The sequence below is a fragment of the Anguilla rostrata genome, chromosome 3 (genome assembly GCF_018555375.3).
Source record: "Anguilla rostrata isolate EN2019 chromosome 3, ASM1855537v3, whole genome shotgun sequence".
Lineage (NCBI taxonomy): Eukaryota > Metazoa > Chordata > Actinopteri > Anguilliformes > Anguillidae > Anguilla > Anguilla rostrata.
In genome coordinates, this window is record NC_057935.1 from 25,530,382 (window position 1) to 25,594,812 (window position 64,431).

Below are 64,431 nucleotides of genomic sequence, written 5' to 3' on the forward strand. Positions count from 1 at the left end.
AGTGCTGAGAGCAGCTGGCCCCTAGCCTGGGGGAGCAGGTCCAAACCGGAATGGACACCCGTTGTGTCTGGCAACATGGGGTGTTGAGAGGGGGCAAGGGCCACAGCTGCATGAGTGAGCTGGTCCCCTTAGCCCGTCACTTCACCCGGCCCCATGGCTCCCCCTGACTGGCTTGCGCTGTGTAATCTCTGCTGGGGGTCAAATGGAAGCCTGCTACTCCTGAACTGCTGGAAAGAGAAACCAATAGCTCCTCCAGATCCTCCTCAGACTATTCCACACAATCCCACTGTATCAGGAGAGAAAGTTAGTTAGTTAGTTAGTTAGTAAGTAAGCAAGAAAGTAATAATAATAAAAATAATAATAATAATAATAATAATTATTATTATTATTATTATTATTATTCGTATTATTATATTTCCTTTGTTGTAAGAGCTTAAATTACCTTTGTAATGGCTCTAATGCACTGTATGTAGTGTGTGGTAATCCAATTCCTCTTCGGTTACAGATTCAGTCAGAGATTTTCCCCTGAAATTATTTCCATTGGAAGGTCAGCATCATGTCTGAAATACAAAATGCGCAACACACTTTACTTAATATGATTCGAATGCACTGCTGCCAAGTTCATTTGTTGAAAGACAGCAGGGTTGAAATCTGACATTTGATTGATTTACAGGCCCAGGCCTAAACGTGACCAGACTTCTCTGAGACTTTGGCTACAGCAGCTTCACCTAGAAACACCCATCATGCAACTTTCTGGATAAGCCACATTTTGACAACACCCACCTGAAAATCTCAAGAGTAGAACACATTCATTGTTGAATTTTTGAATCCATGAAATACAATTAAGAATACTATATGCTAGTAATACTAGCTTTGGTAAATAAGCCACATTCCAGGGATGTTTTCATTGACTAATATTCAATATAATACAATACATTTTATCAAATGGAAATACAGAACATTTCATAAAAACATTTCACAAAAGTCTTGACACTGTAAGAGAACAGTGTACAAAAAGTGAGAACAGTGTACATATATAATGTATATTTATGTGAATGGGTATGGTTATGGGTATCTTGCAAAATACCTGAGGTACTATGTGAGATGTTGGGGCTCCTCCGTGGCTCAGTTGGTACATGGGCTCCTCATGAGTGCAGGATGGTCCCTATGGATCAAGGCTACACATGTCTGTTCATTGAGTTTTCACCTTGCAATCAAAGACCATTTGAGAGCCAAGAAGCCAGTTGAGGAGAGTTAATGGTGTAATACTCTTCCTTAACTGAATGATGAAGTGCTCAGAAACAATGCTCAAGTGAGGCAGGATCCCTTGGGTTACTGGTGTATTAAGTCTAAATGATGAGCCAGACTCACACAAGCTACCAGTTATGATCATTGATTACCTGTTGGTTACCTGTAGAACTGTATGTGATATTCTTCAATTACTTCTTCACAAGGGCCAAAACAGTGTATACGAGCAAAACATTTCCTGAGAGCCTAAATGTTGCATATGGGCCATGTTCTTCTTATCCAAGAACATAAAATTTAGATGCGTGTAAAGAAAGTAGACGCCTTCTTAATGCTTAGCTCTTATTCTGTAAGTAGTGGTTGTATGCTGAGTGTGCAGGACACAAAATATATTATTTTATGTTTGTTCCAATAGCAGGAAACCTATAAAACAGGGAAAGCATTTAGAAATTAATGGTGCAGCTATAATGTCATTTCAAGTTGACTTCACTCTTTCTGCTCCAGTAAATTTCAGGATGCCAGTTGAATAGCCCTGCTGCAGGGTGTGAAATAGTCACTGGCTCATCAGTGAGTTGAGCACAGTTAAGCACAGAGTTAGAGATGACTTGGCTGAGAACATTATTAATACATAGCTTCGTGAAGCCACTGTGTAATGTACAAAAACTGTATGGTGGGATCAGATAGCAGACACTTATAAAGACTGGTGCCTTGCAGCAATCTAAAATCCTCCTTTTCACCTGGACTTTTTCTTTTCGCACCATGGGAATTTGCATTTATAATAAGTACATTTTTATATTGCGATGGTAAAATGACTCCGCAAATATCAATCAGAGCATTAACAGCTTTCAAGTAATTGTAATAGCAAAATTGAGGAGTGAGTGACAGAGAGAGGGAGAGAGATCTTTGCCTGAATATTTTCCCCAAGGAAAAGGAAATGCTAAATTGGGCTATGCATATATGCAAATTCATGTCATCTCCTCCATATTTCTGATGAAAATACAAGAGAATCAGAATTACAACCTGAAATCCACATACAGTAGTTTGAAATGACAACAGTTGGTAAGTTTTGACATCTGTGGGCATTTTTAAGTCTTTAATCTACAAATGTCACAGGTAGACTTCTCCCCCCTCATAGCCAGTTTCCCAATGTTTCACACTGCTCCTTTGAGATGAATGATATAGGAAGCATACAAAAGGATGTCAGCATGTTGATATTTTCGGTCCTAACCCACACACATTGTGCTATTGTTAATAAATAGTTAAGCTGCATTGAATGCTTTGCACCATCAGAATGCTAGAGAATCCATTGATTTGGCTTCAGAGCAGACTGGTTGAAGGGACGCTAGATGATCTGCTAGAATGTGGACACTAAACCTAAGACATAAAGCCATATGTCCGCAACCCTTGTCTCAGAGATCTGCGGAATCGGCTGGGTTTTGTTTTCTTCTTCAAATCAGGAAGACATATTGTAACCTTGGTGAGATGTATTATCTGTGTAAACATCAGCCTTAATTGATAAACTAAGAGATAAATAACAATGGCCACGAGTAGGCCCTATGGCTCTCTAGAACCAGAATTTTTTTTTCTGACAGAAGCCCAAGTGAGAAATTGCTCAAAATGTATTTTAAACAATATCTTTTAATAATTGTTATTCATCAATTCCGCTTCATTGTGCATATGCCACATGCATATAAAATGTTTCATGTTGCTTCAATGAAAGTTTTTAGATGTGGTATAAAATACTTTACTAAACTAATCTTATGCAAGCTAAAACATTTTTGCTGCTAAAAGGATTGCAGAGGCTTCTATTTGTGCACAACAAAATTATCAATGTTAAATCAATCCTAACAGAGTTTAAATGAGTCCAGTAGGAACCACATGCGCTTTATTAGAGGTAAAAGTGCTCTATTTGTTCAGTGTTTGTAGTTGTTTCAGCAAGTGTTTCAACACTATTTAATCTGTTCTTCCATGGTCCCCTTCTTCCTTTACATAAATCCACTATTAGGCTGTAATGTTTTATATTAAATATTGAACATATTAAAGATTTAACTTCTGTGTTTAATGTTTGTATACATGTTTTACACACAGGATACAAATTCATTCAAATTCAACATTCCATTGGATATGGTATAGCAAGCCTAAAAAAACATTTTAATTGTTCATTAACAACAATTTACTGAATGTAAAATATAACAAGACAGTTACACTTGCTTTGTAACATAATTTTATTAGATGTTAATGTGTGGATATGCTTTTTCAATACAACTCATGTTGGAAAATCAAACAAATTAATATGCAGTATATCTGTGACTGGTTCAGCAGTTCATCATTCATAATACTGCTTTGCTGAATCAAAGGAAACAAATAACATACAAAGGAAATAAAGTAGATAGAAATCCTCTTTTCACTCATTTTATGAAAAATCATATTTTCATCCTTTCTGTTAAATCACAAGCAGCAAGAGGAGCTCGTCATAGAATGTCACTCATTTTGGAGGATCGGAGGAGAAGAAGCTGGGTTTCTTCCTCAGTTCAAAACTAATCCACTGGCCTTTAGAAGTTTTCAAATTTACAGTCAAAATCAGTCATTCTGCATAAGATGTACTTCCACTGTCGATCTCTGCAACAGATAAAAAATTTGAATGAATGAATGTATTCAAAATAATAATAATAATTATAAGAAGAAGTCATATATTTCTATACATATATTTATTTTATAAATTGGGATGGCAGGTATGTTATGTTATAGCCTATGTTAAAATGTTATAATTGGTCACTCTTATTTTAATTCCTAAATTAAATTTATAACAGTATTGCTTTCTGGAAGAACGTTATATTTCTTAAAATTTGTTTTTAAATTAATAAAAAATGGAAACACATAGCCTGCATGTAATGGACATTTAATGTTAATGTTTTTTTTTTGAAACACAGCTATTCAAAATTCCATTTGTGAATAATGGAAATAACAAAGTTTTCAGGTTTTTTTTTTTTTTTTGTGAATAAGGTTCAGTGTTTACTTCTTTAGCTTTTGGTGGTGTTGAAATTCCAGTGTTCTGTGGGCCCATAAAGGAAGTGGCTTCTAATTTCGAAACAGGCCTCCATGAGTCACCAACATGATGTAGACACTGACTTTGTAGGCTGTTACATTTGTGAGGGACTAACTTGATCCCTACAAAGGCAGCTGCCTACCTGGTGTGTTTGTCATTGATGGTTTTCTTCATTGCTAGCATGTTTTCACACTACAAACTCTGCCAAACATATTCTGCCAAATTCTGCCAAACGTGTTTGTGCAATATATTTTCCCATCAGCAACACTGTGCTTGTCTGCTAACAATAGTATAATAGTGCATCACTAATGATGTCATCACCCCTTGCTTCTCCTTTGTGTATGCCTCCGTCATCTTACTTCCTGGAATAAGCGTGGATCAGTGCAGATTCCTCTTTCACCAGCCGCAAACTGGCCCACAATTCAATTGCAGCCAACCTTAGGCTAAATAACTTTTTTTTTTTTTGGTGTGCTTTTGGGTTCAGAAAAAGCTTCCACGTCTATCAAAGGCATTTATTTTAAAGAGGAAATGTAGCCACCAAACAAACCATATGTGAAACTGAAAGCAACATAGCTGAAATTGCATTCTGAGCTCTCTACCATAAAGTAAAAGATAAAGCAGGAGAGGTAGGTAAGCGATTTCATAACATAGGTTCATGTATTCAGCAACCCAACCATGAGGTGTATGGAGATATCAGCTGACCTGAGAACTCCGCTGAAGGTGGTTTGAGCCCCTCTGATGAAGTAGCCGTAACTCGGAACGACCATCTCCCCCTCTTCTTTGTGATATTGCGGAACGTCAGAGGTCTGCCTGTAGGAGAACTTAGAATCACTTGTGGATTCTGATGCATATACTCACAAACTGGTAGGTGAAGTGTAGTCACTTAGTATCAGGGTTGGGCTCAGTTCCATTTCCAATTCAAACAGTTCCAGAAACAATTCGTAATTCAATTCATGAATTGAAAAAGTAACTAGAATATAGTATATGGACATTTTATTTCTCATTTCCAGAATTTACTGAATTTGAAATGGAATTGAGCACAACTCTGCAAAACAGGGTGTTTGGCAACCAATGTTTTTGATGAAACTGGTGGTAACAAGTTGTATTTTGGCATACGTGGATCATAAAACTGTAGTATGCACTTTTCTCCACTGTATCTTTTTGTTAATTATGCATTGCCCTTGGTAACCAACCCTGTTCCTGGAGATCTACTGCCCTGCCTGTTTTCACACCAACCCTGACATGGCACACCTCCATTAACAGGTAAAGATCTGCATTGAGCTGCAAATTAGTAAACTCAGGTGTGCCAAATTAGGGTTGAAATGACAGTCTACAGGATGGAAGATCTTCAGTAAAAGGGGTGGTTGCCAAAACGATCGCTCATGAAGCGTCAGCTTTTGAACTGAGTTATTGCCGTCATGGAAGCTACCGCTAAACACACCCCAAAAATTACCCCTCTTTCAAAATCACTGAAGTCTCCTCCAGTAGGTATGCTAGCCAAAATCATAGTCAACTAGTCCTGTTCAGAATTTGTATCCATGCATGCTGGGATGTCTTCTACTTCATTAATGGATAAGTTCATTTTGCTTCAGAAATATTTTCTGCCCATGATATTCTTATTGCCCCTGATCTATCCAGGTGTTTATATTTTTTACTTCCTGTATATGAGCAGTGATAATATAATATGGATAGGACATTGGTGTTGTTGCCTTATGCATAGAAACCAAACAGGAGCTGTACCAATCATGGAGTACATTAGAAATAAGAATTATAACAATGGCGATAGAAACTGACAGTATCCAGGAAGTACAGTCAGAAAGTATCAACCAGTCAGAATTGTTGTTCTTCTATATGTTGTCAGATAGTCACAATATCAACTGTGATTGGTGTGAGAGGGGACAGCTGTAATGTCCTATCTCAAAATTATTATCCTAAATATGTTACAAACGGATGATCAGTAGCTTACCAGCAGGAATATGGGCACCGGCGGCTGTATCGGCAACAGTAAAATTGCCATTCACGGTCCAGAAGCCCAGGGAAGTACCAGCTCTGCACCCCTGCCACTAGCCCATTGTTGGAGCATTTGGAAGTCCTGCAAAAGAGCACAGTGGTAATCATCAGAAGATGTTTGTGATGTAATAATGCCTCCGAAATATTGTGCCACCCACAATTCCATAGACCCCATTCCTTATAATAAGCTCTACATGTTCTCAAGGATAAGATAATAGGGATAAGACAGCAGTCATGTCACCTTAATAGAATAAAACACAGCGGAGCTCCGCCAATTACAGATCACAGAGTATGCTGGTAACAACCATCAAACAAAATGTACCATGAAATAGCCAGAAAGTATCCTCCAATCACTGTCTGTGTCCTATTGGCTGTTACTCATGTACACTGTGCTTGGTAGAGCTCCTCTTTTTTGAACAAGGTGACTTCATGTCTGTCTTATTCATATTTTTAAAATCTCTGCTTTCTCTGACTTTGAGTCGTATATGTAAATGAGTCATACTTGAGGAACACTTGCGGTAGAAGTAGATTATAGAAATAGTTGACCCTCGCTCTGTTTCTAAATCATTTCCATCTGCCACTCTCAGAACTGAGCACAGACTCTAGGGATATGTGCTTGAATGGCTGATCTGTTGATTGTAATACTTGATGGCAGGTAATTAAAATTGCCTGGCATTGATTCAAACTGTCAACACTACTACTGCCATTGATGAGGTACAAAACTGGGTAAGCTACGGAAGAGAAAGTGAGATTGTGTCTAACGAAACACTGCTGAGCTGGATATGTTGAAGAGGTGCTCTGTGCAAATGGAGTTTTACATGAACATGTTTACACTGTTTTGCAGTTTCTGCAGTTTTACATAAACATAAACATTTGCTGATGCCCACCCCTGAACAATCAGTCTTAGATTCCACTACTTTGTTTTAGCAAAAGAAGCCTGACATTTAGTAAAAATTGCAGTGGTACCGTTGACCATTCTAAAATGTGATATTTCCCTCAGCATATATTATCTTTATGCTGAGTCATTTTAAGTGACAATAATCCTCATTTCTATCATCTGTCTCTACTCTGGGGACACGTTCCCGCTCCTAACCTGAACATAGATACTGCTTAATTAAACTCATTTTCCTCAGAGTGCTTTAGATTCGCGGAGAAGCTCGTGTTTTCCATTTTTTCAGGATGTCAAGGTCAAGTATCAAAGTTTGAGAGGGATTAATGTTTCTCTTTTTTTCTCATGTTGAGAGAACAACCCCAGAAAAAAATTGTCTCAGCTTTCAACAGCTGGTAATTCCTCCTTGGGGTTGCACTCCTTTACCACAGTGACCTTTCTCGAAGCTGAAAATTAAGAGGGATCTTTGGTCACTGCACCCAGTGGGGTGTGTCCTGGCAGTGACTGCTAGGCTCATCTCTGTGGATTAAAATGAACAGGAGATAAATACATTGATAAAGGCTCGGGATTCTGCCCTGGCAAACACCCACCACAGAGCTGATTATAGCTGATGTTTTCCTGGATAAGAAGGGTCTATCCTGAGCTGAATTAGCCCATGGAAAATCCCACAGTGAACCACAGTGAGCATGCCCACCCTTTATGGGAATGGACCATGCTGCAATATATAAAATAAAATATATTACAAAAGTATTGAAACACTTCACAATAATATATTTACGAGAATTTTTTTTTTTAAGAACACACATATTTAGCATTATATTTTCAGAAAATCAAAATATTTCCAATATACTGCAATACATTCAATTTCTGTAAGGGCAAGAACATCTGGTTTATAAATACTCACATACTATGAGTCTGCTCTTATTTCTTCATTGTACTTGTATAGCATGGTTGCCAAGTACAAGTGAAATGCATTAGGAGCTTTGATTAGGGGCACTGTTAGATGCTTGCATGCATGCTCTCACAATGGTTTCCTCAGGCTATACTGTACTACCAAACCAAATCAGAGAGGGGAACATTGTTTAATGAAATGCACATAAAAGGATGTGTCCTGACAGGGTATTGCAACCAGAGAAATGCTCTGGTCTGGATTTCACAGAGCAACAATACAGGACCGGAAACATTAATGGAACTGTTGCAGGAAGCACGGGAAAAAGGGTTGACATTCATTTCTCTGGATTGGCTATAACAAAAACTGAACAAAGCAAACTGACCCCTTCTGACAAAAGCCAGGAAAGATGGAGTACAATGCTCCCAGGACACAGAGGGAGGTGAGAGGGAAGTGTATCAGGAGATTATGAGGTCTCCCAGGGTCATTATTGGACAACAGGGAACCATAGCCATGTCAAACAGAAGAGGGGGGGGGGGGCTGTCGGAACCAATCATGGACCGGGGTCAGGGTTTGTTGGGAAACAATTGCCACAGACATAGGCAACAATAAATCATGCAAGAATAGCATCAGAGAAGCAATTTACACCCCGTGAATACTGAAAAATTAAAATGTGTTTAAAAAATATCATTAAACGAATTATGTGGTCTAGGGATGGTTGTGGCCCCACATATTCGCATAAAGCATTTATACCAGCAGCCAGCTCTGCATGTAACAGACAGGTTGTTGGTCAAATTTATTCTGAAAATAAGGAATTTCTCAAAGTTTTCTTGTGAAAGACCAACTACACTTCAAGTAAAGGTCTGTACCCATAAAAAGTTGTTCTTCTGTGGCCGTAACCCTTGAAATTCATTCTCACCTCAAGGCTGCATCATTATGACTACACATTACAAAAAGTAACTTGCAGCAAAGAACTGAGATGATGAAAGAGCGATTTATGAATGTACATGCAGTATGGTGTTACTGACCATGTGACTCGATGGTGACCACCATCGTGATGGAAACACACAGTGGCAAGAAAAGATGGAGGAAAATCAGCCCTTCATTCATTCTGACTTCAATGCTATTTATTTTTATCATGCGATGTGGAAAAATACATGGCAACTCAATGCAGAATAGCCTATTTGGTTAGCAATCCCCAATAAGATAACTCTGAAATGCCATTTTAAACCATAATCAATCACCTCTGTAATGGCAATAGCACAGCCTCAAGCCCAAATGGATTAGAACTAACGATAAGCTGGATAAAGGTAAGTCAGTTCAATGGGAAATAATGCAGTTTACATCAGACTCTGCTGTTGCTGGCCCATGCCAGGTGTACAGTAGGGGACTAATTAGTACTTAATAAGCACCTTGTCTGGATTTGTGTGCCCCCTGTGTTTGTTCTTTGATGACTGAATCACGGTGCTGCAGGAAAATAATTAACACCAGGTTTCATAAAAGCAGCTTCTCTTCGGGGGGATGTGAAGAGGGGGCCTTGATGACTGCTGCGGCAATAGTCAGTGAAGAGAGGCACTGACCAGATCAGCTGGTGCCAGCCGTCAGCCGGACACTACAGTGGTCCCTTTGCGGCACCAAGCTATCACCAACATCACCTTGACAGCTGATCCTCATCTCATCAGCCTAGCCTTCACTGCCTGCTAGTGTACTACTCTCATACCAATTTGCAAAACAATGGCAGACTGACAGCTGTGTCAATGGCAGACCACTATTGGGTGGCTGACTGGAATTGCATATTAGCCAGCTGGGCTCACATTATAGTGTCATAGTATATAGCTACCAGACCTGAAATTGGTGGGAATTCACCCTTCACATTTTGTGGCAGATGTGACAGTGCATAGTCTCTAATTTGTCTCCTCACCGTAATCAAGTGCGTTTTTCATTACGCGGGGCAGAAGATTCACCGTGAACACTTTGCAGATTCGATGTTATGCATGCTAATAAGAGAAGCCCGGCAAGGACGATTTTTGTTTAATGAGGAACGAACTGCATGCGAATTTAATGTGATTTGTCTACCAGCACAATCTTTACTAGTCTCATCAATCACCACATTTACAAACACATTTGTGTTCATTCTGCGTATCCATGCATGTGCATGCTCACATGGATGCATCTTATTTGCTCTAGTGCTGATTTTCAACAGCAGAAGAGTGAACCGTGGGAAGCATGTCGCAAGCTAATGCGTTTTCCAATTTGTCCCCAGTTCGGAAAACATACTCATCATCGTAACTTATGCCTACAGCTATGGAGAGCACAGACAGGCATGTGCTCTCCTAACAAACACATGGCGTCAGCTGATGACTCTTTCTGGTCCATAAACTGAGCTTCCATACACTACAGACTCTTCATGTGCAGCTTGAGCCAGCAGACTGTTGGCACTCAACTCATCAGCGAGGATCACTGCTTGATGTGATACGCCCTGAATCCCCCTCCTGGGGTGACACCACGACCAATTACCATGCTGCAGGGCTCCTGGCCACAGTCAGAGCGCTTATGACATGCTCTGGAATAGTGACAGAAATTACTGATGTTGAGAGCTTAGAATTATTGGAATCTGTCTGACATTTTTATCAAAAATTAGTTATTGAGATGGAAATTCTTTTGCGGACTGTTTCTCCATAAAACCGATTATACAATTAAAACACGTTAAACTAGCGCAGATGAAAGACAAAACAATGCTATGGTATGGAATTGGAACATCTGGAAACTTGCTATCTCAAAAGTAAACTCACACATCTGGAGGCAGAACACTTTAATTAGGACATGATTTCTTATCGAAATGGAAACATCAACAATATTTTTAGATGAAAGGAATGTCTGTTTTGTGTACATGCACTTGCTAAGTGCAGTAAATACGTTATGTGATGTAATGTTTGCTTTGATGTTATCTGCTTGAAGAAGTCTGGCAGTTAGTCCACGGAATTTATTTATTTATCATTTTGATGCTTTGAGAAACTAAAATGCATGTTGCTAAGCTGCACAGATGTGCCATAACAAAGATGGAAATGGGAGACTTTACTGAGCATGTGTTAAAACTTTATGGTAGTTTCAGTCTGAGGGGAGACAGAGACTGCCATAGAGATACTTATACATAGGGAAAACTTTATTGGCCTTAAAATTTGAGCTGCTTTGGCAAAGTCTTGTTTGAATAGAACACATTTCCTGAGCCTTGAGTAAACCAGTTTCTAAAAACAATAGCATTTCATTTTCCAACAAACCTAAGGTGTTCCCTCAAGATGTTATAACAGCCACATAACAGGAAAGTCCTAACCCAATCTTTCCTGTGCAATACTCTGGAAATAAGGGAAAATGTTATTGTAATAAGCCATGTAAATACTCTTTGAAGATTTTTTAGAGATCAAATGCCAGATGCACAAGTCCGCATATCTCTTTCCCATAAGTAAGAGAAAGATATACTACTTACGGGACATTAAACTGTCGCGAGTACCACAACAAAATGACCCATGATTTTCAAAGCGGGGTGGATGGAAAACACGCAATTGCACTACCAAGGAAATAGCTACAGTGTGTCATCTGGGTTATGTATGTTTAAACTTTGTTATTTATATATAATTCTGACATTTTTTTATGGAAATGGAGCTCAATAGAGTGTCACAAAGACACAAAGATAATTACAAATTACCACTGCCAATAAGCTTGGAATGTCTTAAAATGACTTGAAACCATACAGTAATGTGATGCAGTCCATTTAAAAGCCAAGCAATGTGTAAACTTGTCAAGAACCATGGCAGCTGTCATAGCTGCAGGAGGAAGACACCAACAGCATGTACAGCATGCAAGAAAGATACTTGTATAGGGTATCTTTCTTAGGGTTAGCATAGGCAGAAATTATTTGTCCTTACAGACAAGTCTGTCATCAAGAAATTCTAGAATTGAATAAGATGAACTTGTGACATCTACATTGATTTCTGCCATGCTTTAAGTATATTTAGACCTAACCTTCCATTTTTCCATACAACCATGCTATTTAATAAAAATTAACTAATTGTTCCAGTTCCAGTTCTATGAATAGAGGTAGTAAGTTGTTCCAATAACTATTGATGAGTTTTATTAAACAAATCTTGTCTGTGGAACAGTGGTTCCTTTTTAGTCATTATTATTCATGTTGCATTATTTATTATCCCTTGAAAAATGCTAACTTCCAAATTAATGTTATTAATGGATAATAGTGGCATATTTTATTTTTGGACCCATCTCTCTATGTTTAATGATAGGAATTCACTTCAAATATCACCAAGATTGGACTAGATTTCCATGCTTCATTAACTTCCCAGTAGTAGCCTTATGAGAAACACATTATTAATTTTATCCAAATTGTTATTGAAGTTTGACAGTCAAGGAAAAGGTGATTGTTTAGTTTACAATTGACCTGATTAAGACACAATAAATTAAACGGTACTCAATAAAAACTAATTGTTATAAATTGTTAACCATATAATTTTCTCCCAAGCAGAAACTGGTGTCAAAGTACAACTAAGTGGCTAATGTGTCTGAGTACTCAACATATTACATTTGTCTGCCACTTTCATACATTTCATTCACAGTTCATATTCTACAGTCTGGCAAAACTCATGTTGACATTTTTTGGGATTCAATTATAAATATGGAGTTGGGAACATAGTCAATAAATACCACAAACCATTTGATATGTACAGTATATGATATATGCATAAATATAAATTTTAAAGTTGAAAAATACCATAAATCAGTGCCTGCAGTGGGCTAAATCATTCAGACAGCCATCTCCGAGGCTGTGTTCTTCACACCTCATTGTAATTGCAGTGCACTAATCACCCATGCATGGCCACTGCCATGTCCAAGTTCTTAGTGTAATTTCTCCCACTTTCCCTGACCCATTCTGCTAACCCTCACCAGAATGTACCGTATCTACCCAGCAATTTGGTTAGTGATAAGTCATCTGAGACAATGTATATTTTATGCGGATAGACTACATTTTTATCCATTTTGTAATCATACGTACAGAATTAAAGTTGGATTAACATTGTGCACACTGCAACAGGTCTTGCACATACAGTTATCATTAGCATGCTCCTCTGCCCCACCCCCAAAACTCCTTGCCACGTATTGATAGACATTCATCTTTCAATATCACATTAAGATACTGACAATGTTTTTCTGCTGTCTGTTTTATGAGAAATCCAGATTTTTTTAGGTCATAGCAAAGTCAAAGGCAAATTTCCTCTTCGCGTGAGTAAGTTTATATTCTAGTTTATTTATCACAGGCTTGGGAGCAAGAGAGAGATAGACAGTGAGAGAGAGAGAGAGAGAGAAAGAGAGAGAGAGAGAGAGTGGACACTAAACCTAATACATAAAGCCATGTGTGTACAACCCTTGTCTCATAGATCTACAGATTGAGAGAAAAAGAGTGATAGACACACGGAGTCCTACCATTCCATGCCGGCTCGGTTGATGTCGTCCCACCAGCACTCGGTGACCTCACCGAAGCCTTGGGGGGTGGGTTGGCAATCGAAAGACCAGAGGCGGTCGGATCCCTCCTCCGCGCTGTAGTGGCTCCGAATTGCCACCAGCAGCTGGCCATGGGGGCACTGGAAGTTGAAGCCCTGCCGGTATATGTTGACCCAGGGCCCCTCCGGCATGTTCCCGTACTGGGCCGACACTGTGGCCAGCAAGGGCAGAGCCCAAAGCAGGAGCGCGGGATGCATCCTGGACAAACAGCGGCAGGGAAGAAATACTGAGCTCTCCGCTGCTCTCTGGCTCTGTTATAGGCTTCTCTGTGGACATGGGGTTGCCAGATGTTTTATATGCAATGCAGGGCCGGAGCCCGTATCTAATTTGGAGCCATGGAAGCTGATCTGTTTTAAAGGGATAGTTCACTTTATACCACATCTGGTAAGCATTGCGATTGTTTCAGTTTTATTATACATTTTTAATTGGCCCATAATTTTTTTTTTGCCTTCAGAAGTTTCCCCCTCCCACCCCCATCCTAAACAGTCTTTTACAAGAGAGCGTGAGAATTTTGTAAGGACAACTTAAAATATGGCTAAATGTACTGAGTGCACCAGTCATGTGAGAAAGACAGAAGGTAAACTATCAGCTTACGCAATTTAAGATTTTAGAGGGAGGAGTCTCTGTGTGAAATGGTCCTCACTGAGAGCATGCTAGATCAGACCAAACCGTCTTGGACACTTCCTGTTTTATATCTTCTATTTGCTGTATAAAATTTTATAAATGATAAATTTTATTTTGCAACCAATAAAAAAAATGTTTTTCTATGCATTCTCTCAGGAACGGACGATGGTTCAGACACATACAGAAATGCATAAACAAATGTTCTTCGTGCCACAGTGAGGTGACATTGCAACAAAACATCGAGAACCCTCTGCTGCTTACATCATAGGAACGGCTCCACCCCAGAACACCGTGACCTCCAGAAAGGCAGGCCGTGCTGAGGAATGTCTGTATCTGTAAAAACAAAAAAAAAAAAAAAAAAAACGAGCTGTTTAAAAAAAAGATATTGACACATCTTATCAAGTTGACTGGAAAGCGGAGTAAACTTGCATGCCTGCTGCACTCAGTTTGCATTGCACTTGATTTTACAATGTATATATTTGAACCCTCTGACAGTATAAACAGCATTAAATCAGTTTAAATCAGGTTAAATCAGTTTACAGCTAGAGAAAGTGGCACCACCGTCTCTCACCATGACGACACAAGTTGTGCAAGAATTTTCAGACAGACATTCAGACTACCAAACTAAAAAGGTTGCCTAACACACCTGGACTATCCTGTTTCTGACTGCATGCCCTGGAAGACCTGAAACTGTACTTAGGTCTGTGTTCGCGCCCCTCGTGAAAAAAAAAAAAGCTTTAAACGGCATTATATTGTAAATATACCATATTTGAAACTCATGTGTATTTGTAGTATATATAAAATGTTGCAGCATCTGAAATCAGCAATAATTTGTATATTTGACCATATGATGTAAAGTGTTACAATATATTTATGATCAGTTATTTCAATATATTTTCAGTAGACTATATACCATTTCTGTAAGGGAGGGCTTTGTCCTTCACTATGAATGTTCACAAAAAATGTCCTTCCTGAATGATTTTATTAAGGTTACAGAGCTTAGCTTACAGGGAAGTATTTAGGATGACATCGCATCCACTTATACTCTTATTCCTCTGATCTTCAAATCTTCAGAATTTCCTATACAATAAGTTGGGAACTTGTAAGTGAACCTAGTGTAAGCATAATTTAAGATCTGACATCAGGGTCATTTTCAGTTGTATTTATTTGGTCCAATTCATTAATTGGGATTCAAATTCAAGGTACCTTCAATGGTGTAACCTGCTTGGACACAGGTGAATATCTGAGCACATCAATCTAGTTTCTCATTGACCTTCAGAAGGGTTTTTAAGGAACACACCCAAGGGCTGCTATTGGTTTGACTAAAACAGATTTACTACAATGTCAATATTGATCTTATACTTGGACTGAAGCAATTACATTATTATTGTATGATAGCATTAATTCAATGTGTAAAATAATAGTATATCATTTTTCCTACCCAGCTAGCAAGCCAGCATGGCCCACTAGCTAGCTGTCCACTATCAGCAAATTTGTTAGTCCACCAACTCTTAACATTGTTAAGTGGTGGACCACAATCGACCGCAATTCGCTGGCAGACGGTTGAGCTGTGGCAGTGGAGATGTAGAACTGCTGTTAAGAAAATGCTAAATAGTTGATGAACAGTCCTGTTGCTAATGGACTGCTCTTGTGCCACTTTGAGAAACTCTGGCAGATTGACAACGGTCCAGTTGGTGCTTGACTGCTGGAAAAGGACAAGTTCAGAGGAAATTTCTCTCCCAGTGGGCTTCAGTGACAAATGTTTTTTTTTCTTATGGGCAGCATGCTATGTGTCTCGTTTGAGCCTGAAAAAGAAATGGTCAACGAACAAAAAAGGTATTCATTTTCAGGACAGGGGGCACAAAGAAGCAGTTGCAAATCTATTATTCAAAGACTACCTTCGACTGAGCTAGAATTAGTCCAAGAGTAAGAAAAAAAACTGACCATTTTAATCTGTTCCAACGACTTTGATTCTGCAGGAAAAGTGCCACTTGCAAAAGGTCTAAAAATAAACAATCCAAAAATAGTTTGTGAGTCGCATTGTGAGGAGTCCTGTTGGAAAGAGGGGGTGGAGTATTATAAATAATATATTTCTTATCTTTATCCACTTTACATTTGGAAAAAACTTATATGGTCTCTAGAATTATTTATTGTAAGGAATACTCTATTGTGATTTGAACTTACTCTGTTTATAAAAAGTCAAAATCTGGATCAAGCAGATATGTACAACCAGCGAACCCAGTTTTGAGAATAATTTCACAGTTCTGTGGCTTTTGATATGGGGTGGGGTGCAATACAGCAGCTAAACTCTTCTGTCTGTCTGTCAGAGAGTCCAAACTTCCATACAGTTTTTTTTCACTTCTAAATAATTATTCTGAGGTAAAAGTGGGCTACATAAAAATAAATTGATTCCTGGAATGAGAGAAAGTTCAATTAACTGCAGACAAGTCATATGTGGCAAATGTAACACCAAGATTCAGGTCAGATATTTTATCCCTTCTGTAAGATATACTAATGGAAACCATAACATTTTTCAGGTCAGCTCAGTCTAAATGACTAATTCAATTGTGGTGCTTCTCTTGTTGTGAAAGAGGAAGATTTGTACACGTGAATCCTTGCGCACAAAACACTGAGTATTAAACTCCTTTGGGAAAGGTGTGGCTACAATCAGGCCTGCGGTTACACTCTTCCTGGCTGTACCAAAATCGCCATTTTGAAATTTAACGAAAGCTTGGGCCATCTCTGTAAAGCCCTGTCAACACCACAAAGACAAACAAGCAGCTGTTTTCTGTCTGTGGCTTTGTTCCCCTGAGTCTGTCGTGAGTGTGCTGCTTGCTGTACTGCATTTGCCTTCAGCTCCTGATAAACAACTCCCCAGTCCAGCTCGGTCTGCTGCACCCACAGATAATGCTGTCTGCAGCATTGTTTATTTTTCTTCTTTTCTGTACTGCTGTATGCCCGTCACACATTAAGATAATGGGCCGCACCCCTTAGAAGCTTGTTTCTCTTTAGCAGGCAGTTCAGTAACATCTTTGATCTATTTGTGCTCATTTTCAGTAATGAATTTTGTTTGAGTAATGCTCTTTGCAGTCTAGTGAGGAAGACTCTTTCTGCTCTTCAGAATGACGGTAGTAGCTCAGCCAATAATCTGGTCTGTTATCTCTTTACAAAAAAGAACAAAAATATATTGAGCGCTAACATAGATGGTTATGGGCCATTCCACAGGCCTCTCTTCAATTAAATAAGTGATAGCTGCAATTTTAGTGCAGCTATCCAGGATTTGTTCTTTGTGCTTTCATAAGTATCCTTTGCTATTGAATGTGGAAACAAGTATTCTCAAGCTAGGCTAATTATTCATCACAATGTAATGATAAGTTAATGATAACGTGGATAATACTTCTTGAATTAGGCCTATATGCCTACACAGCGCTGTTCCAAGAATGACATAGAACCTGCCATAACAGCATATCACAGCTCACAAGATAACACTGTCATAATGTCTGCAGTGAATATTTACAAACCACACTTTAAAATAACAAAAAAAGGATTGCAGCATACAGTACATGTTATGACAGTGCTATGACATCTGTTATGAGCGGTAAAGTACTGTCATGACAGGCTATGACAGAACATTATGCTCTGTGTTATTGACAGTGTAATATAGGCTTCAGGGCGTATGGTATTGCCATAAACTGTAACCTTTTTATGTGGGGGGTGGGGGGGGGGCAACTATAGAGGGTATGCACATGATGTCACAGTAGTGGAAGTCACTGCGGTTACACCCAGTGAGTGGCAGAAAGACTACTGAGTGATAGCGTTAGCGTTCAGCTTGCATGCCGTGAAAACGAAAACAAAAATAAAATGGGGAAGAGCTGTTGTGCAATTGAGTGTACAAATAGATTCAACAAGAAATCGGAGCTATCTTTTTTACAGACTGCCGAAAGCTAAAGAAAAGAGAAGCAAATGGATCGCTGCAATGTGCAGAAACAACTGGAATCCATTACATTACATTCATTTAGCAGACGCTTTTATCCAAAGCGACGTACAAAAAGTGCATTTTCATGATCGTAGACAACTGCTGAACACGGGTTCAGTAAGGTACAATTACTTATTTTGTAAAGCTATTTCTAGCCGAGAACAAAGAACACTATCCTGGTCTAACATCTGCAAGGCCAAACTAGGCAGAAGAATAAGCTAGAGTATTAGGACAAATACAATTTACCAAAAAGTGCAGGGATGGGGCAACATGTAACAAGTGACAGGAAAAAGGGTTTTTTTTTTTTTTTTTTTTAATATATATATACACAGCGTGGTGGTGGTTATTCTAGGTATAGTCTGAAGAGATGAGTCTTCAGGCCACGGCGGAAGATGGATAGTGAGGGGGAGGTTCGGAGAGGGACGGGGAGTTCGTTCCACCACTGAGGAGTGAATCCAGGCACTGAAACGTGGATTTGCGGTTGTCATTTTGTGTCAGGTATGTTGGATTTTTGGGTAAAATCATACCTTAAGAGATGTACTGTATTGACTACTCATCAATTAAATATTTAGCATATTTCATTTATATTCTGTGTAACTGTAAAGTTTTTGTCAGCATTTATTTAAAAAACATCCATGATGATGAGCCTTGTGTTCTACAAACAAAGGGGGGATGGTTAGATAGTATTAGGTAGCCAAGCATATAAATTATTAAGGTATGATTTTACCCAAAAATCTAACATACCTGACACAAAATAACAACCGCAAATCCACGTTTCGGTGCCTGGATTCGAGTTGTTTCTGCGAATTGCAGCGATGCATCGCTTCTCTTTTCTTTAGCTTTCGGCAGTCTGTAAAAAGATAGCTCCGATTCTTGTTGAATGTCCATGGACCACTGTCTCTTTGGTAAATTGTAAGGATCACGGTCGAGTTCAACTGCCTTTAATTTAAGCAGATAATCGTTCGGTTTACTCCCGGTTTGCAGTTTCCCCTACTAAAGGCATCCATGTGGCAGCATGTTTTGCCACTCAGTCCTGACTGAGGGGGCGTATTCCGGTGGGAAAGTGATGTCAATGCATACCCTCTATTGGGGATGTGCCACAAGTTGGGATTGTGTTCTGAGGACTGGAAGTGGGGAATATTTCAGCAGGAACATACTGTGCAGTTACTGTTAGTCTTGTCAGAAGTGTAGGATTGTAGCTGTGACTGCAGGAAGGACATACTCAGTCTCTCTCTAGTGAAGCTAAGCTGAGTGGTTCCTTGCATCGGGGATCTGAGTGATGGCATGCCAAGCTAACCATATCCTTTTAGTTATGTTGTGAGCCTGAGAAGGCTGTTTGGTTCGGATCCTGGCTTTGGACCACATCATTTTCTCTCGCATAAATAGCATCATCAGTAGAGGGCTGTGTCCTCTCATCCAATGCACCACTAGACCAATAGTATGAGTGGCACTCTGCTTTACACTTTTGACAAATGATTTTTTATAGCACATAGTTATAGCACTTCTCTAGGGCTAGGATTCATTCTCCTACAAAGAATTTGAACCATCCACTCAAATGTAAATCAAACTTTATTCTGACTGTTGTTAACATTAGAAAGAAGTGACTTCAATTTCACTTTGGTGCATATTTGGCGTTGCTGTCTAATACAGACAGCAATGCCAAATATGCACCAAATTTATGCACCAAGGGTGACTGCCATCAGCCAAGCTGTTTGCACTAATCTTTTAAGCATTCAGTTTTCTGTCTTACTCTTGTGCAATAGGAAGGAAGGACAGATTTCCATCTGAACAGTGAACATAAGAGATTTTCCAGCCCGTCAGATGAATGGAATAAATGCTCTTCTCCTCAGCAACACTCATAAACATCTCCTCAGCCCTTTCTATTCTGTTCAGTGTCTTGTTTACTTTAGTCTTTTAGACCTTTCATCTGCCTTCTTCAATGGATATAATTTCTGGAACATTATATTGTTAAACTGAATCATTGAACTGAATGTTGAATTATTCTGAAATCATTATTTACCATGCAAATAATCAATCAGTCTCACAATTTAATCCGAATATGGAGTTCTTTCATCTTATTTTAATATTAGTATGCTGAAGCTCTGAGGTTGTCATTTGGCTGACTGTCAACACTTGTGTCAATGGCTGATGTCATCATTCGCACATGCACTAAATCTGTATCTGTCAGTCACAGGTTCTCCTTTAGTTTCATGCCAATCACAGAGTTCAGTACAAGCATGCCACCTGACCCGCAATTCCCATCAATACGGCTGAGTAACCAATATCCGGGAACGACCATGGGTGGAAGGGAGAAGGGGGTATACTGTCCCTGAGAGAAAAACAAAGAGCCTGGTAGAGGATTTGTTGCGTACTCCAGAGTACTTTACACACCAAAGGCTTCTTGCTGTGCATCTAGCTGGCCCCTCAGAGCACTGCTTAATAAGGCTTCACTGATGAAATTATGAGGCAAGCCAAAAGGCCACCGTGCTTAGAAAACAAGTCATGTTGCTCAAGGCTACAACCTCATTAGAGCAATGCATCATGGTCCTTTCAGGATATCTGTGAGGCCATGTGTGGGGCTGGGGGCAGAAAAGATGAGGTGAGGAGGACTGACGGCAGGGCTCATTGGAGAGAGGGAAGGGGAAAAAAGGCCTGAAAAGTCATCGTGCCTCAAGATTTCAAGATGACTGAAAGGGTTCCTCGTTTCTTTTTAAAACATTTTTTCCGCTTTTTGTTTCTTCATCAACCACAGTTGCAAACATTGAGCTTCCACATTACCTCCACATTATGGGCATTTATCTGTATTTCATTTCAGATTCATATTCAAATATTTAAAATGAAATCACCCTTAAATATAGACTTGGAAAACATTGCTCGAACTGAATCAAGGTATATCAGATCATTTGCCATGTTGGTTTGAACTGGCGAGCTGAGATTGATTCTCATGCAATTATCTTGATTTGACACACATGGATAACATGCTTGTGCAATTTGATTCTATGGCCAGGGAAATCAGACTGAGCTCATTCCATCTTATTCACATTCATGGAATGGTTCACATTTGGACAATATTGATTTACTCCAGCCATAGCCATTTACTTCAGTGTCATTTCAATCAGAAGACAGGTGTACAGTCCTGCACACAATCGTGTGTTACTTGGCTGTGTACAAAAGAGAAAGGCAAGCGGAACTTCACCCAATTAAGGTTATTATGACGGAGAATTATTGTTTTTCTTCCCACTGAGTAGTTGTTTTTTTTTTTTTTTTTTTACACAAATTGCACAAATAGTTTATTTCTCAAAAACAATTTACAAATAAACTGTATTGAATGTTAAATTGATCTGTCCACCAATAATATTGTCAGATCGTTATGCCAAACTTTTTTTTAAAAAACTGCCGAAACCATCAACGATGCAGCCATACCCACTCCCAATGCACAAGTGATGAATAATGATGTCAGAAGCATATTTTAGATTCAGGACACAGCAAGTATGATGATATAACAACTTATGATTTTATGATCCTTCCAACATCGGCAGGTCAATAAAATATAATAATACTAAATTATAGTTTAATAAAATATGAATACTTACAGTGACTTTGCAGTGAAGAGATTTGTGTATGGTAACAGTTATTTTAAGAGATATCTGGTGACCCTCTGTGACAGATAACCCACCTGCTGCAAGTGCAATGATTCAGATTTCTGCCAATGCTAATTTTCTATGCAGAAAAACACAGCTATCTCTATTCTTTCTTGGTCTAGGTGTCAAAATATTTTCCCTGCAAGAAAGGTCTGCCTCTAACACAAGGTTCTGAGTTATCTCTGACATCAGCCCTGATATGTTAGCAGTGGGTCCAGCAGCGTTTCCCAAAAAACAATGAAAAAATTGGCATTGGTAGCTTCATAGGCATCGTACCTCAAGATACTGTGACAGGGATAATCCTGAGGGCTGAATTATGTGTTGTTTGAAAACTCATTTCATTACATGTATCACTGAATACAGATCCCACTGAATCCAGCTCAGCAATGAACTCAGTCAATAGAGCGTTGTATAATTAATGCATTAACGTTGCATAATTAAATTCGTTTCATAGTTCAATGAGCTTTGGAACAATATGCTATTCAATGAATAGCTGTATACTGCGGTATGTTCCATTTGTACAAAAAATTGATGTTTTGTAAAACATATTGGTAAATATTTACAGCCATGTATTTCAAAGAAAATATTGCTAAATCTGAAATGTAAAAACTGGAATTAATATATAGACCTATCTGTTTGAAAATACAACAGGTGACAGGTGAGGGGTAGCTCCTTGTGTCAAACAAAAAAAAGTCAAATTAAATGTGGGCTATAGTTCTACAATCCAGTCAGTTTAGACACAAGTTAAGAAGTCTCTGTTCTCCTATGCAAAAAGAAATCAATTAAATAAACTACGGTTTCAGGGCATGACCACTTTTTTATGGGTTTCTGACTTCCTGAAACATATCACAATACACAGCTATGTGGGCTGGGAAAAGTTGGGAAGTTAATGGTCTGTTTTACTGCATCTCATTTCATTACAAGGAGACAGTCACATTGACAATGCAGGAGTTGGATTTGAGGTTAAAATGTAAAAACCATTTTGGCCAGAATTGCATACCGACAAATGAGCTCCATCTCTTACCTTTTTCTTTTTAATTAATCATAAATGTGTCCGTGCTGTGAAATGGCTTCCATTAGAGTTTTGGCACCTGCTCAGCACTGCATTGAAACTTTGTGTTCTCTGTGATATTTTATGGATTCTTTCTGCCATCTACCAATTTAGCAGTCAGTGCCCCTCCATTCCTTATACATTTTTAAACACACTGTTAGCATTTAATTTTACATTTCATTGTTTGTTTTTTTAAACAACCTGGCTCTTGAATATTTTACGCAACTTCTTAATGTCCTCCTTAACATCTTTGTCTTGTTATTCCATCTTCATTTTCTTTGTCCTCTACTTTTCAAATAGTAATATTATGCAAACTATATTTTTTACTGTTTGTGTTCTGCCCATGTTTCCCTGTATGGAAAACCTTGCATTTATTTATAATTATTATTATTATTATTATTATTATTATTATTTATTTTATTTTTATTTTTTTTGCATTGTTCACTAACATGGCATGTCAAGCTGTGAATGGTACTGAATGGTATTTAAAAATATCTCTACAAGTGGCGGACCACAAGGTTAAGATGGGAACGCCATGTTTAGCAGTCACTTCAGCTGTCACCAGGTCAGGTCCTTATACTTTGAGTCTGAAATATACTTTCAGGCTGGGAATTACAGAAGCAAGAAGCTCATTTTAACAGTTTTGAGACGAACAATGAACAGAACAGAACAGTACAGAACAAGCACCACTTGGGGGCACTGGCTTGAAAACACTGGGATGAGAACTGAGTCCCATTTGACCAACAACCTGATCTCATGATTTGAATAGCAGGTATGCCATTCTGCTTGGTGGGGCGGCATGCCCCACACCTATACAGCACCGAGTGTTTGGCACTGTTCCAGGTTTCTTACAGAAATAACTACAATGACCACAGACTTTCAGCCCTAAAGAACGTAATTAACTTCTGTACCTTCTGACCTCATTTAGACAGAATTCACAACTTCACACGTCCACACGAAAAAGCCCTAAATTTAGCCATTTTTCCTTCTTTTCCTGCCGAATACATCATGACAAATGCACCACCAGCAATACCACATTGGACATTTAGCTGCATCTGCCAAAAACAAAATCTGATCTAAGTAGCCAACTGCACAACACTCTAATACACAGTCAAAAGGACATTGTAAAAACTTTGGTAGTTGCCATCTTGCCAAAAAAACATGTTGTAGCCAGCTACATAGCCATGTTTGTTTCATTCATACAGCTGGCTGGCTTACACAGCTTAGCTACACAGCTTCATTAAACCAGCTGCATGGCTAGCTACCTTTTTAACTTGAGCTCAGTTCAGTTAAAATTAAAAATGAAACTAACATTACAACAGTGTAGCTAGCTAGCCAGCAGTGGCATATGGCATCAATGATGGACGAGATGGCTAACTAGCTGCCAGCTTAGCTAGTAGGTACCTAGCCATTCTTCTGGTATTTCATTACAACTATGCACAAGCTAGCAACCTTGCTGTTAACTTATAATTAAAACTAAAAAATACAGAACATTAGCTAGCAAACCAGTGACATTAACTATAGTTAAAAGTAACTTACAGTAAACCCAGTTAGCTGCCAGCAGTTAAAAACAGGGGGGTTCCCCTCAGAATCACTGTTGACATGTAGGGGTGGGGGGGATGGAGGGTCCTCAAAATCGATTAGCAAGAATTCCATAAATTAATCGGACTGGACATTACATTGTGTGGTTGGGACCACAAACCAGAACACATAACTTGAAAAACGGACATCTGGCAACCCTATTTGATAATGATTTTAGTATGAAGGATTACTTCTCTACAAACATTCAAAAGTAAAACGATCACTTCAGGGGGTAATATTGGGGGGGGGGGTACTTATGACAACCATTTTCTTTGTCGTCACCGATCATGAAATTCACCTATTGAAGCTATTGTTGTAAATTACCCAAACCACAGCAAACAGTTATAGTATACATTTCACTTGTGCAGTGTGCATGTATGTTCATGCATGTCTCTCCAGATTTAATTATATTATTGTATATAACATTTATATGCATTCATATCATCAGTTACTCATAACAAACACAGTACAAAAACAAATGATCTCAAAAAAAACACGTACAAAAATGGCAAGTTACTCAGGCACATAGCACTGTCTATAAGCCATTGATTAAAACTTTCAAAATCTAGGTCTGCCATTAAAGGTATTGATATGAACACGAGGCCAAGTTACAACAAACAATACTGGCTATCTTAACTCACACAAATTGAACAAGCTCTATACCAAAGCAATGCTACTCATCTGTTTCTAAAATTATTTAATGTAATTTGGCCCTGTGTTTTTTCGTCTTACAATTTGAACATAATTAATTGCTAATAATGCTTTGTATGCGTGAGCAACTTGGCATTGTATTTTTGTTGAGACTACAATTTACAGCATCGGCGACAGGGGGCCAGATTGTAATTTATGGGAAAAGATCTTCAACTTGATCTGTCATGACTCAAAAATGAACATAGCACTGTGAAATGGACTCTTGCCCACATATCCTCCCAGGGGGAAACAATGTTATTTTAATTGAAATAATACAGATGGCCTAAATCAATGAGCAAAGCCTTGAAAATAACCCTGTGTGAATGTCCTAATGTTGGGGTCTCCTGTTGATTCTTAAAAAAGGCAGCTCTGTATTTTTAAATTAGAAATCTAATTGTTTCTAATTTAAGAATGACAACAAATACCATGAGAACCACACAAAAGTACCAAAGTACCCATTTTGTACAAATTTTTTGTACAAAAAAATAATTTAAAAGAAGGGTGTACTTCCAATACTGCTTTTCTGTGTGAAAGTATTCTAGCATGGAGTCAAAGGCAAGTTCAGACTGACATAAAATGCTTCTCAGTTTTGCTTACCATCTGGTCTATCATCGTTTGCATGAAACTGAGTTTGTGGATAAACGCACTGAAGTGAATGTACAGTGTGTGCATGGTTACATACATTATTACCCTATCACCCAGACTGAATTCACCAATCCAGGAAAAATGATAGTATGGTGGACAAGGTTAATTCCCACACTCTCATTCTGCTGATTTTGGGAACTGATTAGCCAGGGATTAGGGATATGGCTCAGAGAAGGATTGCAGAAGGGGCCTGACAACTGGAGTGGTGTGTTCACTGTAGTCTTGTGGCAGCTTGGGACAGCGTCAGGAATGACCATAACCAGGGGGACGGTCCATCGACTCACGCTTTGTCGCAGCCTGGAGAGACAGAAATGTTGAAATCAGCAGACGATGGGCAGGGTTGATGGGTCTCCGCTGCTCACCAGAGTGACTGACTTTGCCCTTGAGCAATCACAGGACGAGACGCTCATTAGACGAAGAGTGATTAAAATTGATAGACAGCTGCTCGATATGGAGCAAGCAGTTATGTATGCCTATTTTTGCAATTTGCATGATCATTTGTATAGGGTGAGTCTGGACACCCTCACAGGTGAAGAAACCACTCAGTTGTTGTTGCCCAAAAGCCATCAGGATATGGTTTTTCAGGCAGCTTATAGTAATCCCATGGGGGACATTTAGGACAGGATAAATCAGTGAATCGAATAATAGCGCAATTGTATTGGCCGGGTATTTGGGGTGATGTCCGCTGGTGTATTAGTCATAGTGGATTATGCAACGCGATATCCTGGGCCACAGCATTTACCTGTATTCTGATCATACACCCCTCCAGTGGCTCCACTGTACAACAGACACCAACTCAAGGATCACCCGGTGGTATCTGGCCTTGCAGCTGTTTCACTTCCGGGCGGTCCACTAACAAACACCTGTGGAGATTTTCTCTCCCGGGAAGGGGGAGGGTCTGCACAGCTGAATGGGCTGGTCCGTATTCTGGTGGTGGATGGGTGTGGAAGGTGTTGATCTGGCCAGAAGAATCGAACTGATTAACTACTGTCAGAGCAACAATTGCACACAGGAGAGCTCTGTCAGATTGTTAATACAGTGAGCGCCATAATGTTTGAGACATATCAATATTATGTTAATGAAAGTAGACATGTTTAGAACTTTGTCACATATCATTTGCATGTGATGATTGCTTGAAGTTTGTGACCCATAGCCATCACCAGGTGCTGAGTATTTTCTCGGGCGATGCTCTGCCAGTTCTGTACTACAGCCACCTTCAGCTCCTACTTGTTTCTGGGGCTAGTTGCCTTAGGATTTCTGTTCAGCATATGAAATGTATGTTCAATTGGATTCAGATTGGGGGAATGACTTGGCCAGTCAAGAATATTCCAGTTTTTGGTCTTGATAAACTCCTTTACGCACTTACACAGTTTGCATGAAGATTCTGACATTCACCAATGTTTTCTTATTTGGGGTTTGTTCTTAGGTAAAAACAGAATCTATGCACACTCAAGAACACACTTACGCACATTTGAGTGCTGTAAATTTGTGGTTATTGCATTTTCTTCAATTTTACAGTTGTATAATATAATATGATTTAAATTACAATAATATTTTTTATCATTTATAATATTTTTTAATTATTATTTTTATTATTTTACAAAGCATTAAGGTGCCAGGTTCCACCTCAGAGGGTGGCTGCCTCAGCGGGTAATAAATGATAAAAATCAAACCATTGTAGTGACCTTTTATTTTGGGGGGTTTCAATTATGAAATGTTTGGTCTATACTGCAAAAGCAAATGTTTAAATTTTGAATACAAACTAAGCACTTAAGTAACACTTTTTAAACACATGGACATGTTGAAGAAGAGAACACTTCAGAGGCGTCACTAGGGGGGTGCGGACCGCACCGGGTGACACCATCAGAGGGGGGTGACACCAAAATGACTGGCAATACATTTTTTGTGCAGTGTTTTGTGCAGCGACAGGTTTACTCAGATGCAGTTTACTGCCAGTTGATTTAATTAGCGGTATTAATGTAACGAGAAGTGCTTTGTCGTTTGAATGCATAACACGCAATTCCTTTTGCCTCAGATTTGACATCAAACCATTTTTTTTACTTCATCAGTTGTGCTCCCTTCTCTGGATACAGCGTTCTTTTTTTTGTGTTATTTTATATCCACTATTGACGCCACTAAATATGACAGGTCGTTTGCTGTTCACTTCCTGCAGCAATGCCTCCACTTCAGAACTACTGAAGTTTTTCTTATGTTTGGAGTCCGGTGCTCCACCGTCTTTAGATTCTCGTTTGGGCATTATTGACTTCGCTCTCAACTTTTCTTTTCGATTTCTGTGTGTGCACACGGCCCTGCAGTCTCATGCCCTTTTATGGGGATTGGCAGGGCGTTTACCTATGCTAATTAGGAACAACTGGCACACAATTTCCATTTACGAGGACAATGGGATTCATCATTTTAAGAACACGTGCGAAGAATTCTGCGGTTTAAGAACACGTCGTGAATCTGATGTAGACTTTTCTTAGGCCTTTCTCAAGAACAAATTTAAGAAAAAACTTAGGAAGATATTGTTGAATGAGGCCCATTGTCTTGTTGTAGGATGAAACTCTGTCCAATGAGTTTGGAGGCATTTACTTGAACTTGAGCAGACCAGATGCTTCCGTACACTTTAGAATTCATCTAGTTATATCATCAACGAAGACAACGGAGCCAGTACCTGTGGCAGCCATACATACCCAAACCATATGTGTTCAACCAATCGCATACAGACATTACTAATGGAGTGCCTTTTCTGAATCGACAAATCTCTCCAGTGTTGCTATTGCCAAGAATAGCTCTTGTACTGCATACATGTACAGCATGTATGTATACTATAATTAACAGGTTGAATTTGCATCTTGTAGCCTAGTTTTTAGGCTACATTATTGCAGCTAATTTGTACCTCTGCATGGGATTTGGTGCATTACTACCTTATAGTCTCATCACATCTTGTGCAAAGTAACTATGCAGTTCCAATTTATTTTTGAGACAAAAACCCAATATTTCAGTCTGTTCTTATTTTCTAGAGTTAGCAGTCTTGAGTAATGAGTTCAAGCTTGCCCTTGCTCAAGAAAATTAGCATTTCCTACATTGAATTTGTTCTGCATTGATATGTAGGCAGAAGGAAATTACTATTTGCCGAATGTGTTTTGCAGTGATTGTGATTGTGTCTGTCCTCAAGGAATAATTCTGAACATTTTGTTTAGAGATGTATGTTGCACCCTCCTCTCTCCCCCTCATTGTATGTTGCAGTCATATTTGTATATATTTGCTTATATTTTTGAAGTGTTGCAATGCCTTTGCAATATATTTTATTTCAATATATTTTCAGTAAATCTCATTTCTGCTGGGGGAGTAAGGCCTGCGACGGAGGATGAGCTTTCACAGCACGAAATGGAAAATAATGTGTGTGGTGAGCAGGGGGGTGGGGGTGGGGAAGGCGGGGAGGGCGCCAGGGTGGCTATCGATCATGCTGCATGGCTCAGATGCATTTGCTGGCTGCTGGCCCTGCACTGTCTGAGCGCAAAGCTGAAAGCACCCCCTCCCGCCAGCCCCACCCAGATGGTTCCCTGTGATTGTGCGTAGAGTGCTCCCCCCACACACTCCCTCCATTCACATGTGCATGACTACCCCACCCAAATACATACAAATACTCACATTAGGGAGATGTACGGGCACGGTATCACCCTTTCTACCACTATTGGTAGTCTAAATTCTGATTGTAAATCGTCAAAGCAGCCATTTGAAATTAAGTAGTCATAGAATTGGTAATAGACTATTTTTCTAGAACCTTACTAAGAAAAAAGGGATATTGAAAATAAGTCTATAATTACAGATACCTGAAGCAGGTAGAGTCTTTTTCAACAAAGCTTTAATAGCAGCTGTTTCCAGTGGACTTAGGAAAACACCAGATTGAAGAGAGAAACTAACAATTTTTAATACCTCCTCCACTGAAATTTTTAAGGCAGCTAAAATTGACCATAAAAATTATGTAGAGAGAGGGTCAAGGCAGCAGGTAGAAGACTTGAGCTTCAGTACAGCCTCCTGTCTAATTGTCTAGATTGTCTAAAGCTGATAACTTTGGCCTTTAGTGGTGCAATCTCATCTATACGGTTAGCTTTAGATTCTACAATTAAAATGTTCCACAGGATTATTAACTGAACATGTGGTGGGCACATTTGACCTAGGCATTGTGTTAATAAAAAGCAGTGCTTTGATCTATGTAACATTATTTTGACTGTTTTTAACTTTGTAATTCTGAGCTTACAGACACATAAAAAAAGACACAGAAATGATCTGATGTGGCAGCATCAATTGCTGGGACTGAATTGACACTGAGGCACAACTGCTAGAGAGGTTCTGGGTGGAAAAGCCAGTCAGACACAGAGGGAAAAATGTGACCTGTCGGCATTGCACTGTATGCATTGTAAACAGAGCTTTTCATATGAGAATAGTTTGGCTAGTTCACAGTATCACCTGCAAGCAAAACATCTTTTCACCGCTACGATTAATAACAAACTTCCAATGACCGATTTGACTCAGTTAAATTGGTGGCCCATAATGGTAATCAAATGACTGGAGGTTTCTAGTCAATAGCACCAAGGTTGTTGAAAAGAAAAGCACTTACCAACTCATTTGCAGTCTGGATTGCCTGAAATGGACTTTCAATTGGCAAATTAACATGAATAAGGACAGGGAAAGTCCTACAGCTAGCATTGGATTCAAGGAATATTCATATTAGTATTCATATTTAATTAACAGGTTTAATTTTTCCCGAATTAATCTACTGATTAAATCAGATAACAAAAATAAATTAACCAACTAATTTTTTAAAAATCAGTTGACAGCCATAATTTGTGATTTTCCCCACACGTTGGTAGTAGTATGTTTTATTTGAATATTTTTTCAGTATATTCCATTCCTGTAAGAGAAGGGTAAAATAAGCACAGTGTATTTGGAAGTGGTGAGGGAATCCAATGGCATGCATTCCTGTCCTATTTTAAAAATGAATTATTACTGGAATAAATATGACAGGAGGCCTGGCTCCTGGTAAAGGGTTAATCTTCTCCAAGTGGTTGGGAACTTCAAGCAATTACCATACAGCTACCCACACACAAGTGCATAAATTATTTGTGGCTCTCCTCCAACTCAGAACACTTGTCCCATAATGCAGAAAAGACTCAGTGGAAAAGCATAGCTGGTATTGACATCCATGAGCAACCTCTTCTAGGTCAGTGACTATGTTCACAGACAGGCCAGTGTAAGGCATGCTCATTGGCTTGTCGGATTAATCAGGGCTACTAAATTCACAGTATCACAATTCAAGCAGCTCACCTACGCGAAGGCATGAAGGAGAGGTCCCTCTGCACATCTATTCATGAAGCCTTTAAGCGCACATGCAGATCTAGAATCAGTTTAAACTTTTAGCTCATAAAGGATACATTTTGCATTCAGATAAGGGAACCATGATTTTAGATCAGCATGTCTGCTCTAACACTCTACAAATAAGAGGCCCTGGTCTAGCATCACTTTAGCATTTTAGCTCATAACGAATAAATTTAAGAGAAACCTGGTCCGAGGTCAGCACTCCTGCTCTGAGATTGTTTTGAATACGGGCCCTTGTCAATTCAAAATTTTCACTTAGTAACAGGATTATTTTATGTAGGGTTTTTACTTACATCACTTCTCCACCTGAATGAGCCTGGATGTGTCTCCTGGTGATGGCATAGTAATGTTTCACACAAACAAAAAAAGGACGGAGCTAGAATACTCTATTAGTGACTTACTAATTTGAAACAATCACATGCTGCTATGGAGAATCAGGCGTTTTGGTTTCTTGGCTCAACTTTTGAAAACGTTTCACAGCCAGTGAAGCAATCCCAGAGGGGAATTAAAATGATTTATGCTTTGTCACACTGAGTGATATCTAAAGGACAACATCACCCCTGCTGCTGATATCAATGTGACATTTCATCAAGCCTTATATCAGTCTGCACACATGCTCAGGAAACCCAGGGATATGCAGACGAGAGCTTTGTGCGGAAATGGCAGGCGTGATTGCATCAGAAACTCAAATAAATGATGATAAGGTATAGGAATGAGAAATGGGAATGACCAGGCATGAATCCCCACAAAAACAAAGCAAACAAGTGAAAAATGTCCCCAGTAAAACTCTAAACCTGAGCACACGCAAAATCTCCATTCAGAGCTCTGTTAAGTTTGCCACCCCGTTGGCCAAAACGCAGGCTATAGACAATGGAAACTGACTGTGTGATAGGAAGTGAACTGGCGTCATCAGGGCGTGAATATCATTCTCTGATGTTAGGGCGGAGAGGAACAGGGCTGTAATTGGCTCTCTGCATTATAGAGTGCCTCCACAGGGCCTGGGGAACCCTGGGCCATCGAAGATGTCTGAGACTGTTAGATTCAACCCCGCTCTGCTGGTGCAGGAGAGATACTAACTGTCTCCTACACTAGCATGTCAAGTGCATGTACTGCACATCCGTAAAGGCCAGTTCTTTCTTCAAGATGCAGTGGCTGCGGGCGCTGCAATGGCACACCTGCGTTCTCTCCTATGATCACGGCAGCATGGTCGCCCACGTGCAGACTTAATTTTGTGACCTCTTTGTTGTAAGCATAAGTGGCTTAATCAGAAAAGAGAAAAAAAGCAACAACACCAACAGGAACAATATGAGTGTGTTCAATTTACGCATGTTCCAGAATGAACTGAAAGGTCTGACATGGCGGACGCGAGTCTGTGTATCGTCGCGGGCAGGGTTCAGTTGGTTTTTTGTAAGTATTCTGGGATTAACAGGGATCAGTCTGCCACAAGCTGCTCCGCACAACAAGATATGTTTAGGTAACAGAGCTAAACAACACACAATATGAAGACACCCACAACGAGCACACATGTATAACTTACTGTTCATCTCTGAAGACACCAGGGAAGTGTCAGTGATAAAAACAGTAATATACCATTGGTAGTAGCCTTCGGGTCTTACTTTGATATACATTAAGTACACTATAAGACCAAAAGTATCTTGACACCCCTTGGTCTGGGGCTGCATTTTGTGGTTTGGGGTAGGCCCCTTATTTCCAGTGAAGGCAAATCTTAATGCTACAGTAAACAATGACATTCTAGATGCTTCTGTGCTTCCCCAACAGTTTGGGGAAGGTCCTTTCCTGTTTCAGCATGACAATTCTCCCAGGCACACAGCCAAGCCCATATAGAGGGTATGCACATGACATCACAGTAAGTGGAAGTCACTGCGGTTACACCCACTGAGTGGCAGAAAGACTACTGAGTTGCAGCGTTAGTGTTCAGCTTGAATGCCGCGAAAACACAAAAAACACATCTAAAATGGGAAAGAGCTGTTGTGCCATTGACTGTACAAATAGATTCAACAAGAAATCGGAGCTATTTTTTTTTTACAGACTGCCGAAAGATAAAGAAAAGAGAAACAAATGGATCACTGCAATTCGCAGAAACAACTGGAATCCAGGCACCGAAACATGGATTTGCGGTTGTCATTTTGTGTCAGGTATGTTGGATTTTTGGGTAAAATCATACCTTAAGTTATGTACTGTATTGACTACTCATCTATTAAATATTTAGCATCTTTCATTTATATTGTGTGTAACTGTAAAGTTTTTGTCAGCATTTATTAAAAAACATCCATGATGATGAGCCTTGTGTTCTTCAAACAAAGAGGGGATGGTAGTGTTAGCTAGCCAAGCATATAAATTAAGGTATGATTTTACCCAAAAATCCAACATACCTGACACAAAATAACAACCGCAAATCCACGTTTCGGTGCCTGGATTCCAGTAGTTTCTGCGAATTGCAGCGATGCATCGCTTCTCTTTTCTTTAGCTTTCGGCAGTCTGTAAAAAGATAGCTTTGATTTCTTGTTGAATGTCCATGGACCACTGGTTCTTTGGTAAGTTGTAAGGATCACTGTTGAGTCCAACTGCCTTTAATTTAAGCAGGTAATCGTTTGTTTTACTCCCGGTTTTGCAGTTTCCTCTACTAAAGGCAGCCATGTTTTGCCACTCAGTCTGCCTGAGGGGGCATATTCCGGTGGGAAAATGACGTCAATGCATACCCTCTATAGAAATGGTTTTGTTGAGAATGGTATGGAAGAACTTGACTGGCCTTCACAAAGCCAAGACCTCAGCCCCATCCAACACCTTTGGGATCATTTGGAAAACCAAGTGAAAGCCAGGCGTTATCGCCCAATCAGTGCCCAACCTCACTAATGCTCTTCTGGCTCAGTGGAAGAAAATTCCTACAGCAATGCTACAACATCTAGTATAAAGCCTCCCCAGAAGAGTGGAGGTTGTTATAGCAGCAAAGGTTGGACCAACTCCATATTAATGCCCATAATTTTGGATGAGATGTTGGATGTCAGGTGTCATCATACTTTTGGCCATGCAGTGTATGTGTTGAATGCAATGTTACTGACAAAAAAGTGATGACAGCACATTTGATACACATCTCTACATATGTCTTCTTTAGACATATAGGTTAATATCAGTATCCACAGTAATTTGACCTGTGACCAACATCAACCATAAACACAGTCATATTAAATGGCCTTCTAAAACAATTCACAATGTTTATTGTAGATTGTGCTAAGTTCTGAAAAAAGAGCTGCACTGTTTATCTCTCTCGGTATTAGAAAATGAGCATGGTATGGTTGTACCATTGTTCCCTAGTGGTAGAACAACCTTCCCAATTCAGTCAGAAAGGCAGAATCACTGCATTACATTACAGGCATTTAGCAGACACTCTTATCCAGAGCGACTTACACAACTTTTACATAGCATTTTTTTTTTACATTGTATTCATTTACACAGCTGGATATATACTGAAGCAATTTCGGTTAAGTACCTTACTCAAGGGTACAACGGCAGTGTCCTACCCAGGAATCGAACCTGCGACCTTTCGGTTACAAGCCCAGTTCCTTACCCAATGTGCTACACTCCATTCCTACACTGCATAGTCTGAAAACACTTTTTCAGACTACACCTCAATTAATGTGTTTTCTTTTCTTTCAAAACTGAAGATCAGACCCTTCACATCCCAGGTTGTGCAGGTTTTGTGCTACACAGCTCTGATAGCACTGCTTTAGGTTATGTTTAACAATCCACACTGGGCCTACCAGCAGAGTATGGTCTGCAATCAGTTTCTCAGGAGATTTCACAACACTGGAAAGTGTCTGTTGTTGTTGCACTCGCTGAATTCTTTTGGGTTCAGGCTCAGTTTTACCTAATTTACACTATTTCCTGTTTCGGAAAAGCATCTTTCAGACAGTCTCTATAAAAAGCACTTTACAAATAAAATTGAATTGATTTGATTGTAGCTTTACTTATCTCTAGCTAGTGGTGGTTTTCTAGCCATGTGAAATGCACCTTTTATAGGCCACTTTAGATAAAAGCATCTACTAAATGCCTAAATTGTAAAAATTGCTTACATAAAAACCTCAGTAAATACTTCACACACAGAATGTAGTTCTCACAGAATATTTGAATACTCATTTTGATGTGTCTTACCAACACATTTTTGTTGAATAAAGCTGGGTCTGTATTCTCTAAGGAAATGTGACATATATAAATTGAAGAATCTATAGGGGTTTTGATGCTAGTCAGGTAGGACTGAATGACCTCAAGCCCTCCCAAATGATCACAGCAGGCATTAATTAATGTGACATCATTAATCCCACAGCAGAAAATCTTGAAGAATGAAAATTACCTCCCGAAAAGCACTCACTATCTCCTTCAGAAGTAGAGGGTCGTGTGCTGTGGGAACCAGTTGAGACCTGCTTAGGATTAATGACCCAGTACGACCTCGGTAGTAGCAGTAGCAGGTTGTTATCAAATTTTCACTTCCATCTCCACAGACAACTCCTAAGAAAGACACTTTTAATAGGAAGCAGACTGACCTTGGGATGCACTGCAAGTCACCCCTTCAACTTGCGCTGTTGACAAGTAATAGTTATGCAATACTCAATCTATAAAATATTTGTTCACTTTTTTTGTAGCATTAATACTGTCTGTCAAACCAGTGATAGAGAACCAATTTCACGCACAGACAAGTTTTACATGGGTTGGACGGCATGGTTTTCAGCCTGTGTTGTCTTAACATGCCATGACTGAGCTTATGCGACTGTGAAAATTACTTGACAGAACTTGTGAGAACGGTTGCTGAAGGAGAAAAAAAGCGAACAAGTCAACAATAATTTGGCTGCTATGACTCATTTTAATATTTGTTCATAAATTTTAAAAACCGCTCTCATTGCCACATCCACAAAGGAACACAGTTGGTAGTGGACAATCTCCTTGTTGAACACATATCTGACAGGGTTTGGCTGAACAGGTTTGATCTGCAGGCGCTCATATGGACAGTTTTCCTAGGGGAGAAGTGCCTTCCATCATACCTTCTCTCAGTAGTGTCCATGCTCTACAGCAGGGGTGGGGAACCTTTTTCCTGTCTGGGCCCAGATTAATATTTGCATATAAGACGCTGGGCCATAGACTGCTATTAACTCTCATGTTAATTGCAGACACATTTTTTACATGTTATGCTGATTAAATGCTCATATGCCAACTAGATCAAAAACTGAACATACATTCATTTCAATGTAATAACTCAACCAGCTGTGGAATGTCTGGTGGCACTGATGGTGTTGCCACACGGAATTGGCTCTCCAAGTTGATGTCTGTCAGTCTGGAATGATGCCTGTCCTTTGCAAGTGAGAGCTTGGAGAAGAAATGTTCACAGCGGTATGTTTCCTCAAACATCGGAAGTTCGTCAACACTTATGTTTTGCTTGTAGAAATCTAGCAGATCCATGGTTTGTGTCTGGTCTTTAGCTGACAATTGTTCTACAGTTCAATAAAAGACGTCTCAACATATTGTGCCTATTGTGCCATATCAGACACAAAGCGGCGAGACAAGCTAAGGTTCTGAAACAATTTCAGTTTTTCTGGAGCAAGTAGTTGCACAGTAGCAACCATACACTCCTTTACAAATTCATGGCATACCAGAAAAGCAATTTGACAAACATTCAACGCACGTTGTAAATACTTTAGTGGTACACCTACAAATATGATAATGTCATTAAAAGTATACTAAAATTCACTTAAAAATTAATAAAACCAGAAAAAAAAATAAACTTATCCTGAAAAAAATAAACTTATCCTGAAAGCCGCTGCCCACTAATTTCAAACTTATAACAGATAGTGATCCATCCATTATCTATACCCGCTTATCCTGGGTAGGGTCACGGAACTGGACCCTGGTCCCAGGGTGCTGGAGCCTATCCCAGCATGCACTGGGCAAGAGGCAGATAAGCACCCTGGGCAGGTCACCAATCTATCGTAGGCACAGATTCAAACCCAAGACCTTCTTGCTGTGAGGCTACCCCACTGCATCACTGTGCTGCTCACAGATAGTGATCTCACATTTCAACCAGCTGGGCAATATATTTATCATTATTTAAAAAATATGGGCCTGTTAAAAAATATTCTATCTCTGTAAAGGGTGGTATTTCTCACCTGTCAAGAAATAGGGTGAGCTGGAACCAATTACCATATCAATGCCAAGGGAAACTACTGTATTTATCCACACAAGCATTGTAAGAAGGAGGTTATGGAGAGGGATGATCTAGATATCTGAATGGTCTGGAAATGTTTATGAAAAGGACTCATTATCACCCTTGGCTGATGATTCTCTGGGGCCAAAGGTCAAAAAAGGTCAAAGCTGCCAACCATGGGCAAAGGAGTGACACTCTGGGCAGTGATAATGAAAGAGCAGCGGTTCCCAACCCCAGTCCTGGAACCCTCCTGTTTTGTGAAAGTTTTCATTCTGGTTGATGTATTTATCAGTTAAGGTTACTGAAAACAAAATTCTGCCCTTAAAAATATTTTAACAATAAGTTTGGCTGGGCTTCATTTACAACAAATGGTTTACTTTCACTGACAAGGAGTGCACACTTCAGCAGGAGGCCCATGGTAGAAGGCTGGATGCATGTAAACTTGCAGTAGCCATGAGCTATTCAGTAACACTTCACACAACACAACAGACCTCAGGTTTTATGCATTAGGTGTGAGACTCACTGAATGAGAATCAATCTCACCATCACAAACCCAGCTCCAAAAATGCCAAGACAGTGCTGGCTTTCCAAAGGCTTACACACAGTTTAGTTTAAATGGTCTATTTTTAAATGGAAATGTGTTGTGCAACTCCAGCGTGCCCCCCCCCCCCCCTTCAGCTGGTCAACAATGCACCGTCTATGTCACACATTTGGACTTTGGAAACTTGAGAACTATGTAATTCCAGCCTGGCTTCAATCGCACCTTGGCACGACTCTCGCTAAGAGTAGCTAATGTACCTCCAACCCAAAGCACCAGAGCTGATTTAACACAGCCACTAACGAGGTGAAATGCTCAGGGCCAAAATATTCCCAGGGTTCATCGCTGAGCACACTTCCTCATTACAACATCCAACAGCAACGCAAGACTGCGCCAGACAGACTGGTTGCCACGTTCGTTGCTAAACAACGCAGGTGTGCCCTGACGCTGTAACGGCAGTCTGTAGTGCACAGTACGATATGAAACAGATTATAGACACACAGTCTACCTCTGCAACACACGAAAACAGTGCTATTTGAAAAGCAGGATATTTGCCCTTGGGCTGACTTCAAACGTGTGGGAATGTATTGGCAGTGGGTGACTCTGAGCCTGGATGTGTTCTTCCTCTTAGTGTTGAGCTGTAACTAGAGATGGTCATTCCAGAGACTGGGAACACCAAAGCCACTGGGGAAAGACCCCCTTGTAGGCAGCGAGGGAAAAGAACATTACCACAGAACCAAAATAATAGTTCATTATCCATGTTGCACCGCACAGGACAAAGGTGTCTGTCCTCTAGTCATAATCCGTAAAAGCTATTTTACTCTGGTGGTTCCTAATCTATGGGTCAAAACTCAGGCAGGTCATGAGCTGACACACAATAAAAATAAAAATATTACTTACAGTTGAACTTTCTAGTCAAATGAAACAGTAATTCTTAAATGTAACTGTTTTGATATAGTTTGAAAATTTGACATCTGAATATAAACTGGGTTAGGATTTAATAAAGGACAGGTCACAGATAATGATTTGACTCATTAAACAGATAACGTTTGTGCCGTCAGTTGTACACTGCTGACCTGAGAAATCTGAGAACAACAACAAACTCTCTCTCTCTCTCTCTCTCTTTCTCCATCTATCTCTCTCTCTCTCTCTAAAAAGATTGATCCCTATTTCCAGCACGCTAATGTTGTAAACAAAGGCATGCTACCACAAAAGAACGTTTGCCACATGGGCGCAGCCTTATTGTTTGGAGTCCAAATTAAAATTTTCATATGCTCCACAAAGGATGCATGAGAAATAGCAACAAAAAAAGTAAAAAAAAAAATAAAAAAAACAGCTCCATAAAACCTGATTTGATTTGATTGTTTGATCAAAATTTGATTGTTTGTCTTGGGGGAAGATAAATCAATAAACTGCACCAATTACTTCAACTTTTACTACACAGTATGCAGTATGATACAGTAATCATGAACATTTCAATGAGGTGCAACATATTGCATCACACATCCACGTTGATCATCATCTAAGAAATGTTGTTACGGACATTTTAAAAAAAGGAAAAAAAAAACAGAAAAGCTGGGCCTTTTCATGCATGTTATCTATTGCACAACTATTATTGACTACAGCTCTGAATACCAACACCCTTTTAAATGGATTTACATTTTACACTAAATTAAATCCATGACAGACAAAAAATTATGACATTTTACTGCAGCAAACAGATAGGTTGGGAAAAGAAAGGTCAGTCAAAGAAACAAAATACTTCTGCACAACTGACAGTAGTTGCTTTATCTTTCACTTTCTTTCCTCTCTCACTCACCCTGGGTGTTTAGTGATGGTGTGTTTTGAAATCAAATGAAATGCGAGTGTGTATACTTGGTGTGTCATCTTTCCACACTATTGCATAGGTATGCAATTGTTGACACGCTGGAGGCGTAACAGCCACGGCGCATGCCAAATTCCCTGCACAACATTCCGCCAACCCATTGTTCTAAGTAAACATTTACCACCAGTCTGGCATGTTTCACCTACTCAGTGCAGTGTCAACATTGGTCCATATGCTTTCATGAGTGCTTGATAGTGCTCACATACAAGTCTGCGAGCGTAAGGAAAACAATATAAGCTTAGATTTTTTTGCCAATTACTTACCAATGTTTTTGGTGTCATGCAAACACCAATTTTCTGTCTTTTTGAGAGCATCCTAACTTAGGATCACAAACTCTGTTTCTACTGATACAACTGACTGGCTGTCTGCACACTTTGTTTTCAAGTCCTAAGCTGGCCGTTGATTCAAAGGAAACCACAAAAACTGCAGATACTGTAGCCATGGACTGGACTGGAGGTTGAGATTTTTGCTCTAGAAAGTGCACATCCAATATCATGAGCACCTGCTCACACGCTTTCCTGAAATTCAAATACATTTGCATGGGTTCCCTATGCAGTGTATACACAAGCTTGGTTGAAAGATAGCTTCAAGACATCTCTCCTCAAGTTCCATCATTTGTAAAGTTCATCATAAAAAACACGTTTTCAACGTACAAAAATGCCAAGTTACTCACACATACAAGACATACCCCGTCTATAACGCATTCATTCAGACTGCCAAAATCCAGGCCTGCGATTAAAAGTATTGATATAAAAATTACGCCAAGTTACAGTACTACAAACAATATACCTGCCATCCCAATTATGGTTGTGGGGCAGTCTAAATTAATTAATTAAAGACAGGACACTGATTGGAAGGTGGTCTGATTATTCCCAGTGACTGCAAACAGTCTACCATTTAATGACTAAGTCTGTTTAAGTCTGTTAGGCGAATTTATATACTTATAGATCACAGGGGCAGGCATTTTGCTTTGTTAACCCTTAAGTTGGTTGCAATCTTTCAAAGAACTTTAAGCAAGCCTATTCAGAGCATGCTTGGAGAACTAAATAAACCCATTATCCATGTAAAACATTTTGGCATGCAGCCGTCATAGTTTGAGGACCAATTTCCTTGAATTACTGAATTAACAGACACGCCCTAGCTTGCCAAGAACAATCACGTTATATTAGAGTGGTCCCTATAATGTACGTTAGTGGCTTTGCGGCTAGATCGCAGACCTGATTTGCGCAGGACAACTTGTACAGTTTTGCTGCACAATCTGCTCGCGCGTACTTCCTGAACCCGTGAGTCGTGGACGCAGCCATGCTGTTCTGTCGGTTCACTGTCAGGCTGCGTTCGAATTATTTTAAATCATTCTCGTTTCCTTGCCATGACTCCTTTTGAACACTTATAAAATAAAAACGAAAGAGAAGCAGCAGAGGTGACGAGGATTTTGTAAAGTTTTCATAAGAATTCGGACATCCTCATAAAACATGCACGCTTAATGTCACTCTCCTGTACAGAATCACTGACCTTGAATCACAAGAAAGAAAAAACAACAACGCCTTTCCTGTCCTGAAAATGCGTTCGTTGAAAGCACCTGATATTATATCTAATGGCCAAAACTTAGCTTGATGGCAATCTGAAAATGGTTATAAGGGATAAATTAACACAGCCTTTAAACAATGAAACATCCAATACGGTCTTGTCTCTCTCTCCGGTTGGCCTGGCTGCATACAAATCTATATTGCTCTGGCATCCAATTAAATATCATTACTACGACAAAACGTGTAACAATTGCTTTGATTTGATTTTCAAATCTGCACTGAATTTTAATAAGTATTATAATTATCAATGTGGTTTCGGAAGTAGGATATACAATCAACGAAATGCTACATTTAGAATTCATATTAATTGAATCGTTTATCTGCTGGTATGATCTTACTTTTAATCATGCAGTTTGTTGGTACCGAGATAACCGTAAATTCATAGCTATATGACCAGTAGCCTACGTTAGGTTTGTCTGGCTAGCCACGACTTCGAACCACACATCCCTGACGGGCGGAGCTATCTGCCGTTTTTCTACTACATACGATTGCACTACGTAAAAAGAATACGTGTTTGTGATTTGTCAACCTCAGCCCTCCCTCTTTGTAGGTAACTTATTAAAAGAGTTTGCGGGCGGAGTCCGGTGCTGAGAGGGATATATTGTGTTGGGTACATTATAGCGAGCCGGGTACAAGTCTGTCTTTTTCGGTTTTGGAGCTAAACGGGTTTACTCAGCGTTGTACCTACGGCCGTTTAAACAAGGAAACATAGTATAAAAGGAAACCGAAACGCCAAAATGCCCGCTGCTACTAAAGACGGTGACGGTGGTTGGAAGAAGTTTGTATGGAATTCGGAAAAAAAAGAATTTCTGGGGCGTACTGGGGGCAGTTGGGGTAAGTATGTGATCCAAAAATAAACCGAATGATTATTTTATAAAGTATAAATATGTTAAAGGAGTCAGGCGGCCATACAGAAACCACGCGTTTCTCTTAAGACTGGCGAACACGAGAGAATCTTTCATTTCCTGCCCTCGTTTCATGAAAGAGGAAACGCAGCACCTGTTTGATCAGGCTTCTTAACAGTTGAATTTCGTTCTCTTTCTGTGCAAAAAACGCAGCTACTATGTTTTTTTTTCCCGATTTAACCCTTGTTGCGTAACAACTTGGCGTTAAGATGTATATACCTCTACATCTTTATAGCTGGTCTCATAGTCAGCTGAACTATGATGCATGGAAATCTTCGTAAAATGTACGGTTGCTTGGAATTGGCACCAAATGCACGCAGTGTAGCTAGCCACTTAAATTTTCACCGATGCATCTAGTCTAGTTTAATGTAGTCGTGACTGAAACTGTTTGGATTGATGTTCTTTGTGAATTAGGTCATTTTGAAGGACACTGGATGTGATTCATTTAAGGGAGAGGGGTGCTGGTGGTCTAGCCACTTATGACTTTGTCACCCGATGTTCAGCAATGTGCCAGCTTTTGTGTAATGTTTAACGTGCACACAGTAGATCAGATAAAAAGAACAAATGAGAATGATACTTCGCTTTAAGATTTTCAGAAAGAAATTGTCGCAGATGACAATGTGGATAGGTCGAATGTTGATCGTGGAGGATGTCCCCCCACTATAACGTAAAGGGTTAAAAATGCATCATAGTCCAAGGTGAGTCAAGGTGATGGGCCTGTTCATTCGGATCCATGAGAGAGGACATTGCACACATTTCGTGTGTGGTGGTGTTAAAGGGGATACGATTAAATGTCTGACAATTGGGAATTGATTAAATTGTGCCCCCCCGTCGGCTAACCCTCCGAATCTTCTTTATCGTCAATGTCACCTTCATAGAATCGTTTTCCGTTGTGCAGGGTGAGGTTACCTGTATTTTCTCACAGTCAGCCAACATTTCTGGTATATTTGACTAACTTGGCTGAATAGCGTCGAAGAGCCGCATTATTTAGGTTATAGCCTACTAGGTCACTGTATGGCCTACTACGGGCAAAACAGTTTGGTATAAACTGTATTTTTTTTAAATTGTGTGTCGTTATGTTGGATGCATATTCATCCATGTTATTTGAAAGAGTGATTGCATGACTGTACTAATTAAAGAATTGTAATGGTGAAATGTCGGCGAGCCACTTGCTGATGGCAATCGTACGTTGATTGAAACTATAAGTATAAGCTTGGCAAATACAACTCAGAACAATGAGCTAATTTTCATTCATATTGGTGTTTAAAATGTATGGCCTGTGCCACGGTAGCTATCTAACGTACTATTTACGCCTTGTATAATACCTACTAAAAGTACACCTATGAATCGCTCTTGGTCACGTTTTATATTGGCGTCGTGAAAGTGAAACTGGCCGAATTCTATAGCCTGTGAAGTTTTCCGATTTGTGAGCGAGATCCTCTTCCTGTTTCAAAAGATCAGTTTACTTGTTGCTTTAACAGCTGTGGTATATGAAGCTACACGCCTGATCCAGTCAGCTTGACCCCCCGAGTTAACTTGTTCCTTGGTTGACAAACCTATTCTAAAAATGTGCCTTGTGCGTCCTCTCTTTTTGCACAAGAATGTCTTCCGTAATGGAAATGTACGATCAAGACCTGCGCGCGTTTTCATTTAGATATAGCACTGCATGACGTTATCCTTCTGTAAGTCGGAAGCACGAGACCCCGCAGTGGCTACAGCCACGCTAGCAGTTACATAGCATAAAAAGACAATTCACCATTTCGCCTCGCTGTGTGCACCATTGTTACACCTGTACCCGGCCCAGGGCGTAATGGCGTCTCGTTTAGACGGCACGGAACCTACCGTGTTGGTTGGTATAAAAATCACCGATTCGCCAAAGATTTCGCCCATCTTCTGTTATGTAATGGGGAGGAGCTCTATTCGAGAGGAAAGAGAAGAAAAAGCATTGACTGACAGCGGGCTATTGTTTCTGATTGGCCAATTACAAGCCGAGAGACATTTGAACTGCCGTATTGGTTTCTGCCTGGCACTATGCACAGGAGACGGCGGGAATAGTGATTTAATTGACTTTTGACTTGTCTTTCCACACCCCAGGAACTGCGTAGGGAAAATCCATGTTAACACTTTTGTGCATGTACATTGAAACTGCAACCGTGAATACTGGTGACATTGGCCTGCAATATGTTTTATTTGTGAAGTCCCTTGCCCTCCCCAGTTAAGTAAACTAAAGATTTTGAAAATAAATGTGCAGAAATTTGTGTGGATTTTGTACCTTACTCAATTATGTCAATTTTTATCCTGTAATTGCTCATGACTTTGTTAGAAGGTAGGTCAGTGATACTGAAGAGTTAGCCTGTGGATATAACAGATGTTTTGCAGTTTAAATAATTATGTTGTTTGTACAATATCTTTAAGGATTAGCATTATTTGGTTGCACAATGGACTGCTTTTAAAGCAATTGTCCAATTAATGCTATAAACAATTAACTATCAGAAGCCTTTGCTGTAGATGGACAACAGTACTCTGTCAGTTTCATTGCCATGGTTGCTGGATTAGTATGTGAGGAATACTCATTAAGAGAGAGTGGAAGGTGACTGGCCATTTTCCACAGGCCTTGCTTAGCAGTATGCAATGTTCTGCTGTAGCCCAGTGGACTAGTTTGCTCACCTGCTAATCGCATTCAACTGGCTATAGTATGTCTCCATGGAGTACTGCCTGTGATCTGTTTGGAAATAAGTGAGTAATATTGCTTGCTGTATTTGTGTGTTGGCTTGCTAAATCCTCATGCTTCTGTTTTTGTTGTTCCTGTTTTAGCAAGGGACATCACAAAAATGTGATGAGCAATGCTGACCATACAGAAATCAAATGTTCCATTTCAGAAGAAAATGGTTTCTCATATGGCGTGTTAACAGTGAGAAGAACATTCCAGCAAATAATAATTCAAGCCCAAGCTAGGAGTGCATGTTGAAGTATATTTTGGCTATGGTAGTTTGTACAGGATAAATTCATCCGTGTCAACTTGAAACAGCCAAGCGGCGGGATTAACCTCCTACTACAGTTGTTTTTTTAATTAACATTTGCCTTTGCTTCATATGTGGAATGCCTAATTATAGCTTGTCCTTTTACCACAACTTCCTGTGATTGGATAGGGCAGCAGTGTACCATGTTCAAAGAACTGTGCTTGTAACTTGTAAGATAGCAGGTTTAATTCCCAAGTGGGGCTCTGACCTTGTATCCTTGAGCCAGATGCTCAACCCAAATTGCTTCAGCGAAATATCCCGCTGTACAAATGGATTCTATTTAAAGAAAAATGGATGATGTTGACTAACCAGTGTAATTCACTCTGGATAAGAGTACCTCCTAGATACCTAAATGTCAATGAGTGCACAGATTAGCATGTGCATTAGGGGTGCACAATATGGGAAATCTGAAGCCAATATCAACAACTGTTATTTGGCCATATTGACAGCTGATGCCTCCCAGTTTTACATTCTGGCACAAATGCTAACTGCAGCCATTTTTCTGCGTTCATGAAAGTAGATTAGCACCGGTATAAAGGTTAATTGATAAAAAAAGAAAAACATAGGCTATCTGGGGGGTGGCCGATTTATTATTAGTGATGGGGATTGATCGTTTACTCGACGGATAGCTACGTGCCTACTCAATGTTTTATTTTCTCATTAAGTCTATGCATGTATAACTGTGTTGGAATTTGGCACCAATTATTAATTTATCATACAGTTTGTAAAAAAAAAAAAAAAAAAATGAACAAATTCAAATGGAGGATATTACTTCATGTAATATTTTGAAATGCATGTTTTGATTACAATTATGCTTTTTGTCAGTAAGCCATTGTATATTCTATATTGGTCCATGCTGACTCAATGGCATCACACAGATAGTTTTGGCTACACAGAATGATGCTGCAACCCTCCCTTTTCCACCCTACCCTAAAGGTGCTCTAATGGATTGAGATCTGGTGACTGTATAGGCTAATGGGACAGACTGAAGTCACTGTCCTGTTCATGGAACCACCTAGAGACGATGTGCACGTTGTGCCGTGGCACATTATCCCGCTGAAAGTATCCATTTGAAAAGGGGTAGACTGTAGCCATGAAGGGAAACTGGCGTGGTCTTCTGCTGCGGCCCAGTCGTTTCTAGGTTTTACATGTTGTGCGTTCAGGCATGCCCTTCTGCACACCGCTGTTGTAATTGGCTGGTTTGTGGGCTTTGTTAGCTTGAACAAGTCTGCCCATTCTCCTCTGACCTCTGTCATTCACAAGTTGTTTTCCCCTCAGAGCTGCCACTTGCTGAAGGTTTTCCGCTTATCGCACCTTTCTTTGTAAACTCTAGAGACTGTGGTGTCTGGCACCAAAAGCCCCACGGTCAAAGTCACTTAGATTATGCTTAGATCACCCATTCACCCGATGTTTGGTTGAACAACAACTAAACCTCATTCATGTCTGCATGCTTTATATATTGCAACCACATGCTTTGCTGTTTGGAGGAGCTGGCTATTTGCATTAATGAGCAGGTGTACCTAATAAAATGACCACTGAGTCTTCATAAGTACTGTCAGGGTCAGAAATATGCAAGCACAATGACCTCATAATTCCAAGTTGCTGTATACTCAATAGTCGGCAAGTGTGCTGGTTCAGATACAGCTAGAGAAACTCCCAAAACTGCCAAAAAAAAAATGGCAGAAGGTAAAGATTGGAAATTTGTTTGTTTAATGCTGAGAGCGGAGTGAGAAACTGCTTCGTAGACTATGGCTCCGGGGATGACAATGTAATAATTTTTTTTAATTCAGGTCCAGTTATGTCACCCCGTTTGTCTTTTTGTAATTCATGTGGGAAAGTGCACTTCCTTCAAATCAAGCCAAGCAATGTTTATCACGTGGTTTATGAATCTATCACAAGGACTGTCCTGTATGGAATGATTGCAAAAGCCCAGAAGTATTACAGTTGTCATTGGTAGGCCTATATAAAACCAATGGACGAATATTGTGCTTTTTAAGTATTTAGAACTCAGGTTTGATGAAGACAAAATGGCTAAAATTTTGAAACCTTAAAAAAAAAAAATATATATATATATATATATATAGGTTGACTGAGCTAAGGGGCGACATAGCTCAGGAGGTAAGACCAATTGTCTGGCAGTCGGAGGGTTGCCGGTTCAAACCCCGCCCTTGGCATGTCAAAGTGTCCTTGAGCAAGACACCTAACCCCTAACTGCTCTGGCGAATGAGAGGCATCAATTGTAAAACGCTTTGGATAAAAGCGCTATATAAATGCAGTCCATTTAGCATGCATGCTTTTCTTTGGATATGTTACATTGTGTGTGTGTGCGCACACTGTGGGTTTTTGAAAAGTGAATGCCTTACAATTTATTCGGAGATTCAAGCCTGTCATAACTTGAAAGGGTGGGCAGTACAGGGCAGTTCTGTTAAATTGTTACAATTAAAACTGGAACTTCTTTTTTTATTTTTTTTATTAACCTGGCAAGATTGACCTGACTGATGTTGTCAGGAGCCAAGTACATTAATAGAGCTTAATTACTAGATCCGTATCAGGTGGACTGTGTAATTTTGTTAATGGTTGAATGTCCTAATAGGCAGATTCCAGTGACTTAAAGCTGGTGAATTTCAGACCAAGTTGAGATGATTCTGTAATTGCAGATGCAGAGGCTTGTTTTTGTCTGGTGTGCTTGTATGTGTGTGCTGCTGTCTTGGCCAGGTCCCCTTAAAGATGTCTGTCTCAATGAGTTGGTTCCTCTTGGGTAAAATGAAGGATAAAGATAAACTATGCAGCCTGTTGCATTGTACCCAGAAAACTCCTTGTGTTGCGCGTTCCAAAAATTTGTTTTGGGCCAGATAAAGGTGCAGGCAGCTGTACTCTATAGGCCTAAATGGAATAGTTTACATTGGTGCTGTTAGTACCAGGCTGATTCTTTGTGCTTAGTCAGTGATACTGGCCTAGGCTGTTCACCCCTGTCTTCAAACCCATCTTCCTGTTTTGTCTTTACTCTCTTAACTGCCTGTAATTAGGTGGAGGCAGGGTGGTGTTGTGGGGTTGGGGGGTGGGAGGCAGGGCTAGAGGCTAAGCAAACAAAGCCATTATTCATGCCCACCAGTCCGATACCTCTGCTGACTGCCCCACCCAAAACCCACTTTTTGGTACATGGTACACATGGTAGTTTCTGACTGTGACGGGAAATGTCACGTTGTTGTACTTCCCCCTAGACATGACCTCGTTTTACGTTGTGGCAGGACCATTTTTGTGCTATTTGCAGTGGATGGCATAGTTTTGCTGTTTGCCATACTGTAATATCAAACCCTGTTGCTCTGCCTTTTCCTTGCAGCAAAAATCCTCTTGTTCTATGTGATCTTCTATGGCTGCTTGGCTGGGATATTCATTGGCACCATCCAGGCCCTGCTGCTTACCATCAATGACTTTAAACCCGTTTACCAGGACAGAGTGGCCCCTCCAGGTAAGGATACTGAGATGCCTATGGCACAGTTGCTGGGAGGTGTCTGTATGTGTGTCTGTCTGTCCTTGCCTGTGTGTGTGTGTGTGTGTGTGTGTCAGACTGGTGGGAGTTTCAGGCTATACCTTTTATGATTGGTAGAAACTGGAAATTACATCAAGTTATTTTGACGGATCCTGGCATAGAACGTAGGTGGTTGCATGTCTTATTTTCAGCAGTAGGTGCCGGAAATCTATTTCTGTAAAGTAGGTTGAGAGCTCCACACATTTACTTAATAAGTGTGATTAATCCTCATGTGCTGGTGGGAACCCCTAACCCAGGTGTGTCCAGTCTTATCAGAAAAGGGCTGGGGTGGGTGCAGGTTTTTGTTTTAGCCCAGCACTATGATTCCTGTTTTAACTAACTAATCATAGTCTTCAGTCGAGACCTTCATAAGTAGAATCAGGTGTTGTAGTGCTGGGCTAGAACAAAAACTTGCAACCACCCTTTTTTATAAGATTGGACACCCCTGCCCTAACCAAATGGGAAAAGTGGTCCAAGGCCAGGTTTGTAAGGGGCGGTCCACATTTCCCCCCAAAAAAGTACACCTGTGGATATCCAATGGGAAAAATTTTATTTGACTGGTAATGCTAAAATTAGGCCTTTGTCTGAATTAGGCTATTTGTCAAGATGCTGGTGTCAAAAATGTATAGAACTCTGATTTGTAGGGACCTCCTATGCCATGTTGAAATATGAATTGAATTGAGGCCTGATGTAGCCTATGGTGTTTTTGCAAGTAAGTTTATTTTATTTTTTTTAATTTCAAAGAGATTCATACTAGGCTATATATTTTCCCAACACCTAAAGATGTACAAAGACATAATGTCAGTGTTGAAATGTTATGAAAATGGTGAAATTGGCTTGGCGGTGTTGATTATCGAGTGTCTTGTCCTGTGGTGTACTGAATATAACGCATTACCAATTAAGTGGTCTATATTGGTGCAAAATACCCAACACTGTTTTTGTTTCTGTTGACAAGCTGACTGGGTGCTGATTGAACCCTGTATAGTCACAGAGATTAATGATGATTGAGATTGATCTAAAATGGTCATCACTCTAATTTGAAATTTACACTTTTTTGTTTGTGTTTTTATTTGAAATATCTTAGCAACATTGTATGCAAGCCTTTTAAACACCTTCATTTTAATTATGAATAGTTATGGCAAGGATTAGGCCTACTACGACTAGTAGTGAGGGTAGTCTGTCTGCCTTATTGGGGTCATTGACTGTCAGTTGATGAATTGGCAGTTCCATGTGCTATGCTCAACTTCTGCATGGAAACAATTTAACTTTAAGCAGCCATATTGAATTATCACATTGATAAATTACTTTAAGCCAATGGTATTTTGTATTGAAAACTTAATGATTATCTGTAATTTCATTACTGTGCTGTTTACATTTTGATTTTTTTATACTTGTCACAGTCCATTGTGGTGGCATTGCATTGCAATTGCCAATTTTGAATATGGGTTGAATTTGTGTGTAGGAGATTGAAATGCATTACTGAGTTTTGTTTAATTGCAGCTGTTGTGCACACATTAGATCACACATTCCATTTTGATATGGAATTATGAATGGCATAGTTATCATTTTTAGAGAAGTGTGTATTTGAGCCAAGTATTTTATTTAAATGCTAGCCTATATACAGATGTTGAAGTGTCAAGCCTTTATTTTTTCATGTTTAAAAAATGCCATGACGACCCCTTTTCAGGGTGGAATTTCTGCATGCCGAATTCAAAATACCATGTGCAAAATGCAAAAAAATTAGGTTTGATATGTTGCTCAATATTGCTGTGTCAGATGACATTTTTGCTTGTCTCTAGGCAATCATTTTTCAAAATATCCTACCACTGGATTATCTTGATGTAATCTTAGTAATAGCTTTTTTCCAAATTGAACTATTTGGAGAACATGTGTGACCAGCAGTCTAGATTTAGCCAAATAGACAGTTTAAGGGCAAATAATATATGTGTTAATACCATCCAAAAATAGCCCAATACTATGACCATACCCTTGTGCATTGTTCAGGTCAATGTTGGTGTCAGAGACTTTTGATTTGTACTTGGTATACATTTTTTCTTCACTTTGAAAGCTGACCAGTACTTAAGAAGGAATGTGAGTATTAATGGCCAACATGACTGAAGGTACTTTAATAAATAAAAGAATAATAATCACATTTTGAAAGGGGGAATTCTCGCCTTAACCGTGGTCCATTGTAATGAGCTGTTGGCCTTTGTGACGGTTTGCCCGCCTGTTGCCTAACTCCCTTTGTATGGCACCCACTGCTGCCTAGCTGATATTATTAGCAGCAGTTGTAAAGGCTTGGCTCACATAATGACAGCTAGTTCACCTGCCTATTTGCAACCCCCCACATTATTGTAAAAGCAGTATGACAGTCAGGGCTACCACGGTAACTGCATGAATAGTGCTGCACTTTGTTTCCATTGGTAGTTTTGAAAAAGGAAGGAGCTGGCATGTGCTTTAAGCTCCGCCCCCTCACTGCCTGCTAAAAGTTTCCACTGTGTGAGAGAACCATGTGAGCTGGAGAGGTTTCACAAGCCTGGGCTGGAAGCAAGGCACTTAAAGTATGCTCTTGTTTTCCTCCGTTTAATAAACTCACGTGTTCCTGAACCATTTAAGCCCTTATTAAGAAAAGCTAAAACCCTTTAAAAAGGTATACAGATTTTTGTGCATTTTTTAATAAAAAAAGTAGGGGAGTAACCTAACATAACTGTATAGCAGAAAAATGTATTCTTAGAAGTTTTGTGTGAGTCTGAGTGAGAGAACAATTTTTTTTATTTTTTTCCCAGCTACTTTTTCCACCCCTAAAAACTGTAAAACATGTCCCCTCCCTCTTTCTTTAATGCCCTGTCCTCTCAGTCTTTATCTGTCTGACCTGTCCCTGTCTGTTTGATTCTGTGGAAAATTACTGCCACATGGGTGTGTGTGTGTGTGTGACACGACTGAGACACATTCTTAAATCCACAGCAAGATGTTCACTGAACAATGATAGAGTACGTTTTCCTCTAATGGAGTACATTTGTACATATTGGTTTCTGTATAAACTCTTTGAATTTAACTACTGTGTACAAGGCAGGCAAAAATATACATTTTATTTTCTTGACTGTTCAGCCCACGCTCAGGATTTTTCTGATCTCACCCCTCTCAGGTTTATCGCACACTCCACGCTCAGAGAAATCGGAGATGTCTTTCAAGGTGGGCGATCCGTCCACTTACCAGAAGTACGTCAAGGCAATGCATGACTTCCTGCAAGCGTATAACGATAGTAAACAGGAGAACATGATGAAGTACGAAGACTGCGGAGGTAAGGGCCTCCTTTGCCTTTCTGACTCCAGGGCCACAGGGGGCGGAGGTTTTTTGGAGGGGCGTCTGTGTGGAACAGATTAGCTTCAGCTCTGGGGAAAGAGGTGCCTTCTCTGATACCAAGAATATGATAAGGTTTTCTGGTCCCGGCAAAAACTTTTGTTGCCGTCTTAATGGACTTTTTTGGAACTACTGCTTGGTGAATCTTTTAAAGATAAATGTTATCTGTGAAAAATGCAGAAGTGATACTGGCTTACAGCAGGATGCTTGAAAAGGAATAAGCTTTCTTGAAGATGACTGCTTTTCATAGTTACACTGTAGGCCTCAGGGGACCAAGTGTTTTTTTTTATTTTTTTTTTTTTTTTTTTTTGGAATTATTGTTTGCTGACCCTAAAGTCCTGTGGAATACTGTTTTGAAAAATACGGAAGTTATTTAAAATTACCGAAAATACTGTCTGTAACTAGGCTGGTTAAAGGAATACTATGCAGGATTTTTACCTTGAAACTATTATAAAATAGCCATACTACGGCATATCTATGATACACTGGCAATCATTACACACTCATTGTGCACCCTTACTTATAGCCTATTTGTAAATGTGTTTGGGATGTTTCAGAGCATGGTGCTTTTTTCTGTGAGGGTTGGTGTGGCTACAGAGCCTGTGGTTTGCAAAGGAAAAATACAAGCCGAGAGGGCGAGAGTTAGCACTGGAATTGCTTTTCCTCTGTGGCGTCAGCTGAAGTTCGCCTAGGGGATGAAAAACAATGCAGAGTTGGCTTGTTTTCTGGACTTTTACAGGGTCTGAAATTTTCAAAATAAAAGTTCATATGGTAATTCCATTATGTTGAATGCAATAGTGGTTTTAAGCTATAGCCTACGTGCAACATAGTGAAATTAAATTTTAACAAAAGTTTTACTTTTGCTCATTTCACAGTATTACCGTTTCATCTAGTTATTCAGCTAGCTTGTTAGATGGGGCACTCAGGTTTAGTGGGCAGGCTTGAAGATGGAGGAGGAGACTTTTTTTGTAAACACAGGACCACAAAAAGGCTAAAAAAATCCTGTGTGGTATGCCCTTTAACTAGATGTTTGTTTCCTGACTCAAAAATACAATTTTCCTTTTAAATACACAATTAGACTGAATTGATGTAAACCTGATTTGCCTTTGATTTAAGCCAATTTAAGGTACGGCTCGCCATCTGGGAAAGGAACTGAATTTATTCATTTAACCTGGACAACTCAAATAAAATTTAATTAGCAAATGGTGTCTTTTAAAGGTGCACTGAATTGATTTACATGAATGTGATCTGAACTTACTTACTGAAAGTAAGAAATATAGGCTATCATTGGCTAAAATTTTTAACAGAATGGGGACTAGTTTACAGCCGACACATGGAAATGGCCAGGTTTTCTTTTTGAATAACAATGGAACTTAATGGTTCGACTTCGAATTTCAAAGGGCTATTTATCCAGATGCTAATTTGTATTATGCACTGTCAAGCTCATTGTTAAAATGGAACTGCAAGTCCCACAAAATTGTTTGTTCGTACCTCATTCGTTTGGCGTAGTTTACTGCAGGTAGTGTGTCTTAATCAGGGATGTAAAATTTCCCCTGGCGGTTGCAAATTTCAGCTGTTGCTGATTTTTAACGCCTGGGGGAAAAATGTCACCCATTTTTTGGTAATACCCATGGAAGCACCTAAAAGCAGTTCATCCAAAACTCAGTCATGTATCCCAGCAGTCCCTGGACATGGGTTCCCTTGCACACCCAATGAAGTTTGAGTGTGTCCATCATCATGATGCTTGCTGCCAGCAATGCAGAGATTGGACCATCATGACATTATGACTAGATGAAACGAACAGGCCATTCAGCCCAAAAATGCTTGCCGTTCTCATGACTAAATTAGTGCTCTGATTACCTACAGACTAGATGGTATCGGACACTGTCTCAAGCAGAATCTTGAAAATCCCCAGAGTTTCTGACCTGGCAGGCAATTCCACTACTCTCTGCATGAAAAATTCTTCCTAATGTCTATACGGAATTTACCTTTTACTAATTTCCATTTATGTCTCCTCTTTCCTCTAACATAGCTCTTGCAGTTCACTTTGTTGATCTGTTTTATGAATTTAAAAGCCTCAATCAAATTACCCCTGAGTCTCCTTTTACATATCCAGTCTGTGCAATATGTGTTATGGGGCAACCAAGGACTAATTAACCTATATTGTATTGAAGTGTTTATTTATGATCTATTGTATGTCTACTTTAGCGTGATATTAGAGAAATTATTTTAAATGGTGCTCATTTAAAAAGGAAATGTGTAGGCCTAGATTACGTACTGAGATTATAACTTCAGTTCCTGCCATTTTGAATGCACTGATTTGTATTTGGTGTGCACTGGCATAATCAAATTCAAAAATGTGTATTTTAGAATTAAATCTTTCTTGGTTTTCACAATAGATTATTATTTTTTTATTATTATATTATGTGTTTAGAGGAATTATTTACCCTCTAGTGATAGGCTATTATGTCAGAAAATGACTGTGTGGCATGAATAATATAAATCACATTGTGCTTGCTGTGCTATATTGCAGACAAGGTAACCAGAAACATTTTTAAACTGATCAATCAGTAGGCTCCAAATTTGGTTGTTCTACATGTTTCTACAATTTTTTTCTTATTAACGCAATACAGGTTTGGTCATTATTGGCTTTGTCTTTGAATTCTTCATTATCTACCCAATGGTTAGTTTACACACACTTTCACCAATTAGCAGCCTATTGATTCACTTTGGTCCTGTTTGACCAGTTAAATAATGTTGTTATCCCTCGGCCATCGATGGACTTAAGCTTCATTTTTGTTTCTGTCCATTTCAGACACTGCTAAGCCCTACATTAACCGAGGGGAACTGGATAACAACCAGGGAATCAAGAAGGCCTGTATCTTCAAGAGGTCTTGGCTGGACAAGTGCTCTGGCCTTGAAGACCCAACTTTTGGGTTTAGTGAGGGGAAACCCTGCTTGATTGTCAAGCTGAACAGGATCGTCAATTTCCGACCACGGGTAAGAGTCTCATCTGTCTGTTGCGTCTCCAGCCATTGGTCATACGAAGTCCAATATGGGCATATGGTTTCCCACACTACTTAAATCCTTGAATTTTGATTCCTTAAGTCCTCAAATTCTCCGAAGGTCTTTATTGACTTTGATGAGGAATTTGTGATGCAATGGAAATGTCATACACACACACACATTTGCCTTCAAATTAGATGTGGATTTTGCACCAGGATTATATTTAAAGTGGTTTGGAATTGACATGTCTGTTGAAATGTCTGAAGTTGGGATATTGTACAGGCTTTATGATTCATTGTGTGAGGCCTAGAAAAGTCCTTATTTGGCACTTAAGTGTGGGAACACCTTAATGTTTAATGTCTGACCCATCTGAAATATTATGTTTAAATATAGATTTTTATAAAATCTTATTCATAAACTTCTTGACTAGGGATGGGTAGCGTTAGGATTTTATCTCCATAATTTTGTGAAAAAAGTGTTGTTGTGAAAACACTTAATGTGTTATTTAATTGTTATTTTTGGCAGAACATAACTAGTTGTTAAGCTTCTCACAAGCTAACAAATGTGTACCTGGAAGGGTGCTGGTTATTTTAGTTCAGGTCCATGGTCATCTTCCTTCTGTGGAAAAAATATTAACAACCTGAAGTAATACAAAATAAGTTACCTGGTTGTAAGGACAGGGTTGCACCAGCTCATACAAAGTTCAAATGCAGTTTAGTGTTTCCCCTACATCGAGGCACCGCACCTGTATTTCTATTGCTGCTAGATTTTTAAAAAAAAGATAATACCCATTTGCCTCAAACAAACAAGTAAAACTGGCCTCTTATCATCCAAAACATTTTTCCCTCAACACTACTAAAAATGAATCTTTTGCCATACTGTTCATATTTTACCTAACATTTAGCTAACAAACCACATGATATTGCCTAACAAGCATAACTAAATCAACTGTACTCCATTATATTTAAGGGCTGTAAGTCTTCCACTACAAATTTGGTGACAGCCCTGTGTCATTCCCCATGTAGCGATGGTCAATGGGTTAGGCTTAGGTGTTCAAACTGAACTGCTATCTCCTGAAAAAGAGGTGGATTTAGGATTGGAACATAATCAAGAGTGTTTAAAACTAATTCTGACTGTGTTCGTTTAAGTTAGTAGCTATGGAGTTACTAGCGAGTATAACCATGACTCGATGCGGTCGACAGTCATGCTATTCCTAGGAAAGGAGTCGCGGTGCTGCACAGTGATTTGGAGCGCAGCAGCCATTTTGTTCAAGCAATCAAAAACACTGCACTGCTTCATGCTTATGGCTTGTTGTATTTTTAAGACTTTGAATAGATTGCTGGTATTACCTCCCTTACACACAGCAGCCTTTTGTCATAAATAGCATTTAGCTTTATTTAGCTTATCCTTTATTTTCATCCGCTTTAAAACACTTTCAAACATTCCACAATGACTGGTCTGCAAAGAACATAGACAATGATCATAATGGCACATTAGAATGTCATCCTTTGCTTTATTGGCTATTTTTTTTTTTTTTTTTCCCTTGTTTTAAAATTTCTTAATGAATGGTAATCTTTTTTTATGGAAAGATTTATTGTTTACACTCAAATTTTCTTTGCACTTTTCAGCTATGTTACAATGAATTAAAATAGATGTAATGAATGAATTGGGCGTAGATACCGATCGCAGCACCGTTTTTTCCAGGACTAATTAAATACCGGTTCTCGATACCCATCCCTATTCATGACCATGAATACTGCTGTCAGGAGTTGTCATGGGGCCATTCCCTGTCAGATCTACCTCGTCTTGCCACCCCCAAACAAAACATCTTTTTATATGAGCAATCATGTTCTGACCATCTCAAAATTTGTCTCTAGCCACCAACATCCAATGACAGCATCCCAGAAGAGGCCCAATCTAAAGTGCAGCCTGATGTCATCCCAATTTACTGCACTAACAAGGTATGCTACAACAGCTTGGCTATTGCCCCAAAGTCACTCATGGTGTGTTAACTATGTCCATTTAGATACTGAACTGTACTTTGCAATAACATTGACAGTAGTATATAAAACACTATATCCAGGCTCCTCAACCCTGGGCCTGGAGATCTACAGGGTACATTGGGTTTTTTTTTTCTTTGTCTTCACCGTAAAATCAATAAATGGTTCAGACTCCGAAAACCAGGAGACGAGTGTACTGTGTGTATAAAAAATAAAATAAAAAAAATTATTTAATTTATCAATGACTTGATCTATTAAATTCCTTCAATCAAGTGCTGGGTAACCAAAAAAGGCATGTCTGACAGCTCTCCAGGAGTAGGGTTGGGGAGCCCCCCTAGAGATCATTTTGCTGCTTGCTTTTAAATTTATATGGGTTCAGATTGTGTCGTGGTCTTAAATGTTTTTTCCCCTAAACTCCCCATATAGAGAGAAGAAGATGCTGCGAAGGTTCGTGAAATCAAATACTATGGCATACAAGAGGGGTTCCCCTTGCAATACTACCCCTATTATGGCAAACAGCTGCACCCCCAGTACCTCCAGCCCCTGGTAGCTGTCCACTTTACCAATTTAACCATGGCCACTGAACTGCGCATTGAGTGCAGAGTCTATGGACAGAATATTGCTTACAGCGACAAGGATCGCTACCGGGGACGTTTTGATGTTAAATTCACCATCAACGAGTCATGACCTCAGCCTTCAGTTCTAGCACTTTCTCTGCCACCCCCTGCCTCCCATTTCAAAGATAATGAAAATAATTTAGACAGAGAGAAATTTTAAGTAAAAACGCACACAGCTAGTCCTGAACAAATTGTCATAACATATGGGACCTTCACTTAATCTGTATGCTTCTCCACTAGCTTTTCTGCATATATCTAGGGTTAGAATGTAAATGACAGACAGAGTAGCAATAGCATAATGTATTTATTCTACTGTAAATGAGAATACTCCTTGAGCCATGGGACATTGTCATACATTACTGTAAGTTATAATTCAACTACTGACATGTAGCGAGCAGTGTTTCTGTCCCCTAAGTATTGCTGCCTTGTGTGGTTTATATATATTTTTGGAGTGTACAGTACAGTAGTCGCATAAAATGGTCCTATCTAAGCCATGTTGTAATTTCTGTTTTCTTATGTGAGCAAGCTTTAGCGGTCCAAGGTGTATATATGTATTCTTACTAACTGAAAATACTGGCATGGTACCCCCTCCCCCCCAGTCTGTGTGTGAAAGAACGGCTGCACTCCATGGAATCCATTAGCTTTTCTGTGTATCTTTTTAAGTCTGATTGTGAGAAGAATCAATTTTTACATCACTTTTTTTAATCACTTTTAAATGTGAGATATGGGGTTTGTTACTTGTTTGTTTTGATGCTTTTTTTCCTTCCTTTTTTGCTTTAGTGTAATGTAGAATTTTGGGTTTTCAGCCTGGAAAACTGTTAGCCTTCCACGGTTAGCGGCGCTAACTCAGTGCTTTTTAAATACAATTGTTTTGCTGGAGACATCACACAATGTGGTGTAACTTTCTAATGAATGTTTTAGCCATGTTCATGGTGGAAGAATTTTCTATTTATGCAGTTGTACATTTTTTTTGTCTGCAGGAAAAAGTGTAATGTATAAATACAATACCAAAGTCACTGGTTAAGTTAAGTAGAATTCTATCAAAAGCATTTCAGTGCCCCATGTAATAGGATATTTTGTTGGTGTTGAAAGTGCAAAAGTCAATGTTGAACATCCGTAAATTTATCAGGAGTCCGTCTATTAGTCATCTTCTTAATCCGGGTGAGACTTAAACAAAAATAAAATGAATAAAATACCCAATGTTGTCAGTTATTTTTTTATTCAGTTACATTTATTTGCACGTGCACAATCTTGAGATGGGGAAAGCACGCCATTCAAAGCACATTGTTTGCACTCTAATTAGTTTAAAACTCAATGTATTCAAATGTTATGGGTAGACTCCCAATTAGCAGTCACAATATGTCAGCAGCTTGCCTGGATTATGCATTTTAAAATTGCTTTTTCCTCTTGTTGTGAAAACATTAATTTGGTTTCAGTGCAAAAAGTTTGAAACAATGCTTTGTTTTTTGCACTCCTTATGGCTCAGAGAACCTATATTTTGTACAATATGGACTTAATATTTTTTTAACATTTCTGCTCGGTAAAATTGGACTAACATACCGGGCTGCTGTCCCTAGTGTAGCGAGTATTTTAGTATTACTGCTTATGTTAACCTTATTGTATAACCTCATGGTTGGAACGGTATGACTGCATATGATTAGGGATCAAAGGTGGCAATGGAAATGACAGGATGGATATATTACTGTATCTGCTTTTGACTGATTGGAATCCGATGGTTGGCACCATCATAACATGAGTATTTTCAGAAATGTTCTACCAGCATTCTGGTATTGGCAAAAACAAATTTGAGAACTAGTTTAGTTTGCAAGTTTATTTGTTGGTCCTGTGAATAAAAAAAACAAATTGATTGTATCACTTCAATTTGTTTATATAATCTGGCAACATAATCTGTCAAACCTGCTTCATAAATGAGAAAGTAATGTCTAGAATGGCAGTAGTGTCCTATGAAATTACATTAATGATTAAAATTGACTTCCTATTTTGACTTTCTAGATATTACTAATCTCAAGAAACAGAACTTCTACAGATAAGGAGAAATTGTTAATTTGTGACAAGTTGAAAGTCTAATTACCTGTCTTGGGCAAACCATTTCAGTTGAATATTTAAAATAAATTTTTTGCCTGAAAGTTAAGGTAATAATCTTGAAGATTTTCATTAAAATAAATGTCTGTTAAGTCACTATCTATCGCCGAATTAGGTAACACAATGGTGATTGAGCCTATTATTATATTAATTTATATTATTATAATAATTTATGATTAAAGAACTGTGTGTCTGTGGCGACATTCCCGGGAAAAAATCACAAGCGGCGCATAGTTAGTGACGCGCCTTCCATCACCCATGAGTGGTTGGTCTGCCAGAGAGGATGGGCGGAGCTAACACGTCTGATTGTAAATGTTCTAAAACTGCACTTGGCGATTTGACAAGGTGGGTCTTCTGAGACTCCAGGCAACGGCTTCAGACGCTCTGCAACTAACCAGTTCACACCGCTGCAATTTTCTCTGCAACATTCTAAAACCGTTTCGTTTCGTCTCGTTGCGAATCATTGATCTGAACTGGCCTTAACGTTACCGTTATTTACATTGCCATCAAGTTCATCAATATATTATAATGATCGGAATAAAGCCGGGGTATAGGTGGAGCAGAGCCAGGTCTGATTTCTGTGTAAAGATGTCAAGCCGGAGAAAACTAAAAAGAATACAGCAGTATGGATTAGCGTTGTTATTTTATTACGCTTCCTCATATGTTCCTTCAGCCTTGATGCCCTTTTTTGGTTAAATCTCCTTTGTTTTTGTTTTATTCTTCTTGTTCTGATTGCTAATTTAACACCCAGCTCAGCGAACAGTTTAGCTAGCAAAACCAGAAACACCCGGGGTAACATTTTGCAAGGCAGTTGTTTCAAAAATATCACTCAACAATCATTCACGAAAAAGACTGTTTGTTGTGCATGAGATACATAATTACACGAGCCACAGCGAATCCCGCAAATTCTTTTCTGCAGTGTAAAGATGTTCATACCGGGCAAAAGGTGGATAAAGAACGTTTGTGGAAATTGAACATCACTAAGTCTACCCCAGGTCTGCTGCAGCATTTTAACCCGGCTCGGCAGTGTAAAGGCTGCTTAAGTTAGCCTAATGTTAGACAACGAATGAGTATGTACATAACGTTACTTTTACAACAACCATTTTTTATTCAGTAAATAGTAAGTGTTATAGTTGGCGTGGCCCAGGTGCCAACTGACTGACGTCACACAGGCGCCACTGGTTGGATCCGGTTGGATCTCTGGGAAGTGAGGTCCAAAAACACACCTGCAATTACGGCTTCTCGCCATTGGTACCGCCAAAGAGAACGAAATGGAAATCTTCGAGATTGTAACTTTAAATGGCAAACTAGCAAATGATTTCAAATGCTTTGCTTACATCCTACTAAATCTAAAACTCATCTAGGGTTAATAATGCATGTGCTACATGTTGAGGAACTGTTGATCACAAGAAATATTGTGTAGCTTTCATTATGTGAGAACTATAGTTCATTAATGCAATGCATTCATTTACATTCCCAGGTGAATGCAATGTAATGTTGTCCTGTAACAATATGGTTAGTTTGTACTCCCTTGGGCTGGTGTTTAATAGGGTCTCTATCCAGGCCACTACATTTCCTCTTACACTGTTAATGATGAGCATGACTAGGAATTGCTAGCTTGCACGTTATTTTGTTTGCTGTTTTATGATCCGCGATCTGTTAGCCGATGGGCTAAATACGATAAAAGTAAAATGAGAGAGACCAACTCTATTTCCCCACTACGCATGCAGAGGTCTTGAAGACAGGCCGTTTCCTTGTTCCCACTGAAATTGCAACTGATGATAAGAACAAGCTATTAATTGTTCTTAATAGCAACTGAAGATTGATTTGCCCTTAAGGTAAGTAGCAGTAACAGTTTAATTGAATTAGTAATGGACTGGTGAAAACATTGTGGCCAAACTATTTAAAGTGTGATGGTTACTGAACCTGGACTCTTCGTGGGTGGGAAAAAGGTTCACCGACAGGGAAAATGGCAAAAACAAGCTAACTTGCATTGCCAAACTAAGTGAATGTACAAAATCATGTTGGAAAACGCATGTTTTCAGCAACCTTAATCGGTCAAGATATTGACTATGAAAGAAATCAGCTTCATTAGTGTGTCTGCAGGACCGGGTTTGGACACCACTGCGCCATAGATAATATCCGAATACAGCAGGTGTGCACAAGTCCTTTTCAGGAGGCTGTTGTGTAATTTGTTCCAATCAATCATTTTGGCTTAATTTTCTAAACTGCTGTACACACCAGTATTTGCTAACTCCTATGTCAAATCATAGAAAAACATTTTTACCAAACATTACATGTGTAATTTGCAGATGACCAAATAATTGTTTGCGCTAGCTGAATAAATAAGAGGAGAAAATGGATTGGCCTGCCCGGTCTTATAGTCACATAATCACATGTTTATAATTTCTATTTATGACAGTTTTCACACAATATTTTCCTGCTCAAAGTGCTTCTCTGATAAGCAGAACAACATGTTCCCTGAACTCGATTCTCTTCATTATGTGGCAAAGCAATTACCTCATTCAGGACAGGTCCACATGGAATAGTAGTAGTGGGGAACGCTGTGATTGACTGTTTGGCTTAAATCCTGCAGTGGAAAGAGCAAGACTTGTTGGTTTAGGCATCTTTCAAATGTCTTTTTGTAATTCTAATCACATTGATTCAGTAGTTTAAAGTAAACAAGGCCTCTGTGTTTATGCTGCTTATTTCATTTTTTCCCTCTCTTAATGGTCCATTATGGATCAATATTATTTCCATTTGCACCACTAATCTAACTTGTAGGCTTTTATATCAGGCATAAAAGGAATGGCAAAATGATACTATAGTGCTGTTGCTGATGAATAATATAAATTATTAATATTATTGCTTATGATTGTAAATATTTAGGTAGACCCATTAAACATTTATCCTCATATGAGAGGTTGAGGTTAAGGAGTTGAGTCATATAATCTGTCATGGTGAGACAAGCCTCTCTGTCAGATTTAGCCATGACTCCTGCACTTAATGTGGAGCCCTTTTAGCACAGTAACCGACAAAGCATGAGAGCTGTATACCTGCTAAACCAGGGACAAGAAAATGTATTTCAATAGGGCTGGCGTTTCTGCAAGCCTGCCACCAGTTAACTTGGACAAATGAGTTCATGAGCTGAATAAACCAAAGCAGGCTTAACCGTAAATTAGACTACAGTACAATATTAAATATTTGGACACCTCAAAAACCTTTCATTCATGACTTTATCAAAAAATGTAGTCAATGGTCCAGAAAACTGAAATATGGGCATTCTTTGCTGATGTGTTGGTTTAATACTTTTTTCCATTCACAAACTGCCAAGAAATATTTAATATTTAAAAATGTATTATGAATCTTGCAACAACAACAAAAACAAATGTATAAAAGCCTATGCGGACATTGACTGGCTTTCCCCCTTAGCCAAATGCCAGGTTTTCAGTTGATGGAGTTAACTGTTAGTTACAGTACATAACTAAAACCTTAAGTCCTCTGAAATCTTTTCTGCGTAAATGCAGCTCTTAACACTTTTGGCAAGTAAGGCAAGCTATGTAGAAAATGCCTAAGCATTGCCCCTTTTCTGTATGTTTTTTTTTCTTCATAAAAATGAAGAGACCTACAAGAAATGGGTTTTTATTTATGTAGTCCACTGGCACTGCAATATTACAATACTACTCATTTTCACCTGGAACTTGTCGCGGAATACGGTGGATCGGTAAGTAGGCCTTCCGTTAGCTAGTTACAAGTGTAGACATGTGGAATCAAAGTCTTTCTTTATTCAGGGTGTAATGTCTGGAGTTTTAGTCTGCTATAGAGTCTAATATTAGTGTACAGGATCTCAGTGTTACAACATTATTACACATCAATGATCTTCAGGTTTAACTATACGATGGTACAGCCTAGTTTATGTTGCTTTCCTTCGTTCTGTCTGGTAGCATAAGATTACTGGTCTAACTGGCTCTAATGGTGTACATATGATGTGTTACAGATATGAATATTAATGAGCGCACAATACATGCCTGCTCTGTCCTTGTCTGCTGAAGAGGTCACAATAATCTAATAATGTTTATTACAATTTAATGGCCATAGCTGGGTTAAAAACTTGAAATAAATATTAAGCCAATCAATTGTCACTTCTGGGGAATATAACCACAATTTGAATCCAGTTGCCTGGACCTTTAACATGTCAACAACTAAAAGGCTGGGATAATTAAATGATGAAGAGCTGTAATTGGCATCAAATCCAGAAACTTAAAGCTAAACCAGTGGTTCTCAGACTCGGTTCTGTGGACCCCTGTGTATGCTAGTTTTTGTTACAACCACAATTACAATCCCAAAATTATTTTATAAAAACTGTTCTGCTTTCTTAATGAAAAACATTAAGGACAAATTATGTTAGAAATAGCCATGTTTGCCATAAAGAAT

The 64,431-nt window shown here is 39.2% G+C and overlaps 2 protein-coding genes across 2 annotated transcripts; one reads left to right on the forward strand and one right to left on the reverse strand.

Moving 5' to 3' along the window:
* Positions 1–3,452: 3,452 nt before the first annotated feature.
* LOC135250542 (dermatopontin-like) lies at positions 3,453–44,245 on the reverse strand. Its single transcript, XM_064326909.1, has 6 exons — positions 44,205–44,245; positions 14,533–14,604; positions 13,570–13,845; positions 6,258–6,383; positions 4,994–5,101; positions 3,453–3,864 (listed from the first exon to the last, which is right to left on the reverse strand). The coding sequence occupies exons 2-6, from the start codon at positions 14,535–14,537 to the stop codon at positions 3,798–3,800; spliced, it is 582 nt and encodes a 193-aa protein (XP_064182979.1). The 5' UTR covers positions 14,538–14,604; positions 44,205–44,245; the 3' UTR covers positions 3,453–3,797.
* LOC135250541 (sodium/potassium-transporting ATPase subunit beta-1) lies at positions 42,037–59,094 on the forward strand. Its single transcript, XM_064326907.1, has 6 exons — positions 42,037–42,291; positions 48,723–48,851; positions 52,057–52,212; positions 55,087–55,271; positions 57,155–57,238; positions 57,704–59,094. Exons 1-6 carry the CDS (start codon positions 42,195–42,197, stop codon positions 57,962–57,964), a joined length of 912 nt encoding a protein of 303 aa, XP_064182977.1. The 5' UTR covers positions 42,037–42,194; the 3' UTR covers positions 57,965–59,094.
* Positions 59,095–64,431: the final 5,337 nt, after the last annotated feature.

What these genes read in the sequence shown, in the direction of transcription:
- LOC135250541 (XM_064326907.1), top strand. Translation starts at nt 42,195, where the DNA reads ATGCCCGCTGCTACTAAAGACGGTGACGGTGGTTGGAAGAAGTTTGTA. An exon ending in GCGTACTGGGGGCAGTTGGG is followed by an intron (nt 42,292 to 48,722) that starts GTAAGTATGTGA and finishes TTTTCCTTGCAG; the next exon opens with CAAAAATCCTCTTGTTCTAT. An exon ending in GAAGTACGAAGACTGCGGAG is followed by an intron (nt 52,213 to 55,086) that starts GTAAGGGCCTCC and finishes TGTCCATTTCAG; the next exon opens with ACACTGCTAAGCCCTACATT.
- LOC135250542 (XM_064326909.1), bottom strand. An exon ending in AACCGAGCCGGCATGGAATG is followed by an intron (nt 6,384 to 13,569) that starts GTAGGACTCCGT and finishes GCTCTTTTGCAG; the next exon opens with GACTTCCAAATGCTCCAACA. An exon ending in ACCTTCAGCGGAGTTCTCAG is followed by an intron (nt 3,865 to 4,993) that starts GTCAGCTGATAT and finishes TATCTGTTGCAG; the next exon opens with AGATCGACAGTGGAAGTACA.